Source organism: Lycium ferocissimum, chromosome 8 (genome assembly GCF_029784015.1).
Source record: "Lycium ferocissimum isolate CSIRO_LF1 chromosome 8, AGI_CSIRO_Lferr_CH_V1, whole genome shotgun sequence".
NCBI classification, from domain to species: Eukaryota; Viridiplantae; Streptophyta; class Magnoliopsida; order Solanales; family Solanaceae; genus Lycium; species Lycium ferocissimum.
The window spans coordinates 22723659-22795747 of NC_081349.1; the positions used below are offsets into that span (position 1 = coordinate 22723659).

At 32.5% G+C, this 72089-nt stretch overlaps 2 protein-coding genes and 1 long non-coding RNA gene across 3 annotated transcripts; 1 reads left to right on the top strand and 2 right to left on the bottom strand.

The window, feature by feature from the left end:
• Positions 1–1526: 1526 nt before the first annotated feature.
• LOC132067572 (WAT1-related protein At3g30340-like) lies at positions 1527–9201 on the top strand. The gene is made up of 7 exons (XM_059460844.1): positions 1527–1773; positions 2382–2444; positions 2562–2678; positions 3950–4140; positions 4315–4508; positions 5095–5246; positions 8911–9201. The coding sequence occupies exons 1-7, from the start codon at positions 1592–1594 to the stop codon at positions 9068–9070; spliced, it is 1059 nt and encodes a 352-aa protein (XP_059316827.1). The 5' UTR covers positions 1527–1591; the 3' UTR covers positions 9071–9201.
• A 725-nt stretch (positions 9202–9926) lies between these two features.
• LOC132067573 (uncharacterized) lies at positions 9927–24892 on the bottom strand. Its single transcript, XR_009417174.1, has 2 exons — positions 21291–24892; positions 9927–10185 (listed from the first exon to the last, which is right to left on the bottom strand). It is a non-coding gene; the product is annotated as an uncharacterized LOC132067573 (long non-coding RNA).
• A 9921-nt stretch (positions 24893–34813) lies between these two features.
• LOC132067574 (glycine-rich protein DOT1-like) lies at positions 34814–42556 on the bottom strand. The gene is made up of 2 exons (XM_059460845.1): positions 42410–42556; positions 34814–35213 (listed from the first exon to the last, which is right to left on the bottom strand). Exons 1-2 carry the CDS (start codon positions 42510–42512, stop codon positions 35041–35043), a joined length of 276 nt encoding a protein of 91 aa, XP_059316828.1. The 5' UTR covers positions 42513–42556; the 3' UTR covers positions 34814–35040.
• Positions 42557–72089: the final 29533 nt, after the last annotated feature.

Here is a 72089-nt window from a genome sequence, read left to right on the forward strand (position 1 = left end):
TTTATGTGGAGATGGATAAAGGTGTGGGCCCAATATCTACCGATTTCTGAACCATGCGTCACCTCCCTTGAGGATTTACCCGTTATGAAAGAAAAAATATGCTCACATTTTTGTCCACAGTGTTTGGTGTCTAGTGGTAAGAGCACAACGCCTAATATGTGGATTAGGCATACATGAGTTCGAACCTTATCGTAGACAAAAGTATAATATTTAAGTGGAGCAGGACACATAGTGAGACAAGCCCAAAATCCAGCAAGCTTCCAACCTTGTGCCACTGACCCTCAACAATTTATCGGTTATCAAAAGAATAAAAAAAGAAATCTCAGATTTTACTTTGTGAATATAGTGCCTTGTGGTGGAAATTTAAAACCACAGTTTTATTCTACTCTTCTATTGTCAAAAACTCATTAACTAACACTGAGAATTGAAAACAAAGAACTTGTGAACAATTTGAGTGGTGATACTTGGAGCCAGAAATTTCGCGAAGGGTGTTCAAACATTATGAGTAATTTTTTTTATGAATGGGTGCACAATTTTTTTTAATCAAACTACACAACAGTAATTGATTTTTTAATTAATGGATGCACGAATTTTTAAAAAATCAAACTGCATAATATTTATCTTTAATAAGTTCATATATAAATTAATATGAAGTGACGAGCAAAAAAATAAGAGAAAGAGAAAAGACAATTCAGCCTAGAACAAAACAACTTTTAGGCTTCAAACTTTTATCGGCATCTGACGACTACAACGAAGCATCAAGTCAAGAGCAGAATCAATTTCTTTTTTCCTTTTGACTATCTTTTTGGAGCCTTTTGCTTTCTATTTTGGCAGAGTTATAGAGAGTTTTTAGGATTTGCTTATTAACTTTCAATTAAACAAATGATTTTAAGTTTTATTTAAAAGATTTAATGAAAAAAAAAAGTCAAAAACAAATTGGTGGGGAATCCAATTGGCTACTGATACGTTTAATTTTTCTTGAGATTTTTACATTGTAGGTCTTTAATTAAGAATTATTTTAATAAGTAACAGTATTACTTTTAAATTATTTTAAATAACAGATTTATTAACTATTATAGAACAAAATTTCTTACGTTTACAAAGTAACTAACTATCCTTATATTAAGGGATAAATTCATCCCTTTTTCACTTTCATGATTATAATATTAGTATTCTTCTTAATGAGCAGTAAAATAGGAATGGTGAGGCTGGATTAATTAGTGTTGCTCTTTTAAAAATGTTAAAATAATAAAAATTAATTAGTGTTACTGAACACCCTCAACCGCTGGACTACTCCGTCTTGATCTCATAAAGCGCGTTCATTAAATGTGTTATTCGAATAATCTGCACCAAATGGGAATGTCTTAAATAAGTAATCCTAGTGGAAACCAGCCAAACGATACTATTACAGTAATAAAAATGGATATTATTTTATAAGAACAATGATGTGGTTTAAAAAGAATTGATTTTTTATTCTCTTTGTTTCCTGGATATATTTACTATATATATTTGAGCTTATTTATTCACTTAATTATGTGCTAACAAAACAAGAGAGAGTTTTACAAATATCAATAGATTTTTGCTTACAATTATGAGTTGCCTTAAGAAATGGAAGCCAATTTTTGCAATGATTATTGTTGAATTTGCATTTGCTGCTGTAAATGCACTTTTCAAGAAAGTCTTAAATGGAGGACTGGATCAATTGGTGGCATCCACATATAGGCTAGCAGTTTCTGCTATATTCTTGGCCCCCTTAGCTTGGTACTTCGAAAGGTATTTCTTTTCACACATTGAAAATTAGAATATGAGTTTAACTCTTATACAGTGGCATGATTATACGTAATTGTCTATAATAAGTTTTACTTACTATATATTGATGATATAATTAAGTATTACTCCATTAATACTATAAAGAATTTTTATACTATCTGCTCACCTAAAATATAATTATAGATAAATATCCGTATATAATGAATTTAACTTCTTTAGGCTGACATGGATCTAGTTACTTCAGAAATAAGAAAGACAACTATCTCCAGCAGGTTGAACTATGCCTAATTGAAATAACTTCTATACTAACGGCGCGTATAAGTTAAAATCCATACTTACTTAGTGGAGCTAGTAATTTGAAAAATAAAGCAGACAATTTGCTCTAACATATTAGTTATGCTGATTTGCAATATCAATTAATATAAATTAAATCTTTAGAATATTTCTTTCTCAAATCAGCTAGAAGAATAAAAATCTTCACTTGTCTTGCAGAAATTTGGCATCACATATTAGTTATGCTGATTTGCAATATCAATTAATATAAATTAAATCTTTAGAATATTTCTTTCTCAAATCAGCTAGAAGAATAAAAATCTTCACTTGTCTTGCAGAAATTTGGCATCAAAATTAACGGCTCGCATTATTTGTTCTCTGTTCTTCAGTGCCCTACTAGGGTGAGTTTTTCCTTAATTATTTTATGATAAAATTGTCTTATTCTTTATTCCAATTGATATTATGATTTTATCTTGTACAATCACAATTAACTCTGAGAAAGAGCTGTTTAATTTCAGGAGTACACTTACACAATATTTCTTCCTAGTTGGGCTTGAATACACATCAACAACATTTAGCTGTGCTTTCCTCAATATGGTGCCTGTTATAACATTCGTTATGGCAGTGCTAATCAGGTAAGCATTAGCATATAATACACCATTTTAAGGTTAATCATAGGTGTTTAATTAAGGTTCATTCAATTTTTCAACTAATTAAATCAAAGTTATGATACAAGTAATTTTGTGATGGAAAAATAACTCAATTTTGCCTATATATTAACAAAAAATATAAAACACGGAAAATGTTAAATCTGGCCCTAAAAATGCAAGTAGGCTACTGGCCACATGTATAAATTGTTATGTGAGTATAGCCATGCCAACATGCAACAACTCAGCTTACATAATATCCATATAACACTTTCCGACTCAACCTAATTAATACCCAGTATCTTTCTTTATGTGGTACATTACGAGCTGGATCTGCACTTTGTTAAGTGGGTTGAGAAATGGATATTTATTTGTTAAGTAGTGTCATGTGGATATTACGATGAGTTGATTTGTTGAAGTGACAATCTAATTATGTTTCCAAGATCAGATTTAGCATTTTTTCGGCGTGTCTCATTTTCGACGACGTAGACACTGTTGAGTTATCTCACAGTTATAAAAATTAGTTTTATGACTTTGATGTTATAAATAAGTTGGATGATCAGGGACTCCCTTTCATACTTAGCATCTTTTAGACGGCAAAAAGGAACCATACCAAAGTTGTGTTAGTGGCAAAATAGGACGCTCGTGTGATGACCCGCCACGTCATCATACCACCTAAGTGTTATTTGGAGCTATTTTTGCCATGTGGATGCTCACATTGAAAAAAAAGTCTAGCATGTGTTGGATGATTCTAACTATGGAGATTCTTGTGGAGATGCTTTCAGATATTTATGGACTTAGAAGATTTTTAGAAAAGCAGCCTAGAACATTCTGCGCAGTGGATAATTACAAGTAGGGACTTCTTTGTAAATAAATAGGGACTTATACGTTAATTATTATTTGCATCAATTCCTAGGTGAGTAGTATAAATAGAGAGCATCTATTTGTAAAAACCATCAAGAAAAATCCAACAAGCCTTCATATAATAAAAGCTTCTTCATTCTAAATTTCTCTTGTCTTTCTCAATTACTATTCCCTTAGTGATCTTGAGTGTAGTAATCTAGGCTGACTTGGCAAAGCAAGATCGTGAGCAAGTTGTGCAAGAACGTGAGCGAGTTGGCAAGTGCCGCACGTGCGCTTAGTTGAAGACTAAGGACATGACACTTGGCTCATCTTATTTTTGCAAGAAATTAAAATTGTGTCATAAATTACATAGTTATGCATCAATCACTAACCTATAAAATTAAATTTTTTTCCAGGCAAGAAACTGTAAACATCAAATGCAAGAGTGGAAGAGCAAAGCTATTAGGCACCCTCTTTTGTCTTGGGGGTGCATTAACGCTCACTTTATACAAAGGAATTACATTGATAAATCCATCAGCATCATCAACAATTGAAACAGATCACAACAAAAGGAGTTGGCTTCTTGGTTCAATTTTTTTATTTGCAGGTTGATTCTAATATATATATGTAAAACTTATTTTTCACACTTTTATTTTATTTCTCTGATGATCATATGATATGAACTTAATGATCATATGATATGAACTTAAATGGAGAAATTATAATTCATACTGTCGAACCCCACTTGTTTATTGAGACTGAGACATAAATATTATTGCAGGCTGCTTTGTGTGGTCTGCATGGTTCTTACTGCAGGCTAGAATTAGCAAAGACTATCCTTATCAGTATTCAAGCACTGCAATTATGTCATTTTTTGGATCAATTCAATCTGCCATATTGAGCTTTATTATTAACAGAGATTTATCAAAATGGATACTCAAAGGAGGTTTAGAGATCTTAAGTGTCATATTCGGTGTAAGTAATCTCCTTTTCCTTCCTTCAGATATATAACCATAAGATTACTAGAAAATCGCTAATTTTCGATGATAACTTTTGATGGAATCCTTCGAAATTTGGCTCGTCAATTACATTTCCGGATGGCTTGTCTGATTTGCCAAAAATCCCTTATCAACGAGCCAAATTTTGAGGGGTCATCTGTCGAAGATTAAGCATTTTTTATCTTATATACGTGTTTTTATAATTACAAAAGTGTTGAGAAGTTTGTTACCCTCGACTTAATCCTAATTTTTCAGCTTACAATTAAACGCAAGTTTGACTTTATGCTTTTATCCCTAATTTTTTTTTTTTTTTAAATCCCCGCCATACCTTCACAGAACAAGATTATAATTCCTTCCCTGTTCCATTTTCGCATTCGTCGTTTCCAAAGTAAAGATACATTTAAGTTTATATTTATTGTAAATAGCTTAAAGGACACTTAGATCATTTTATCAAAAAATTTATTTTCTTAAAAGCCATTGATTTCAACGATAATTCATCAATGAAGTGGAAGTTAGTTTTTGAATACAATATAATAGGAAGAATCTCTAAATGCATTATGCAGGGTATGGTGGGATCAGGTTTCTGCTATGTTGTAATGTCATGGTGTGTAAATCAAAAAGGAGCAGTTTTCACCTCAGCTTTCAGTCCTTTAATTCAGATTTTTGCTGCTGTCTTTGACGTAACTATACTTCATGCTCAAATTCACTTGGGAAGGTTAGTTCTCTTTTCTCTGTTATGCTGTAGTAATTTTTTGTTGAAATAAAACATACGTAATTTGGTAAAAAGTACGCCATCCGTTTCAATTTACGTGACTAATTTCAACCGGCACAAAATTTATGGGAGAACAACAATTTTGGTCCCTCAATTATTGGTAAGTTTTAATTGTGGTTTTGATTGGTTCTTGTAATATATAATTCAACACATTTAACCTTCAATTAGTTAAAATGTTTGCTTTGGTCTGTTTACATAGCAAATACACACTACCAAAAAAAAAAAAAAGGGGGGGGGGGTGTGGGGGTGGGGGCGATGGGATTTAGCTATGAAGTTTATCGTGAATTTGTCAAACAGCTTGTAGCTACAAAAAATTATGGTAATTCATCGCTAAATAGGATTAGCGACGAATTTTATTGTTTAGCTATAACTTTTTATGTTGCTAATTCCTCTTCTTCTTTTTTTCCTTTAAGTAGTGATGTTATATTTGGACTATTTTTAAAAGTATATAGTACCCTCAATTATGAAGTAACAATACAAGCTTAACATAACATATGAACAATTAAATAGCGGACCAGTTAATAATTCTGAAACGTCGTGAATATTTGTTGTACACCATTTTAACCGGAGCCAAAATGGTTTACAACATTTTGGTAATTCCGAGGATAATTAAAGTTAAAGAGTCGCCACCTAATTATTATGATGAATTAGGACACCTAAAATTTGCTAAAGTTATTGTCTAAAGTTAACTCCGTTTATGGTCTATTAAACTTAAAGATTCTAGGTAAGGATTCAATTAATCTAAAGGGAAGGTGTTAAGCATCCTTTAAAATCCGTTAAAAAACGGTTAACCCGCCGGACTTAGAGTCAATTAAAAAGGCTAAGTGGTGTATCAAATTAAGGCGTAAATATTAGTTCCGCAGTAGACTATAACCATTCAAACTAATTTTCGGGCATCTAAACTAAGTTAACGAGTGAAACCAAATAAATAAACTAACTAAAAAGTTTAAAAAGGGCATTAGTTGGACTACTTTTGAATAAAATGTTAAGAGTGAAGCAGTTGACCCTTTTAAAAGTAGAAGAGTGGCCAAAAGCCAAAACCATTTAGTCTTAACTCTTTCAAATCAGACCACGTTTCGTTTCCTTTTTTTTTTTTTTTTAATAGTAGAAAAGCATAAGACTTAGGAACAAATCAAATTCGTAGAAAAGCATAAGACTTAGGAACAAATCAAATTCTTGGCTTACTTTAAAAGACGAGTTCATCTGCTAAATGCCAACTAACTTCAATATTAAAGTAAGTGCATTAAGCTCTTCTAACAGTAACATATAGTTGAAAATAAACAATTAGTCACACCAACACAAGCAAATAAAACAAGCTGAAATAAACGGGATAATCAACAGCCATGTTTGGCTCCCAATAACAAAATTAGATTTTTCTGTGGTTCGCTTTTAAGGCGATGTAAGGCTGAAAATGAGCAATAGAGGATGCGTTTGTGCGGACTCCTTGTGATAGCGGCGTCGTTGAGTTTCAAAGTGAAACTCGTCAGCTCCGTTATGTCATGCAAAATAATAAAAGAGACGTGGTTAGAAAAAAAAATGTAAATTTTCCATGAAAAGAGGAATAGAGAGTAACTATCATCACTAACACGTTAGTTAGCAACAAGATTTTTATAAGTAGCAAACTAGTCCTTTATTGCTCACAGATATTCTTGAAAGCATGTGTGCTGTTAACTATTTGAATAAACTTTAATGTTACGGACATAAAGAGATAGACTAATTAACATCACTAACTAGGACTCAGGCCATAATGCATCAAGACAGTATGAATTACACGAGCAAGGAGGTCATGGATCATTTTTGGTGTTGATTAAAAGATTAACCATTACTACTAGTATAATAATGTCCATTCAAGTTCATAAGGAAAATATCATGACTTAATAACTAAAGCTTTGAACAGAGACCTAAGGTCATACTTCTACCATATGAAAACATAAATCGAGACAAGAATACATAGAAATATGAACCAAGACAAGAACATTTTCATTAAACCTTCATACATGTGATTAAACGGATGAATAAAAACAACCTATCAAAAATAAATATTCTAAGTCATGATAACATTTATGCTCATCCACGTGATAAATGAAAGGAACAAGGAATAGGATTTCAAAAGATTTAAGTATGGCTAAGGTGTAGAAAAAAAAAAAAAAATTAACTTAACCAAAGTAGAATCATACTATGTTTTTAAGCATTCATTATCAGAACACACAAAAATAAAATCATGAACATGGATTTTTCTAAATAAACAAAGACGCTAGACACGGAGGGAGTAAATGAACAAAATAGAGTCGGATTTACCTGTTTGTGGTGCAGTGAACGAGACGACGATCCAGATCACTCTCTCCTACTCACGAACAAATCCAAATTTCAGATGGAAAGTCACCAGAAAGTCTCTTCTTTAGAGCAATAGTGTTGACAATGAAACTATGGTAAGTCTTCGGTAAAAAAAAGGCCCCTTTGGCTGAGAGTTAGAGATGTATTTATAGGAAAAGGTTAGGGTTTCGAGATTCATGAGCGGGAACTTTTCAACTTTGAAATATAGTCGTTGTGAGAGGTCAAAATCGTGTCAGAAGAGAGAAGAGAAAGGGACTGATATGGATCAAGAAAGAAAATAAGCCCGTGACCTATCTCTAGTCTAAACGAATCTCTGTGATGAAATTTTGACTTTGAACAAAGAGATTTGTGGAAGAGAACAAAATAGCTTTGAGTAATGTCTGAAACTTTCACCAAAAATGGTGGAGCAGGGTCTTGTGATGGTGAAAGAAAGGTACAGAAATCGTCCAAAATGGAAGGGAAAAGGAGATGCAACTGATGGGGATAGAAATTAGGTTTGAAAAGGAGATGCAACTGATGGGGATAGAAATTAGGTTTAGGAAAAGGTAAAAGATATTATGGGCTGGGTCTTCAACATTTAGTAATTAATTAGCTAAATGGGTCATGCGAGTATACACGAATTGGGCTGTAAGAATGGGCTTCAAATAGCTGAAATTGCTAGTATTTTCTTCTTCTAATTAATTTCTTTTGGGCTTCTAACTTAATAAGTAGTACAATATATTATCACATGATGACAATTAGTAATTAATATGTAGAAAATAAAGTACTAATATTACGAACTTATCGTTAATGATTTAGCATATAAAGCATCGACTTATAGCTAATTTAATAAGTACGAAAATAAAGTAATGACGATCAATTATTAAAAAGAGGTGTAAAATAATAAAAATGTAATTAAGTTAGTAATTCTAAAAATGGTGACAATGATAATAAAAAGGGTAATTACTATAATAGTAGAGAATAGTAGTGAAAATAATGTAATTATTAATTTAGAAGCTTAGAAAGTGAATAGGAAGAAAGGAGGGTCAAAATTGGATGTCAACAGTATTCATAAGCAAATATATCAAAAAAACATTTTTAACTAATTGAAGGTTTAATATGCTTAGTCGGATAGCAAAATGACTACATTTGACTTTATCAATAATTGATGAATCAAATGTGCAATTAATTAATCAATTATTTTTGTTAAAATAAAATATTATGGATAGCAAGACAATAATTTGGCAAACTGTATAAGTTCTGTTTACTCTGACTAACATTTTTTTTTAAACAGCATTTTGGGATCAATTTTTGTTGTTATTGGCTTGTATATTCTTCTATGGGCCAAAAGCAAAGAAGCAGAAATTCGCAAGAATCCTGAAACAGCAGAGCAGAATGGACAGATTGTTCTACCAATTACTGCCAGTCCACCTCATATTGAAGGGCACAAATAAATTCCTATATGAAGCACTTAAAAATTGTAATTGATAAACAATCAATCAATGTTATTGTGCAAAAGTTAATTATGTTATGATGTTCATGAAATCTCTGGGAAATGAAATAATTGAATGTTTTTGAGTCAAAACTTATTTATAATATTAGCAAGATTCTACCAAGTGGCCCGATGGACGGATGAACCCTTTCGTGCTTAATTAATTTTCGGATTTCAAATTATGGAAATGAAAAACTTTATTGGTAGAGGCATTTATCGACTGATTTACCCAAATGGTCGATAAAATTCAAGGCACTAATACTCTTATTGTCCCAATTTATGGGACAATTTTAGAATTTCGAGGTTCAAATAAGTCTTTCTTTGACCTAATTTTGTCATGTATCCTTTAAATATTTTGAATGTCAATCATTCTGACTTATAATACTTTTTAAGTCGTTTATAAAGATATATAAATTTTATTTAGAAAATTTGAAGATTGCAAGCCCGAATTCACATTCAAAATTATTGTACGTCCAAAGTTACAGTCAAAATTAAAGTGTTTGACTCTCAATTCCAAACTGTGTCACAAAATTGAAAGAAGAGGAGTAATTAAGTTCTCCCCTTCCCATAATCAGATTTTATAGCGTCAAATGTCAAAGGAAAACCACAAATCCCGTGCCCCAATTTCATTACGATCGTAAATGGACGTAGAATATTAATAACCGTTATTAAGTATGGACTTCTATATAGTTGCAATAAATCACGGATTTCGTCACGATCCAAATTTGACACTCAGGCCGTGACAGGGCACCTGACAAGCTTCTACCCATAAGGCGAATCCTCTAAGCTATCATGCGAAAATTAACGAATAAAATGAATAATACTCAATATCTAATAATATAACAAAAAGTGCGGAAGTGAAATACAAATACTGAGTCTGCCCATAAACCCCATAGAATGTCTAAGCTATGAAACTACTAGTCTGAATACAGAAGCACGAGACGTAGCTCGGAATACTACTAAGTCAACTAAAGAAGAAGAGGCCGCCATGATCTAATGATGGCTCATCTCGACTGAACTAGACAAAAGAAAGCCGGAATGATCAAGTATCGGCTACCTGGTCGACGTTAACCACACCTACACACCTATAAATATCAACAAGCGTGAGTCTAAAAGACCCAGCAAGATCATCGACACACTCTCGCCCTTACCCGTGGGACAAGTCTTAGAATCCCTGATAATGCATAAAAGCAATTAAGCAGTACAAGCATATTAAATATATACAAACACTAAAGCACAAGCTGAAATCATGAAGCATAAACAAGCAACACATGAAATACACTGAATCTGAATCTTTGCTAACGGGACACAGTACGTATTTGTCCATGTCTTATCCCGTCTTCCAAACTGGGCATTATTTACCCACATCTTACCCGGGTCACTTATAATTCCGGTATCTACCTCCGACCAAACCCAATGGGGCTTGTCGGAGTATGCCCCTCTGAAAATATGATAAAGTGGAACAAACATCCAATCAATACTAATTCAAAACATTACATATATAGCAAGTATCTATTTAAGCGATATTACCCTAAAGGACTCATACGGTCATTCCTTTTAGACACTTGAAACTTATCCAATTTAGATTCATGCTTGCCCACTTACACGAAATAAATGGTTTAAATGCATACATACCACATAAACGAAATACTTTTTATGAAAAGCAAGTAAACTAAGAGCTTAAGTCTTACTTGCCTTATAACCGAACACAAACCTCTCTTGTACGTAAAATTCTCTTTAAACTATCTCCAATAGCCTCAATCTATTCAAAAACATAAATAAATAGCTTACGACTAAATCCCACCACCATAATATCTCAACTAATAAACTTAAAGGTAAAACATAATCTAACACCACATTTTAACTAGATAGTCACATGTTGATGCGAACAAAGTTGTATAATTCAACACTTTCGAGAAAAGAGAGACAAGTTGTGTTCTTCTATGCGAAAAATAGAAAAGAGCTTAATTAACAGAACTCTGGCTCCCCTTAATTTTCTTTTCAACTACTAGTTAGGTTCTAATTTTTTTTAAAGATATATGAATGCAATTTAGTTGATACTAATCACCTAACACTAGGTTTGTATTTATAAAGCTATAGCTTAAACAGAGGCGCGTAATTCAAAGTATTTATACTCATGGCCTAAAATCAATATGGTTTGGTGAATTGAAGTTGGCCTTAGGTCTAATAGGACTCCCAGTTACTGCGTGCGATCGTATACTGAGGTGCTCCCCGCCGGTTGTTGGAATGACGCGAGCCGGGCCGGGTCTCGATTCAAAAAGATGAAGGGCCCAAAAGTCTAAATAGGGGGTTACAAATTCCCCATCTCATTGTAGCAGAGTGAGTCTTAGCACAACTTTCCATCCTCAGACCGATGGCCAGTCTAAGAGGACCATCCAGACATTGAAGGCTATGCGGAGGTAATCCCTTGATTTTCGAGGTTGTTGGGACAGATATCTACCCTTCTCTTAGCATATGATGATCTCCAAATGAAAGTAATAGGATCTTATCCTATCTAAAAATGCTCTCCTTAAATTGCAATGTTCTAAGAGGGCAAATAAATTATTATATTTGTCTCTTCTTACCTACAGTAAATATTCCTCTATCTGTACAATTTACAAGGTCCCCCCCCCCCCCCCCCCCCTCTAAAGGCATTAAAAGACAAATTCGGTCTCATAATAATATAAAATAGTACCCGTATCCTAAAGAATAATAAAAATGGAACAAAAATAATCAATACCTTTAAACAACTATACAAAGCCGCTGCTAGTTTCCCAAAAAGCATCAATACCTCGTTCAACTTCTGCGTGAAAGCCACTGCTATTTTTCCCAAATCCCTCCTATGAGTTATATTTTTTTTTTTCCTTAAACAACTACAGTACCTTTTTATTCCCTTATTCCTAGGTATCCGCAATGGCTAGCAAAGTAATGGTGAGGCCTGACCCACTTCTCATATCTGTAACTTATACAAAACCTATTAGAAAGCCAACTTAAAAGTCTAAATTGCAAGTCTTCCTCTCTAACCATTTTATTGAACTACCATCTCATACATTAAGACATAAATATATTATTCCTAATAATAAATCTACATAGATTTTTAAGTTAGTCAAACAAATCATCTATACGGGGTAGTGGATACTTGTTCTTGATGGCGACTTTCTTCAACCGCCTGTAGTCAATGCACATTCACATAGAACCATCCTTCTTCTTCACAAACAACACTGGAGCACCCCAAGGTGACACACTAGGCCTGATGAAGCCTTTATCAAGCAAATCTTGAATCTGTTCCTTCAGCTCCCTCAACTCAGCTTTTGCCATATGATACGGGGGAATAAAAATGGGGTTGAGTCTCCAGTAAAGTATCTATACAAAACTCAATCTCTCGGGTGGGAGGCAATCCTGGAAAATCCTCATGAAATATATCTGGATAGTCCCGTACAATCAGAACGCTGTCTATAGTCACTATCTCAGCTCGACTATCCCCGACCGTGTCTATGAATCCCAAGCAGTTGTCGCTAATCAACTTGCGAGCCCTGAAATAAGAAATGATCCACCTCTCTGGAGCGGCTGTGGTACCTTTCCACTTTAATCTCGGCTCTCCAGGTATATCAAATCTAACGAGCTTGTTACGACAATCAAGTGTAGCATAACAGGCTGCCAACTAATCCATACCCATGATGACATCAAAATTGACCATCTGAAGCTCGTGAAGATTCACCAAGGCCTTTGTACTCTGAATAGATACTATACAATCATGATACACTCTATCTGCCACTATAGACTCCCTCACTGGGGTGGATTCTAGAAAAGGCTCATCTATGTAGTCGAGTACCGGCTCCAAACAAGTAGCATAGAATAGGGAAACATAAGAATAAGTGGATCTAGGATCCATCAAGGTAAATGCCGGATGAGAACAAACTGTGAGAATACCTGTGACTACTGCATCATTTGCATCAGCATCTTGTCTGTCCAAAGCAAAGAAACGGGGCTGTCCACCCACTGCCTATCCACAATGAGTATCCTATCTAGCTGCTCCATGACCTCCCTGGGATGCTGCTCAAGCTGGAACCGTAGCCATATGTGGAGCCACAATGGCACCCTCGTGCGCAGATCGTGACATCGGCCCGCATCTAGCCTCTAAGACATGCAAAAGAGAAGTAACCCTGGTCCCCAAAAATATAGCATCCCGTAAAAGCCCTCATGCTCCTTCCTGAATGGTTCTTCCCAATAGAATAACAATAAGGAGCCCTGGTCTGGGAAGAACTACGTCTCTCGTGCTTTATGCTAACCGCTCTCGCCGCTGGCCGATCGAGAACTAAAGTAGCACCGAGAGTGATTACGTGAAGTCGACCGAGGCGCTCAGATGACTTCGCCTCGAACACCCCTTCTACCAGATAGAGCCAAGTTGGGTACCACTGATGCATGTGACTTCTTGCTTTCTCGCTCGGTCTTGTCCTCCAAATTTTATCTCTCTCAACGTATAACACTATCTAGAACCTGCTCATAGGTAGCCCTCTACACCTCAATTGCCAAGGCAGTACGATGGCGCCTCATCAAACTATTCATAAATATCCTGACTCGGTCTTCCTCAGTAGGAATGATCTCAAGACGATAATAAGACAACCTGGTGAACTTTGCATCATACTGTGCCAAGGTCATGTCGTTCTGACGAAGCTTTTCAAACTGATTGTGCAAAGCACCATGCTAACTAGGAGGAAGGAGCCTGTCCATGAAAAGTGCCACAAACTGGGTCCAAGTAAGTGGAGGTAAATCTGCACGCCGACTACGAGTCAAAGTAGTCCACCATGATTATGCCAACCCAGAAGGCTGGAAAATTGTAAAGTCAACCCCGTGAGGGTACAAAATACCCTAAGTCATCAAAATCTTCGTACACCTGTCTATGAACCTCTAAAGACCCACCGACGCAGGGTAGCATCAAAGTTCGGTGGTCCAAAACTCCTGAAAGCTCTAAGCTCAACTATAACACATGCCCTCCTACCAGTAGTCAAAGCTACATCCCCTGGGTGAACTGCTTCGTGTTACCACCTCAGCTAGTTGTGGGGCTAAACTAGGTAGTGGTGTTTAAAAATTTAGTGCACCCTGCTGCTCTGGGGTAAGAGTGGCTGGAGTCTGACCACCCATTCTCTCCTAAGTATGAGAAGTAGCTGGAGGCATTATCTCACCTAGATAAGGAGCAGTAGCCTCTAAAACTGAAACTATCCTGACCAACAACTCTAGTGATATTGAAGCTGTAACTCCTCCAATTTGGTCGTCGTTATGTCCATAACATCCTCCTCCTCGTCGGGAAGCTCCCGGCGGTGCCTCGTCCGGCATGTTGGGGTCTAGCTCTAGGCCTAACGCCTCCGTCGTGGCCGGAGCCTCGTACTGCGTGACCACCTCCCCTCGTGCTACTAGTGTACCCTCTTACCCCGTAGATGCAAAAGATCGAGTCCGAACCATCTATTCCAGAACAAGAAATGGTTAACTCCTTATTCAACTTTATTACCACGATAAGAATTAGAAACAAGTGAAACTTTTCTAAAATACCCGTGCAGCCCCTCGAAGATAAGTACAGATGTCTCCGTACCGATCTATGAATCATTTCATGACTTCCAAGGAGATTCAAACCAGTGCTCTAATATCAAATTTGTCAGGCCCAAATCTGACACTCAAGCCATGACAGGGCGCCTGATGATCTTCTACCTATAAGGTGAACCCTCTAAGCTAATCATGGCGAATAAAATGAATAATAGTCAATATCTCATAATATAACGAAAAGTACGGAAGTGAAATACAACTACTAAGTTTGTCCATAAATCTCATAAAATGTATAAGTCATGGAACTACTAGTCTAAATACATAAGTACGAGACGTAGCTCAGAATATTACTAAGTCAACTAAAGAAGAAGAGGCCGCCATCATCTAATGGCAGCTTACCTCGACTGAATTGGATTGAAGAAAGCTGGAATGATCAAGTATCTGGTCGGCGTTAACCATACCCGCACACACACAAACATCAATAAGTGTGAGTCTAAAAGACCCAGCAAGATCATCGACACACTCTCAGCTTACCCCTGGGGCAAGTCTTAGAAATCCCTGATAATGTGTAAAAGCAATTAAACAATACAAGCATATTAAATATATACAAACACTGAAGCTGAAGCTGAAATCATGAAGCATAAACAAGCAACATATGAAATACACTGAATCTGAATCTATGCTCACGAGACACCGTACATATTTGTCCATGTTATACCCCATCTTCCGGAGTGGATATTGTTTACCCACATCTAACCCGGGTCACTTATAATTCAGGCATCTACCTCCAACCAAACCCAATGGGGCTTGTCGGAGTATGCCCGATAAGGTAAAGTAGAACAAACATCCAATTAATACCAATTCAAAACTTTACATATATAGCAACTATCTATTTAAGTGATATTACACTAAAGGACTCATACGGTCATTCCTTTAGACACTTGAAACTTATCCAATTTAGATTCATGCTTGCCAGCTCACACGAACTAAATGGTTTAAATGCATACATACCACACAAACCAAATACTTTTTATGAAAAGCAAGTAAACTAAGAGTTTAAGTCCATCTTGCCTCATAATCGAACGCAAACCTATCTTGTATGTCAAATTCTCTTCAAACTATCTCCACTACCCTCAATATATTCAATAACATAAATAAACAGCTTATGACTAAATCCCAACACTCTAATATATCAACTAATAAACTTAAAGGTAAAACTTAATCTAACTCGATAGTCACATGTTGATGGGAACAAAGTTGTTCAATTCAACACTTTCGAGAAAAGAGAGACAGGTTGTGTTCTTCTATGTGAAGAACAGAAAAGAGCTTAATTATGGTCGATCAATGGAACTCTAGCTCTCCTTAAATTTCTTTTCAACTACTAGTTAGGTTCTGATCTTATAATTGATACTCGTCACCTAACACTAAGTTTGTATTTATAAAGCTAGAGCTTTAACAGAGGTACGTAATTCAAAATATTTATACTCATGGCCTAAAATCAATATCTTCTCTTTGCATATGATAATCTCCAAATAAAAGTAATAGGATCTTAGCCTATCTAAAAATGTTCTCCTTAAATTGCAATGTTCTAAGAGGGCAAATAAATTATTATATTTGTCTCTTCTTACCTACAGTAAAAATTCCTTTATCCTTACAACTAGTTATGTGAGGCCCGTGCTAAGCCCGGGCCCAAACTCAAGATATAAAAACAGATATTTTAACTAAAGAAATATAATTTGTGTTAGTATAAGTGTACAACAACAACAACAACAATAGTATATATACCCATTGTAGTCCCACAAGTGGGTAGTTATATAAAAGCAAAATTTTCATTCCACTCCTTTAATATTTTAACTTCCATTTTGATGAAATTATTTAATTCAAATCAAATTTGCAACTTAATTTGACATTATAACTTATGTATCCTAATTTTAAAGTTATTTAGTTCTAAATAAATAATCTATACATAGTTAATGAACTTTTAAGACAAATACATAATTTAACTTTGTGCGCGGATGGAGCTGCCTCTCTTAATTAGGGATTAGGGGTTCGAACATGGATATGGAAAAAAATCTTTGGAGGAAGCGCTCCCCGAATAGGCGCGATGCAGTGCGAATTATCTGGATTAATTGGGCTCAAATGCGGATATCGAGCACCAATCAGAAAATCAAAGAACGTGAAAAATGAGGTAGGAGGTTCGATAGCTTTTGAAAAGTAGACTTTAAAAACAAAAACAAAAAAATTGACATAAATAAATAAGATTAGGACCTAAAAGTAATTAATTAAAAAGTTTTAAAAAAAATTAAAAATTATTGTAAGGACTACAAAAGTCCCCAGGCTCGATAGCTTTTGAAAAATAGACTTTAAAAACAAAAAACAAAAAAATTGACTTAAATAAATAAAATTAGGACATAAAAGTAATTAATGAAAAAGTTTTTAAAAATTGGGAAATTATTGTGAGGACTACAAAAGTCCTCACATTCCCTCTTATATATAATAGTTGACATAAATAAATAAGATTAAGACCTAAAAGTAATTAATTAAAAAGTTTTAAAAAAAAATTGAAAATTATTGTAAGGACTACAAAAGTCCCTGTGCCCGATAGCTTTTGAAAAATAGACTTTAAAAATAAAAAACAAAAAAATTGACTTAAATAAATAAAATTAGGACATAAAAGTAATTAATGAAAAAGTTTTTAAAAATTGGGAAATTATTGTGAGGACTACAAAAGTCCTCACATTCCCTCTTATATATAATAGTAATGTACAAGGTCTCTTTTTTCCCTTTTTCTTTTTTAAAGTCACTAAAAGATAAATTCAATCTCATAAAAATATAAAATAGCACCCATCTCCTGAAGAATAATAAAGATGGAAAAAAAATCATCAATACCTTTAAACAACTACACAAAGCCACTGCTATTTTCGCAAAAATAATTAATACCCCCTTCAACTTCTGTGTGAAAGCCGCTGCTATTTTTCCCAAATGCCCTCCTGTGCGTTATATTTTTTTCTTCCTTAAACAACTACAACACCTTTTGATTCACTTATTCCTAGGTACCCACATGGCCAGCAAAGTAATGGTGGGGCCTGACCCAGTTCTCATATATGTAACTTATACAAAATTACCTATTAAAAAGCCAACTTAAAAGACTAAATTGCAAGTTTGCCTCTCTAACCATTTTATTGAACTACCATCTCATACATTAAGACATAAATATATTATTCCTAATAATAAATCTACACAGATATCATATATGAATATATGATTATCCTATTCGATACGAAACCCGCTAAAATTAAATAACTATAAATAAAGAAGTAATTCTAAACACTTAAAAAAATATCAGGTTGTTACATTCTCCTTTCCTTAAAATAGTGTTCGTCATCGAACGTAAGAAAAGCTCTTCGCGTGTTCAAAGAAGAACACATTAACAACCTTAACCTTCTTAACAAGTCTCTTAGGCCTATCGAAATTTGGGCAGAGTTTTCCCTATAATTATGACTAATGTCATTTATGTACCTGTTTCAAAACAGCTAACAACAACGCCCAACAACCATAACCTATAAGCCAACATATACGAGGGAGTTCCTTGCGACTCCATAGCATCAATCACATGCAAAATTACAAAAAAAGAAATATAACACCAACGGTAACTCAAATGAGTCAACACATAAATGCGAATATGTAAACGCATTATCGATCAGTTAAATTCCTCATGAAAACACATAAAGTGGTATAACCAATGGAAAGATGCATAGAAGCTTCTTCTCTTTGATATGGTTCAAGAGAAAAGCTCGGGATATCTGTCTCGAATGCCCTGCTCTGCCTCCCATGTAGCCTCTTCACTCGAATGGTTCCTCTACAAAACTTTTACAAAAGGAATATTCGTGGATCTCAACTGGCGAACCTGCCTATCTAAAATAGCTATCGGGGTCTCCTCATAGGCCAATTTCTGATCAAGCTGAACCGTCTCGTGGTCAATGATCTGAACAATATGATTCAGGTCTTGACAGTATTTTTGGAGCATGGAAACAACTTTTACTGTGGAGGAACCATCCGAGAGTATTTCGGGAATACCATGAGTCCCAATAAGCAAACGACAAAGGCCAAAGGTCGGGTGTTTTCCCCCTCGGCAAAGGATTTAAACAGTTTTCCCCCTCGGCAAAAGGATTTAAACTCTCCAGGGTGTTTCATAAATTCTTGTTTGGTCCCACACCGTTTATGTAAATCTCTAGTGTTTCATAAATTCTTGTTTGGTCCCACACCGTTTATGTAAATCTCTAAAGGCTATGGTTGGAACGAATATCCAATTAGAGTGGGATAAGGATAACATTTTGAGGATTTGGTTAGGAGTAGGCTTATATGGTATAAGGAGATTTGGTCGGATTTCTTTCTTCTTCCTAGGCTAGTCCTGATGTTGTCTTCACATCCCGAAGCTCCTTTAAAGTCAGGGCCATCCCTACGTCATTCCTAAATCTGAACACCGTCTAATCTCAGTTCCTATAACTCGGATGATCTCATTCAAATCCCTACATCCAATTATAATTAATAACGAGGGAGGATTTCGTAAATACTTGATCACTTTCCTTTGTTCCTCAGTGTTCATCCGACCCCATCATATTTTCACTATATCTGATGCCTCGAGAACCATGTCAAATTTCAAGTTAGTATTCATCAACAAAATAAAGCACAGTTAATCCCCCAACGCCATGGACAATGGTTTAACACATAGGCACAAACATGCTTTCAATTAGCACATAATGGGCATGAGGTGCCTTTTGTCCATAGACCATTTTTACACAAGGTAATTTCTTTGATGGGTTTAGATAAGTCTAAAATATTCAAAACCATCTAGGTCAATCATGCGCTAGTCCGGTAGGATTTGGCTCGGCTCTGTCCTAGTCTAATACTAGAGTAGGCTTTTTTTGAATTATCAGGAACCCGAGCGGACTACTCGTGTTAAATTGATGTCGGCTATTGGACTACTATGTACCAACTTCGCGTTCAATGTGTTTCAAAGAAAGGGTGTTACGGGTTTTTTAGTGAAGGCTCGGCTGCGATCCCGTGTGTCCCTTTTGAAATCATGCTTTTTGCCAAGATGGCGGAGTTTATAATATGAATGCATGACAATTTATATTCACAAGAAAATAAACAAATAAGCAACTAATCAACAGTTAAAGCACATTAAATTGAAACTCTTATGGTTAGAACCTAGAAAATTCCCAGCAGAGTCGTCATCTATTACGGTTCACTTTTACGCTGGTGCATAAAAGCTACTAAGAGGTTGTGGACTCTATTCAGATTTTATATTTTTAGAGTCGCCACCTAATTTTATAAAGGAAATTAGGGAAAACGAGTTAAAAGATTTAGCCAAACAAGAGGTAAATCCTTTAAAACTAGAGTTCGAGATAAGGGTTCAGGTGATCCCTCAGGGAAGGTTTTAAGCACCCTAGTATTAAGGATCCGTAGAATACGGTTGACCTTCGACCTTCAATGTGTGATTAATTGTGATTATTTGCTAAAATATTTTCTTTCTTGCAAAAATTGTCATGGCAATGTCATAACTCCATTTTTTGTTTTTGCCAAAATATTCTTAAGGAAAAAGAGTTGGTTTCTTTTGGAAAATGTTTATAAGGATTTATATTCACTTCATTTTCAGACCACAGCCTAATTAAGATTCTCCTTAGGTAGAGTTCCTACTAGTTCGGTCAATGTCATGATTTAATCCTTATAAGTTTTTGTTATATATATATATATATATATATATATATCCATTTTTTGTTTTTGCCAAAATATTCTTAAGGAAAAAGAGTTGGTTTCTTTTGGAAAATGTTTATAAGGATTTATATTCACTTCATTTTCAGACCACAGCCTAATTAAGATTCTCCTTAGGTAGAGTTCCTACTAGTTCGGTCCAATGTCATGATTTAATTCTTATAAGTTTTTGTTATATATATATATATATATATATATATAGAAAATAAATGGAGTATATCTCCCTTGCAAAATAGAATTGGTTTTATATATATGTATACATAAAGAGACTTTTGCTTATTATATTTTTTCACTTTTTAGCTCATTTGGGTCAATCATATTCTAACCAAAGCCATCTTTTCCTAAAAATCAAGATCCAAATATACCCCTCTTGTTTTATGGCCTTAAGATTTGGCCTTAGCCCCCAGAAGTTTTGAAAATACCTTAAGTCAATGTAAGTTAGAAAGAGTCCATTTTTGTACTTTTAAAAATCGATTTTGTTCCAATTTTGTCCAAACTTAGCCAAGTTCCCAACTTTGTAAATAAAACCCAAGATGTTTAAGTCCCATGTTTATTATATCCAAATGGCCTGCTTCCATTTCTGATTTTTCGTGAAGGGTTGAAGGCCGAAATCTCTTTCCCGTCCAAATTCATTTATGCCATTTAACTTATCAGTTTGAAAATTTATGAAAAAACATATCTATATTCTTTGCAAAAAATCTAGAATTTTCAATTTCATGCAATTATCATTCGAGCCATGCTTGATTTTGAAAATAATGTTAGAAAAATATTAATCCAATCTACTCGAGCTTCCAAAGTTCTAATCACAATTTTGGGTTTCAATAATAATATTTATGTTGCTTACATATACAACCATAATGCATACAAACATAAGCCCACCAATTGACCATTTTCACCAGGGTCGGGCCTTCTTATTTTCATCTTTGGTTCTGACATGATCAAGAAAAGAGAAAGTTGGGACTCTAGCCTAACAACATTTGAATGGAGAGACTGGCCAAAGTAGCCCCCGAAATTGATCCCATGCAAACACAAAGGGGAAAAGGGAAAATTATAGTTAGAGAGCACCAAGACTTATAAACTCATTTGATATGAACTAAGAATGTATACATGATAATAAAATATAAACACAGGTATAGGACATTTTCAGTTCATACGTGTGTATCCAAATTACACAAAACATTGGAGAAACAGACCCAGTTGAAACACAAAAAGTTCTGGGAATAAGCCCAAAGCTCATAAGTACATGAATGTAATGGGAAGGCCAAACATGACGATCAAAGATAATTTACAGGAGTTAAAAGCCCAATATTTAGTAAATAGTATTCCTATTCAAGAAAACTCTCAAAGTGAGATATGCTACGAGTATCCTTAATATACAAGTATAAACACACTAAGGCTGTATACATGTAGTATATTAATATATATCCTTCTTTTATAGCAAACAAAATCCCAAAAGAAAACAAGAATTGGCAGAAAAATAAACGTGATCTTTGGAAAGACAAGGAAGAAAAATTTAGTATCTTTTTAATCCTAACAAGTCAAACATGCTCAGTTTTATACCAGGATTTAACAACATGTTCAGATTTCAATTAACACAAATGGTTCAAGGTCATTCACTATTGGTGTTGACAGGAAGGGAGAAATAGGCAAGATTCAATATGCTTGGATCAGGAACAAATCACAAGATAGCGCAGAGGAAAAACGAGTCAACTACCCAATTTGTTTCATACTATACAAATAAATTAGGATGCGCAGGTTCAAGAATTAGCCATACATAGCCATTTATATGAACCAACAATTTCTAGTCTAGGCAAAGGTCCATATTCAGATATACTAGTAAGCCATTTCAATAATCTTGTCTAGCACTTGGCAGTGCTATGAACATGACAAAGAAGGGCAAAAGGAAAGAGAATCATGTAGAGCTAACCAAATACTCCCAAACAAACCTTCAAGTTCACAAAGGCATATAGGCTGGTTACTCAAATAAAATGAGAGGGGAAAGAATTAAGCAAAAGACTTAAGCTTAGACATAAAGTACCCTATCCTAAACATGTAGCATGCTTCAAGTTACCATGATTTAAACCTTAGAGACAGGACTGAACCTCTACTCACACAGATATGCACCATTGGCACATTTTATGGCAATACTAACATGAAGACTCCAACCTTATTCTTTTTCAAGCGTATCAGCTATGTTTAAACAATTTTTTTAACATGCTATTCATACTCATACAACAAATGAGACAGCAGGCTATCAACCATACCAATATATAAAAAGGGTCAAAGAAATCTCAAAGGTATGGGAGCAAACAGGCTACATAGAAAAGAAGCTATCTTTCTAATATCAAATGACCTCATTGATCCCACTATTGTCTAGTTTCATGCTTAAACAGGATTAAGAACACATAGGGCAGTCATACTTCAATGCTAAGATAGACAGTACAGCCAAACCAGCTGAACATGCATATGAGGCATTAATAAAGGTTAAAAACTACTTGAAGGGAATCATTTCTAGATACAGCAAAATACGATGCACTAAATCATATACACAGAATTTTATAAGGCAAATAAGGTATAAATATGGTATCATTCTTTAGGCTTTCTTACATAAGTATATAAGCGGAAGATTCCATCTCCACACAAACTAAGCAACATGATTATTGGGGCAAAATTTATAGACTAACATTAGTGGAAACCTAAGTACAAAGGAATAACTGGCCACGGGTGGCATACAAGATGGTTTTTTCTCAAATGATCATCATGGGTCTCATAGGGGTATTAGATAGCACACAGTCTGTTACACCTCGGAAAATTTCCCGTTGATGCACACTGAATAGACTAACGAAGGGCACGAAGTGTGCGATGTTTCATTAAGTAAGAAATAGCATTTGATGATCCTAATTTAGATCTCAAAGACATTTGAGGTAAGAGAAGAAAGTTGCCAAGAAAAGCAAGGTATACATTATGTGTCGGATAAGATTTATGAGTACCGAATTAATGATGACTTAATGATGTTTTGGAGGAGAGTTATAATGTCCCTTAAATTGTTAATGAGGTGTTAAACAAGTGTTAAGAGGGTTCCATATGGATTGGAGATCAAACGAGTCGACGAGAAAGAGTTCGGAAAAGCTAGGCATTATACGGCCCAACATACTGGTCGTATAAAACATACTGGCCGTATGTTAGGCTATATGTTCTGCCCAGGATGGGACTTCCACTGGACCAGACATACAACCGCATATAAAAGATACGGACCGTATGTTGGTCCATAGAATTGAGTCGAGACTGCTTCTAAAATTAATATAAGGGACCAACCTTATTCAATTTATTTCATTTTCTCATTCCTCACTTCAAGAGCACTCTAGAAAACTCTCCACACTTCTTCCACAAGAACTCAAGAGAAATTTATGCTCAACTTCATCAAACCAAGAAAACCAAGTGTAAGAAACTCATTAGAGTTCATCCAAGTCAAGAAATTCCATTAGAAGTGAACTGGGGTTTTGGCTCAAGTGAAGTATTTACACTCAAGGATCATTCCCACACTATCTAAGGTAAGTTTTATGATCATTCCATATTGTTTAAGGTATTGAGAGGTTGAAAGACTTAGGTTATGAAAGGAGATAGAAAATGGGTCAGAAAGATGAGAATAATGAGATTTTGAGTAGTAGCTTGGGATGAGTCATGGTTCTTGATATGTTGTGATTATAATTATGTTATAAATGATATAAAGGACATCGGATAAGCATTTTATTGTGAGTAAATATAATAGTATATTACGACCATGATTATGGATGAATTGAAGTGAAAGTATGAAATGTGGATAATGTGGATGAATGAAGATTGTTATAATGTTGTGAATGTTATTGGAGTTGATATATGACATGAGGAAAGTAGTATAAACAAAGGAAATCTTTGCTCAATTTTCTCTAGCCTTAGTAAGCACGTTCATATAATCGATTAGTTAATGTTAATACGAACACTTTTGAAGGTAGAAACGCGAGCGTTGAAGGAGAACGATCAAGCGATAGAAGAGCTAAACGAAAAAGTATGTAAGGCTAGTCCTTTACTTCTAAGGCATGACTCCTATGACATGAATCTTCCTATTTTTCCATGATTTTCTTATATAATGGAAATTATGAGCCTATGTCTATAGAGAGTTATACATGTATAAGATAAGGAAAAGAGATACGACACGAGCATGATAATGATGATGATGTTGTTCCCTGTGTAAACTCACCTTAAATGTTAGTCCCTTCAAGGTGAGATATGATGAATATGATCACTCCATAATGCAATCGAGGGTTCACGACCTCATGTCACCCCGACATAACTATTGTTGCCTTTAAGTTCTAATGCGTGTTTTATGATAAAGGTACGGTGATGATAAGTTTATGACGAGTGCATGATGATATGATTCCCCCATGCCTAATTGGCCGGGCATGTCACCCCGAAGGCGGGCTGCATACGATTCCACCGTTCCTAATTGGTCGGCCGCCTCATATCACCTGGGGCGGGGCGCTTATGATTACAAGGCTGTAGGGCGAGCATGACACCACTAGTGGGCGGCATATGATGGTTACCCGGACGCGGGTTAACGATGATGGTATATGTGATATGATGGCATATGTGATACGATGAGATATGTAATATGATTAAAATACACACTCTTAAAAGTTAAGCTGGTTATATCTTTACCTCATGTTTTATGATTTCCTTATCATGTTCATTTCATCCATGCCTTACATACTCGGTACAATGTTCGTACTGACGTCCTTTTTCTTTGGATGTTGTGTTCATGCCCACAGGTAGACAGGGAGGTGATCCAGACTCGTAGAAGCTATTAGCAGACCTTGAGAGCACTCCATTGTTCCGGAGGTGCCATTGATTTATATTTTTGTGTATATATGTTTTGGGCACGATGGGGTCCTGTCCCGTCCATATGTCTAGTACTCTACTAGAGGCTCGTGGATATGTATGTGTGGGTAGTATGGTCTCATGGTCTCCTATTGTATATATGTATTATTTTGATAGCCGAAGGGCTTATGTATATAAAGGTAATCATGTTTCCATTGAAAATGGTTTTCGTATGATTATAAACATGAGAATAATGAATGAACGCAGGATGAGTAATAGAATGAGTGATGCTCGGTGGTTAGCTCCGGGTATCCGTTATGGCCCCTAGCCGGGTCGTGACACAGTCTCACATTAATAAGTTAATGACTATTTGAAAACTATAAAACAGTATTTATATCATATTCAAAATTCTAGACTAGACAAATAAAGCATGCTCATCAAGAGAATTGTACCAAAACAGGTTAAAGCAATGTAAAGTAGTTTGAACAGTCTTGATTTCAAGTTGAAGGCAAATAGGCCCAAATAATCATGTCAAAACTCTTCATTGTTGTTCTAAACTTGTTTACATATAAAGGCTTCATATGACTAGATTGAGTTCTTATTTAGACTTTTGTTTAGATCTATACCCCTTAATGATTCAAGACTTCATTAACAAGTTATGGTTAAGCAGAACATGAAAAGCTTTGACATGCTAGAATCAATTTAAACAAATAACCTCTGTTATGGGTTAAATCAGGACAAACAAACATCATATGGCTATGGTTAGACTAGACAATGATAAAGCTAAATTATAAACATACTAATCAATTAATCACAACATCAAAAAAAAAAAAAAAACACCATGATTTAATCACATTTTTAGAACCAATGCTAGACCAAATATCAAATAATACTGTTGATGTTAAAAAAGTAGACATACTGATAGTAATCAAACCGAAACTTGAGGAAAGACCATCGTTTTGAGTAGCTGTAAAACCCCTAAAAAATATAATCAATACTATTAGTAGCATTCAAGTAATAAACATATGCTACTACACATAATAATAATGATAATAATGAATATTTGCCACTGCCCATCAAATTGTCGACTTAAACTTTCTAGAGGCATTTGACTCCTCAAAATGCCTTTATAAGTGCTCATGTCAAGGTAATTGTGTTCATGGGTAGGTTCCACTTCAGTAACTTCAGCCTGAATTCTAGATGAGGATGCCCGACGAGGTCTATTTCGAGCTTCCCGAGGAGCTATAGCCATGACTTCAAGTCGATTAATGGGAACCTTCTGTACGTACATTTCAAGGACGTTTAAAGTTATGCATTCCCTATAATCGTAAGGCACCTTCAAATAATCCGTCAAAGATTATCGTCTTGAATGTACCACTGTCCATAACTAAATATACCTTGCATCGTAAATGATATTGGATATATTCCAATTATATCTAAATCAAAATCACCCATACTCACTTGTAGTTTATTATACAAGGCTTAGAGTAGTTTTGAGAATTTTAAGTTAAAGTGGAAACTTAACATGGTATTTTGGGGAAGAGTCATAACGCAAATTATTTTTCCCGAATATAATTTCTCCGTCCCAAAATAAAGAAACTCTAATTTTTGAAACATCTTCCATTTTTTTTGACTAATTTAGGAGTACAAAATGTAAAAGTTGGATGAAAATTAGAATTTGTGTAAAATACAGAAATTGGTTGAAACTTGAAACTGTTTTTCCTTTCATACAAAATCCGTATTTTTAAGGTTTGAATGCGTTTGAATATTCAATCAACGCATGCATGCAACTAGTGTGTCTTGCAGTATTATGTCAAGTCAAATTAAGTACGGAGCGTTGCATAATGCATGAATTTACTGCTTATATCAATATAGCCCAGTTTATTCTGACATAGCGCAGTAATTTACTGCGTTATGTCAGAATAACGCAGTAGTTTATTGCGTTCTTCTGACATAACACAGTAAATTATTGCGCCATATTTGTTAACGTGTTGTTAATAGGAGTTTCATACGGAAAAACATCATAATTCGAATACAAAATATGCGTTTCATGCTAGCAAGTGTTATATAACATAATTGACGAATTACTACCAACCACAAAAAATTAAGTTACTATGTCATTTTTTTAACCAATTTGAAGATATTAGTCGTATTACAACATTCTCTCCAGGAGACATATTCGACGCAATGGGTAGGACATGAGAATTAGGTAAAGATGTGGAATACTCGAATAACTCGAATGATAGATACAACCAACATTATAACAATATGATGACAAACGAGTGAAATTGGCTTGTTAGGGAGGCTGCAGCATTGGAAGAAAACTTGAGGTCACCAGGGCTTAAAACGCCTAAAAAGATGTGCTATGTCAATGCCTCGTGGGACCCCACAAGAGTTGAATTTTGCTCTTAACTGTTTTCACGAAGAGAACAATCGGATAAAAATACATTGTCTCAAGGTAGAATATGGTCAACATAGTTACGTCAGATTCAGATCCAAGTGGGATTCGGATTGCGAGATGTCCGATGACGATGACGATGATTCCCCATGATATTATTAATACTTGTACTGTATTAAATAAAGTTGGTGGGATCATAGTCATGATCCACAACCTATTGAGTATGATACTTATATAAAGAGCCTTTTGCTACTTAGTATCTACTTAAAATTCAACGTTGAATATAGAAATATAGATTTGTCGGTATTTCCACAGGATTCGTATAGCAGTGGTGATGACAGCTCAAATCAAAGCAACTATTTCGGTAATTCCTCAATCGATAACAGTGATTCGTGCTAGGCGATTTCAAGACCCACCTTTTAATAGAGCATAATGACGATTTTCGTGAGTTGAAATATTCAGATCCACATAAATATTATTATGGTTTATGTTGCGAATGGTCATATTGGTATGCCGAATCACAACGTCTTGTTCGTAACTTGGAAAATTTCAAAGCTCAAATCCCAATAAGGTACTTAATAACCATGCCTCGAATAGGTCCAAAAACTTGTGAGGCTGCTGTACAAAGGATTAGAAAAGAAAACAACAGAATGATAGCAAGATGCTATACATTTTACATGCTAAAGTTGGCCGAAGAACAAGTATCATCAACGGGTAGAGAATTAACATCTATAGAAAAAAGATATGTCTTAAGAAATTCAAAATATTGTTCTGAGGACGATATTAAGGACTTCTATTCTAATGATGATTAACAATATTGTGATTTTAGTTTTATGTTTAATTTATGATGATGTTGTTAATTTGAAGATTAGTATGTTTAGCTTTGCATCAACTCAAGGGCATGAATTGATGAATGTATTTTATGTTTTTTCTTTCTTTGATGATTGTATTTTTACTACTTTCCGTTTGTTATTAATGAACAAGTTTAAGTATTGTTATAACTTAAAGCTAATAACATCAAGTCTTTAAAGAAAAATGGAGTTCGAGCACTTTTCAACCGCTAAAATGATAATCCGAAGTTTTGCTTATCCTTGATGTATTGAGCCTATCTTATTAATCGCACAAAAATAAGTGGGATTCTATATAAAATATTAAAGTTTTGAAGTCGAAATGATTAATCATCATGGGTAAAGTACGTAAAAAGTGTAAAGAAAGGAGTTTAACCAAAAAAAAAAAAGGGGGGTTGGTTGGGGGAGGTCCCCTTTAACGTAAGAAATTCTTGCGTATTAAAGACTTAACTCCGCTGTTACGGTTAAGTTACTGCGTTAAAGGTATGATGGTAAGCTTTTTTTTTTTTTTTAATTTTTTTATTGGGATATTTTGGTTCAAATGGTATTTTTTGGGGTCATTTTGGTTATGGACTCGAATCTTAGCCTATCTAAAAATGTTCTCCTTAAATTTCAATGTTCTAAGAGGGCAAATAAATTATTATATTTGTCTCTTCTTACCTATAGTAAAGTAAATATTCCTCTATCCTTACAATGTACAAGGTTTTTTTTTTTATATAGGCACTAAAAGACAAATTTCATCTCATTTTACTATTATATAAGCAGCAATCGAAAAAATTTATCGTCCTCACATTATCATTTGGTCCTATGAAGCTGCTCCACATGCATGTTACTTTTGACCCTTGTATTCTCATTTTTTTCCTGTTTCATTTTCTTAAGATGGTCCACCCACACTTTGTAATAGGTGTTAACTTTTTGTCAATTCACTCTTGTGTCTTATTCCGTCTACTATTATATTACTATATTATATAAGAGCAAATGTGAGGACTTTTGTAGTCCTCACAATAATTTTTTAATTTTTTAAATTTTTTTTAATTAATTACTTTTATGTTTTAATCTTATTTATTTAAGTCAATTTTTTTATTTTTTATTTTTAAAGTCTACTTTTCAAAAGTTATCGAACAGAAATTTTTGTAGTCCTCACAATAATTTTCAAATTTTTTAAAACTTTTTAATTAATTACTTTTAGGTCCTAATCTTATTTATTTAAGTCAATTTTTTGTTTTTGTTTTTAAAGTCTACTTTTCAAAAGCTATCGAACCTCCTACCTCATTTTTCACGTTCTTTGATTTTTTCGATTGATCTTCGATATCCGCATTTGAGCCCAATTAATCCAGATAATTCGCACCGCATCGCGCCTATTCAGGGGAGCGCTTCCTCCAAAGATTTTTTTCCATATCCATGTTCGAACCACTAATCCACGATTAAGAGAGGAACGTTTTCGCATCCGTTGTACAAGTTAAATTATGTATTTGTCTTAAAAGTTCATTAACTATGTATAGATTATTTATTTAGAACTAAATAACTTTAAAATTAGGATACATAAGTTATAATGTCAAATTCTGGTTCCAAATTTGATTTGAATTAAATAATTTCATCAAAATGGAAGTTAAAATATTAAAGGAGTGAAATGAAAATTTTGCTTTCATATAACTACCCACTTGTGGGACTACAATGGGTATATGGTTGTTGTTGTTGTTGTTGTACACTTGTACTAACACAAATTATATTTCCTTAGTTAAAATATCTACTTTTATATCTTGAGTTTGGGCCCGGACTTAGCACCGGCCTCACATTATTATATAAGCAGCAATCGAAAAGATTTGTCGTCCTCACATAATCATTCGGTCCTATGAAGCTGCTCCACATGCATGTTACTTTTGACCCTTATCTCTTATTCCGTCAATTTCAATTTATATGACACCCTTTCATTTTTAATTTATCTTAAAAAGAATATCATATTTTTATAATTAAAAATAGCTTAATAAAACTTCCGTTACGCCTTTAATGAAATAATTTATAGTCACACAAATATTTAAATTTTGATTTAAACCAAATTTTTTTTAAAATTTCCTTTATTTCTTAACTTTGGTGTCAAATTAAATGGTGCTACATAAACTGGGAAAGGAGAAATATTAGAAAAAAATATATTTCAATTATCTTCCTGAAGAAGTTATAACTATCTTGAATTTTGGTGATTGTATGATGTCATATTTTATTCGTGTTGAATTAGTGCGATTCTTGTGTAATTGATTTTTTTTCCTAACTAATATTTTAAAACTGCATAAGAAGAATTTGCAACAATCTTATCCATCGCCTTTGAAAGATTTATGATGTATTACAAATACTAAAAGTAAAGTTATTAATTGGTGTCATGTATTGTTGAAAATGAAGGAAGTATTATCAGTCAACTTTTAAAAAAAAAAATAGTTTTGTTTAGTTAACTAAGAATGAATATTTTTAGCACAAAATACGTATATGAAGACTTAAATTGATTACTGAGGTTCATTTTAATGAATTTATTTTACCCCTAATTTCGTTTAATAAGCTTAAATCGCCGAATTTAACTAGCATATAAATTTGCCACACGAAATTATGAGTGAAACTAAAACTTAATAAATACCAAAAAAAAATATTTTCATATATAATTAAAGAAATTATCTAGACACAAATTCATAAAAATGCTAATGTTTTTCAATTTATGATCCTCACCGAGTCGTAATTATTTTCCATATTTCAAAATCATGTTGCTTCATAGAATATTAAATTTTACGTTCTTTTATATTTGATAATTCTCCTTCCAAACTTCCTTCCTCATAAATAATTTTTTCTTTAACAAGATATTCAATTTTGTGACTAAGAGGGTTTAATAATTTTAAAGACTTACCAACTAAAAATGCTAAATGTACCATTAGATTAAATTATATATGCCGTAAAAAAATGTGACACGGAATCATATTTTTTTTAATTAAAATTATTATATTTCTATATCATGAGTTTGGCCTGGGCCTCATATAACTAGTAATAATATAAAATAGCACCCATCTCCTAAAGAATAATAAAGATGGAAAAAAAAAATCATCAATACCTTTAAACAACTACACAAAGCCGCTGCTATTTTACGAGGACTTTTGTAGTCCTCACAATAATTTCTCAATTTTTTAAAAACTTTTTAATTAATTACTTTTATGTCCTAATCTTATTTATTTAAGTCAATTTTTTTGTTTTTTGTTTTTAAAGTCTATTTTTCAAAAGCTATGGAACCTAGGGACTTTTGTAGTCCTCACAATAACTTTCAATTTTTTTTAAAACTTTTTAATTAATTACTTTTAGGTCCTAATCTTATTTATTTAAATCAATTTTTTTATTTTTGTTTTTAAAGTCTACTTTTCAAAAGCATCGAACCTCCTACCTCATTTTTCATGTTCTTTGATTTTCTGATTGGTGCTCGATATCGCATTTGAGCCCAATTAATCCGGATAATTCGCACCGCATCGCGCCTATTCGGGGGAGCGCTTCCTCCAAAGATTTTTTTTTCCATATCCATGTTCGAACCCCTAATCTCGATTAAGAGAGATGAACTCCATCTCGCCGCACAAGTTAAATTATGTATTTGTCTTAAAAGTTCATTAACTATGTATAGATTATTTATTTAGAACTAAATGTGAGGACTTTTGTAGTCCTCACAATAATTTCCCAATTTTTTAAAACCTTTTTAATTAATTACTTTTATGTCCTAATCTTATTTATTTAAGTCAATTTTTTTGTTTTTTGTTTTTAAAGTCTACTTTTCAAAAGCTATGGAACCTAGGGACTTTTGTAGTCCTCACAATAATTTTCAAATTTTTTTAAAACTTTTTAATTAATTACTTTTAGGTCCTAATCTTATTAATTTAAGTCAATTTTTTTGTTTTTGTTTTTAAAGTCTACTTTTCAAAAGCTATCGAACCTCCTACCTCATTTTTCACGTTCTTTGATTTTCTGATTGATGCTCGATATCCGCATTTGAGCCCAATTAATCCGATAATTCGCACCGCATCGCGCCTATTCGGGGGAGCGCTTCCTCCAAAGATTTTTTTCCATATCCATGTTCGAACCCCTAATCCACGATTAAGAGGAGCATGACTCCATCTGTTGCACAAGTTAAATTATGTATTTGTCTTAAAAGTTCATTAACTATGTATAGATTATTTATTTAGAACTAAATAACTTAAAATTAGGATACATAAGTTATAATGTCAAATTTTGGTTCCAAATTTGATTTGAATTAAATAATTTCATCAAAATGGAAGTTAAAATATTAAAGGAGTGGAATGAAAATTTTGCTTTCATAGAACTACCCACTTGTTGAATGGGGCTGATGGGTATATGGTGGTTGTTGTTGTTACACTTGTACTAACACAAATTATAATTTTTAGTTAAAATATCTACTTTTTATATGCGAGTTTGGGTAAAGACGGACCTCACATAACTAATATATATATATATATATATATATATATATATATATATATATATATATATATATCCATGACCTTTTTATTTCCTTATTCCTAGGTATCCACAATGGCCAGCAAAATAATGTGAGACCTGGCCCACTTCTCATATCTGTAACTCATACAAAATCTATTAGAAGTCTAAATTACAAGCTTGGCCCTCTAACCATTTTATTGAACTACCATCTCATACATTAAGACATAAATATAATATTCCTAATAATAAATTTACTTAGATATTTTATATATTATATTAATATATAATTATCCGCTTTGATACGAAACCCACTATAATTAAATAATTATAAAAAAGGAAGTAATTCTAAACACTTAAAAAAAAAATATCGGGTTTTTACGATTTGGATCGATCCAAGCAGATTCTATCCAATAATGCTCAGTGTCGGATTATGTTGGGATCAAAATAACAGGACGTCATGTGAAAGCTAATAATTTACAAAACTTAAATGACGATAAATCGGACAACAATAAAAAATATACTAAAAGAAATATAATATTTAATATGGTTTGATCAAGTGGCCTACATATTAAAAAATTAATATAAAAAAACTCCCCCCTAAATAAAATTCTTAATTTAAAAGAAAGCATTAAAAATTATAGAGAGAATAATCTTCCCATAAATAAGACTCTCTAAAAAACTACATTGTGGATGTTATTGTGTTCTTGTTATGGGAAGGAGGAATAGATGTCTAAAACTTTTCCTCCAAACAAGGAATAGCTAATATGAAAGAGAATTATATTTTCCTTTCAGGAAAAGTAAAAGCAATTATGCTAACACTTTAAATTTTCTTCAAGAAAAAAAGACAACTCAAATTTCATAAGAAAATTAGGGCAAAAAAAACTAACATAATGTCGATCCACTTCATATTTCTATGGTTTAGGGCCATCTATTAATTTAACTGGCCATCTATTTAATTTAACTTAACAATCTCTTTAAGCATAGTTAACAGTCAAAATCCTTCTATATTTCCAATGGCAGAGAATGTCTGATTCACAAAAAGAAACAATGTCTAATTTTCCAAAGGACAAAGACCCATCCTCCCTATTCACAGCTCGCTGAACTGTCAACCCCACCCCACTGTCAATAGATGGAAGACAAAGGAGCAACATTTGACGAAGTTTGGGGAGGAAAAAAAAGGGACAGCCATCAAGCAAATCTTGGATATAAAGAAGCAAGTCAAGCTTCTGGTACTCTTTTAAGTTTAGAAGCTCACCATATTGAAGTAGTAGTGACAGTTTTTCCTATGTCGAACTTAAGAAACAATGGTCCACTTTTATTAGATTAGCAAGTACTATTGTACAAATAAAGAGGAAAATTTGGTTAAATTTTATATATCTAGGAGAGACTATAGCTTCTTGGAGATGCTGATGGAGGTGATCTTTGAAATCGGTTATTGGTAATTAGCAACATCCTATGAGTAGAGAGCAACAAACGAAATTGTTAATCTATGTGCTCCTTCAATCGCATCAACTGGTGACAGATTTGCTTTTCAGTTCATAGAAATATTGACTTTTAACTATGGTTAAAAAGATTGTTAAGTTACATAGATCTAAATCATAGAAATGTGAAGTGGACAGGTTGTCCCTCATCTAATCAACATTACTGGACAGAACTGTATCGGTCCGGATCGAAATCCATAAACCATGGTGTGCTTATGAGTGACAAAAAAAAAAAGGAAAGAACAATTGAAGAATCGGCCATTCGGCATGAACTCTATGAGCATTATCGAGCTAAACCGAACGAATTAAAATGAAAAAGAAAAAACCAACTTTCAAAATTAGAAGCATAATTAAGTTATTCCATATTCATTAACTTAACTTTTAATACAGAACTTTGAACATGCTCCCATATATTCGATGTAAAGCACAAAATATTTCCCCAAGACATAAGCAAATAGTAACCAGGCAACGAAATATATTCCAACCTACATATAAAACCAAAAGGAAATAAAAAGCCCACACACCGTCATAGACATAAAGTTTTAATTTATTTATTTTTAAGAAGTCATTTTCCCTTTTGTCCGAAGTGGAGACCAGAGAAATAAAGCTTGGGATTGCTCTCAAAACTAGGCCTTGAAATATAAGCCCCTCCACCACCTGGCGCCTTCATCATCCCACCACCACTTCCCTTGGTGGAGCCACCACCACTGCCACCTTTGGCACCAGCACTTCCACCACCTTTAGCACCAGCACTTCCACCACCTTTAGCACCTCCACCACCACCGCCTTTACCGCCGCCACCTCCTCCTTTACCACCTGGCTTTTCACTTGCTATATAGTAGTAGTTGATAAATAACTCTTATGAATTATAGTAAACTCTTGATCAGCTACGTCTTTATATAGGGAGTTAGTCATTAACTTTTTTTGGGATAAGGTTTAATTAAAGTGAAGCTTACATAATTAGCTATCTTTTATTGGCTTCTAATTAGATATAATAACAAAATGCAAAATTAACAAATGTAGCTACTTTTCTTTTAAAAATGCGTATATTTTTTTTTTTTTGAAATATAGAGAAATACAGTGAACAGTAAACACACTCCAGTAAAATCAGGAACTATTTATGGAACATATTTTTTGAACTATAATGAAATACACGGAAATACAAAATTGGTTGAGTAAAAATAGGCTATACTTTTGGAACAGATTCATTTTTTTTTAAATGTTAAGTTAAATTAAATCAATCATATTTCACGCATTCCATAACAGCTCACAAATCTCTCTCAACTTTTATCACAATCAAAACTTTTTGAATTAAAAAATAACTAAAGATCTGAAAACTTCCAAATATAGAAAAATATATGCTGGGATACAACAAGATATGGTTGATTGTTTAAGAAATAAAAAGTTATAATATGCGTATATACAATGGAATACAATGAAATATATCAGATTCTATTTCATAAATTAAAAATACAAAATGCAGAAATACTGCGAAATAATACACTGAAATATACTGAAAAATTAAATATACTGTTTGTTGATACGTAAATACACTGAAATATACTGAAGTATACTAAACCATTTTATTAAACACTTAGTGGGCATGAAGCTCCACAACTCTCATCAATGGTATTTCTACAACAGCCACCTACTTTCTTTCTCCTGGATGATGCTACAATATCATATTATTATAATCAATGCTATTCTTCACCACTCATAAGCTAAACAACACCACATGATTAGCAAACATAAGAAGGATTTTTCTCTTATCTCGGCATATCCATGGAGATTTAGCAAATGAATTATTATGGCTGAGCTTCGGCCATTGGCTAGAGATCCTCCACTGATTTTCTTGTTGCCACTGGTTTATTTTTGCTTGGAGTGTCAATATCCGCCATTAAAATAGAGAGTCAGAGCTTGTTGAAGATACTTTAACAATAACTGAAAATATTTTTTAAAAAATGAAGAAAAGTGAAGGTAAAGACGATGAAATTTATGAACAATTGAAGAGAAATAGAACAAATAACATAACGAAAATTAGTTACCTGTAGAGATCGGGTAACTGATAAGGAAAAAGAAGAAGAAGAAGAAATCGTGTTAATTATGGTGAAGAATAATGGGAATAAAATACGGTTGTAAATTGAAGATGTGAGAAAAAAATATTTAGAAAAAAAAAAGATTGTGCGTAAGTGGGAGAGAGGTACCTTATTTTTAGGGAAATACACTGCAGTTACAAAAACAAGTTATGGATAGTAATTTGATAAATAATTAAGCTACTAAAAATAATTTTAAAAAAAGGTAGTTATTACTAATAAATAAGTCTTAGAGGTAGTTATGAGCTATACATTTTCCTTAATTAAATTAACCATATAATAGTTATAGAGCCTATTTGGATGGGCTTAAAAAAGCAGATTATAAGCTAAAAAGAGCTCATAAGCTGCTTTTTTAAATTAAGCCAAATGGGTCAACTTATTTTTTTAAACTTATTTTAAACGCAAAATAACTTATAAGCTGACCAGTCAAATACTTAAAAAAGCTAAAAACAGCTTATAAGCTATTTCCAGTAACTTATAAGCTAAGAAAAATTGGCTCATAGTACTATTAGGCTAGGGGTTGTGTCTATCAAATGGTTTTAATTTTACCTTTTCCTATGTGGGGAACAAAGACGTGTAATCACCTTTATCATTTCTTTAATTAAAAGAGTGATGGATTTCCAGTTGGAATGTTGACAAATGATTACACAATTTAGGAGTAAATATTTCAAAAAGTCACTTAAATATGAAGAATTATATAGTAAAATCATTGAACTTTGTTTTGTATTAATGAACAAATTTAAGTATTGCTATAACTTAAAGCTAATAACATCAAGTCTTTAAAGAAAAATGGAGTTCTAGGACTTTTCAACCGCTAAAATGATAATCCGAAGTTTTGCTTATCCTTGATGTATTGAGCCTATCTTATTAATCGCACAAAAATAAGTGGGATTCTATATAAAATATTAAAGTTTCGAAGTCCCGAAGCATGATTAATCTATGGCTAAAGTACGTAAAAAAATGTAAAGAAAGAGGAGTTTAACCAAAAGAAAAAAAGGGGGGGTTGGTTGGGGGGAGGTCCCCTTTAACGTAGTAAATTTCTGCATTAAAGGACTTAACTCCGCCGTTACGGTAAAGTTACTGCATTAAAGGTATGATGGTAAGCTTTTTTTATTTTTTTTAATTTTTTATTGGAATATTTTGGTTCAAATGATATTTTTTGGGGTCATTTTAGTTATGGACTCGGATCTTAGCCTATCTAAAAATGTTCTCCTTAAATTTCAATGTTCTAAGAGGGCAAATAAATTATTATATTTGTCTCTTCTTACCTATAGTAAAGTAAATATTCCTCTATCCTTACAATGTACAAGGTTTTTTTTTTTTTTCTATAGGCACTAAAAGACAAATTTCATCTCATTTTACTATTATATAAGCAGCAATCGAAAAGATTTGTCGTCCTCACATTATCATTTGCTCCTATGAAGCTGCTCCACATGCATGTTACTTTTGACCCTTGTATTCTCATTTTTTTCCTGTTTCATTTTCTTAAGATGGTCCACCCACACTTTGTAATAGGTGTAACTTTTTGTCAATTCACTCTTATCTCTTATTCCGTCTGCTATTATATAAGCAGCAATCGAAAAGATCTGTCGTCCTCACATAATTATTTGGTCCTATGAAGCTGCTCCACATGCATGTTACTTTTGACCCTTGTATTCTCATTTTTTCCTGTTTCATTTTCTTAAGATGGTCCACCCACACTTTGTAATAGGTGTAACTTTTTGTCAATTCACTCTTATCTCTTATTCCGTCTACTATTATATAAGCAGCAATCGAAAAGATCTGTCGTCCTCACATAATTATTTGGTCCTATGAAACTGCTCCACATGCATGTTACTTTTGACCCTTGTATTCTCATTTTTTTCCTGTTTCATTTTCTTAAGATGGTCCACCCACACTTTGTAATAGGTGTAACTTTTTGTCAATTCACTCTTATCTCTTATTCCGTCTACTATTATATAAGCAGCAATCGAAAAGATCTGTCGTCCTCACATAATTATTTGGTCCTATGAAACTGCTCCACATGCATGTTACTTTTGACCCTTGTATTCTCATTTTTTTTCCTGTTTCATTTTCTTAAGATGGTCCACCCACACTTTGTAATAGGCGTAACTTTTGGTGAATTCACTCTTATCTCTTATTCCGTCTATTTCAATTTATATGACATCCTTTCCTTTTTAATTTATCTTAAAAAAAATATCATATTTTTATAATTAAAAATAGCTTAATAAAACTTCCGTTACGCCTTAATGAAATAATGTATAGTCACACAAATATCTAAATTTTAATTTAAACCAAAAATTTTAAAAAATTTCCTTTATTTCTTAATTTTGGTGTCAAATCAAATGGTGCTACATAAACTGGGAAAGGAGAAATATTAGAAAAAAATATATTTCAATTATCATCTTGAAGAAGTTATAACTATCTTGAATTTTGATGATTATATGATGTCATATTTTATTTGTGTTGAATTAGTGTGATTCTCGTCTAATTGATGTTTTTTCCTAACTAATTTTTTGAAACTGCATAAAAGATTTGCGGCAATTTTATCCATCGCCTTTGAAAGCTTTATGATGTATTACAAATACTAAAAGTAAAAGTTATTAATTGGTGTCATGTAGTATTGAAAATGAAGGTAGTATTATCAGTCAACTTTTAAAAAAAAAAATAGTTTTGTTTAGTTAACTAGGAATGAATATTTTTTAGCACAAAATACGTATATGAAGAATTAAATTGATTACTGAGGTTCCTTTTAATGAATTTATTTTACCCCTAATTTCGTTTAATAAGCTTAAATCGCAACATTCAACTAGCATATAACCTTGCCACATGAAATTATGAGTGAAACTAAAACATAATAAATACCAAAAAAATTATTTTCATTTATAACTAAAGAAATTATCTGCACGGAAATTCATAAAAATGCTAATGTTTTTCAATTTATGATCCTCACCGAGTCGTAATTATTTTCCATATTTCAAAATCATGTTGCTTCATAGAATATTAAATTTTACGTTCTTTTATATTTGATAATTCTCCTTCCAAACTTCCTTCCTCATAAATAATTTTTTCTTTAACAAGATATTCAATTTTGTGACTAAGAGGGTTTAATAATTTTAAAGACTTACCAACTAAAAATGCTAAATGTACCATTAGATTAAATTATATATGCCGTAAAAAAATGTGACACGGAATCATATTTTTTTAATTAAAATTATCATATTTCTATATCATGAGTTTGGCCTGGGCCTCATTTAACTAGTAATAATATAAAATAGCACCCATCTCCTAAAGAATAAGAGCACATTTGGATGGGCACATACTTTATAAGTACGCAAAAGTTTATAATGCCTAAAAAATAAGTTGGGATAGTCTAACTTATTTTTTTTTGGCTTTATAGTCGTTTTCAGCTTATGTTCGCTTTAGATAAAATTTTTAAGTCAAATGGCTAATTATTTTTTTGAAATTATTTTAAGACAAAATGACTTTAAGTTAGCCAACAAACAAAAAAAAAACGAACTTTTATAAGCCAAACTTATAAGCCAATTCAAACGGGCTCTAATAAAGATGGGGAAAAAAAAAATCATCAATACCTTTAAACAACTACACAAAGCCGCTGCTATTTTACCCAAATCCCTCCTATGCGTGATACATATATATCTTCCTTAAACAACTCCATCACCTTTTTATTTCCTTATTCCTAGGTATCCACAATGGCCAGCAAAATAATGTGGGACCTGGCCCACTTCTCATATCTGTAACTTATACAAAATCTATTAGAAGTCTAAATTACAAGCTTGGCCCTCTAACCATTTTATTGAACTACCATCTCATACATTAAGACATAAATATAATGTTCCTAATAATAAATTTACTTAGATATTTTATATATTATATTAATATATAATTATCCGCTTTGATACGAAACCCACTATAATTAAATAATTATAAAAAAGGAAAGTAATTCTAAACACTTAAAAAAAATATCGGGTTTTTACAGATTTGGATCTGATCCGGTACAGTTCTATCCAATAATGCTCAGTGTAGGATTATGTTGGGATCAAAATAACAGGGTGTCATGTGAAAGCTAATAATTTACAAAACTTAAATGACGATAAATCGGACAACAACAACAAATATACTAAAAGAAACATAATATTTAATATGGTTTGGTCAAGTGGCCTACATATTAAAAAATTAATATAAAAAAACTCCCCCCTAAACAAAATTCTTAATTTAAAAGAAAGCATTAAAAATTATAGAGAGAATAATCTCCCCATATATAAGACTCTCTAAAGAACTACATTGTGGATGTTATTGTGTGTTCTTGTTATGGGAAGAGAGGTATAGATGTCTAAAACTTTTCCTCCAAACAAGGAATAGCTAATATGAAAGAGAATTATATTTTCCTTTCAGGAAAAGTAAAAGTAATTATGCTAACACTTTAATTTTTCTTCAAGAAAAAAAGAAAACTCAAATTTCATGTTAAAAATCAGGGCAAAAAAACCTAACATATTAGATGAGGCCTGAGGGAGGGATACATGTCGATCCACTTCATATTTCTATGGTTTAGGGCCATCTATTAATTTAACTGGCCATCTATTTAATTTAACTTAACAATCTCTTTAAGCATAGTTAACAGTCAAAATCCTTCTATATTTCCAATGGCAGAGAATGTCTGATTCACAAAAAGAAACAATGTCTAATTTTCCAAAGGACAAAGACCCATCCTCCCTATTCACAGCTCGCTGAACTGTCAACCCCATCCCACCATCAATAGATGGAAGACAAGGGAGCAACATTTGACGAAGTTTGGGGAGGAAAAAAAAAAGGGACAGCCATCAAGCAAATCTTGGATATAAAGAAGCAAGTCAAGCTTCTGGTACTCTTTTAAGTTTAGAAGCTCACCATATTCAAGTAGTAGTGACAGTTTTTCCTATGTCGAACTTAAGAAACAATGGTCCACTTTTATTAGATTAGCAAGTACTATTGTACAAATAAAGAGGAAAATTTGGTTAAATTTTATATATCTAAGAGAGACTATAGCTTCTTGGAGATGCTGATGGAGGTGATCTTTGAAATCGGTTATTGGTAATTAGCAACATCCTATGAGTAGAGAGCAACAAACGAAAATGTTAATCTATGTGCTCCTTCAATCGTATTAACTGGTGACAGATTTGCTTTTCAGTTCATAGAAATGTTGACTTTTGACTTTTAACTATGGTTAAAAAGATTGTTAAGTTAAATAGATCTAAATCATAGAAATGTGAAGTGGATAGGTTGTGCCTCATCTAATCAACATTACTGGACAGAACTGTATCGGTCCGGATCGAAATCCATAAACCATGGTGTGCTTATGAGTGAAAAAAAAAGGAAAGAACAATTGAAGAATCGGCCATTCAGCATGAACTCTATGAGCATTATCGAGCTAAACCGAACGAATTAAAATGAAAAAGAAAAAACCAACTATCAAAATTAGAAGCATAATTAAGTTATTCCATATTCATTAACTTAGCTTTTAATACAGAACTTTGTACATGCTCCATTATATTCGATGTAAAGCACTAAATATTTCCCCAAGACATAAGCAAATAGTAACCAGGCAACGACATTTATTCCAACCTACATATAAAACCAGAAGGAAATAAAAAGCCCACACACTATCATAGACATAAAGTTTTAATTTATTTATTTTTAAGAGTCATTTTCCCTTTTGTCCGAAGTGGAGACCAGAGAAATAAAGCTTGGGATTGCTCTCAAAACTAGGCCTTGAAATATAAGCCCCTCCACCACCTGGCGCCTTCATCATCCCGCCACCACTTCCCTTGGTGGAGCCACCACCGCTGCCACCTTTGGCACCAGCACTTCCTCCACCACCACCACCTTTAGCACCTCCACCACCGCCGCCTTTACCGCCGCCACCTCCTCCTTTACCACCTGGCATTTCACTTGCTATATAGTAGTAGTTGATAAATAACTCTTATGAATTATAGTAAACTCTTGATCAGCTATGCCTTTATATAGGGAGTTAGTAATTAACTTTTTTTGGGATAAGGTTTAATTAAAGTGAAACTTACATAAATAGCTATCTTTTATTGGCTTCTAACTAGATATAACTATAAAATGCAAAATTACCAAATGTAGCTACTTTTCTTTAAAAACTCGTATATTTTTTTTTTTTTGAAATATAGAGAAATACAGTGAACAGTAAATACGCTCCAGTAAAATCAGGAGCTATTTATGGAACAAATTTTTTGAACTATAGTGAAATACACGGTAATACAAAATTGGGTTGAGTAAAAATAGGCTATATGTTTGGAAATGATTTTTTTTTAATGGTAAGTTAAATTAACAGCTCACAAATCTCTCTCAACTTTTATCACAATCAAAATTTTTTGAATTCAAAAATAACTAAAGATCTGAGAAATTCCAAATATAGAAAAATATATGTTGGAATACAATGAAATATGAACGATTGTTTAAGAAATATAAAGTTATAGTATCCGTATATACAATAGAATACAATGAAATATATCAGATTATATTTCATTAATTAAAAATACAAAATGTAGAAATACAGCGAAATAATACATTAAAATATATTGAAAAATTAGATATACTGTTTGTTGATACACTGAAATATCTTTGAAGTATACTAAACCATTTTATCAAACACTTAGTGGGCATGAAGCTTCACAACTCTCATCAATGGTGTTTCTACAACAATCACCTATTTTTTCTCCTGGATGATGCTACAATATCATATTGCTATAATCAATACTATTCTTCACCACTCATAAGCTAAACAACACCACATGATTAGCAAACATAAGAAGGATTTTCCTCTTATTTCGGCATATCCATGGAGATTTAGCAAATGAATTGTTATGGCTGAGCTTCAGCCATTGGCTGGAGATCCTCCACTGCTTTTCTTGTTGCCACTGGTGTATTCTTGCTTGGAGTGTCAATATCCGCCATTAAAATAGAGAGTCAGAGCTTGTTGAAGATACTTTAACAATAACTGAAAATATTTAAAAAAAAATGAAGAAAAGTGAAGGTAAAGACGATGAAATTTCTGAATAATTGAAGAGAAATAGAACAAATAACATAACGAAAATTAGTCACCTATAGAGATTGGGTAATTGATAAGGAGGAGGAGGAGGAAGAAGAAGAAGAAGAAGAAATCGTGTTAATTATGGTGAAGAATAATGGGAGTAAAATACAGTTGTAAATTGAAGATGTGAGAAAAAAATATTTAGAAAAAAGAATTGTGGGTAAGTGGAAGAGCGGTACCTTATTTTTAGGGAAATACAGTGCAGTTACAAAAATAAGTTATAGATAATAATTTGATAAATAATTAAGCTACCAAAAATAATTTTAAAAAAAGATAGTTATTATTAATAAATAAGTTTTAGAGGTAGTTATGGGCTATAAATTTTCCTTAATTAAATTACCCATATAATAGTTATAGAGCTTGTTTGGATGGGCTTAAAAAAGCAGCTTATAAGCTGAAAAGTGCTTATAAGCTGCTTTTTTAAACTAAGCCAAACAGGCCAATTTACTTTTTTGAATTTATTTTAAGCACAAAATGACTTATAAGCTGCCAGTTAAATACTCAAAAAAGCTAAAAATGACTTATAAGCTGTTTTCAGTAACTTATAAGCTAAGCAAAATTGGCTCACAGTACTATCAGGCTAGAGGTTGTGTCTATCCAAATGGTTTTACTTTTACCTTTTCCTAAATGGGGGACAAAGACCTAGTGCAATCACCTTTATCATTCCTTTAATTAAAAGAGTGATGGATTTCCAGTTGGAATGCTGACAAATGATAGCACAATTCAGGAGTAAATATCTCAAAAACTATCTAATTATGAAGAATTATGTAGTAAAATCATTGAATTTTATTTTGTATTATTAAAGTCACTCAACTTAGAATTTTTCTCTCATAAAATCACTCAACCAAATTTGTCATTAAAAAACTTCACTTTTCCCTCTTAACATTTTGGGTTTGAGAAATAATATACCCTTCATTTTTTGAATGAGATAAACTTCCTTGATCTCAAATCAATGACTAGAAATGAGTTGAATTGTTGCATATATTTCTAAACTGTCTTAATTGCTGTTAATATAAAAAGTTATGATCTAACTGGTTAGACTTTTATATTGTTTTTTATTTAATTAATTATGAATATCTGAGCAATAACAAAAAAAAATGGGTTTAGACTAGCAAAGAATAATCTATATATAATATAAAGCTAGGCATTGACAAGGTGATGTGTCACCTTTCTATGGCCTCCATTGGTATTTATCTTTTTTCTCCTTTTTTCTTTAATTTCTCTTCATAATTTACTAACTAAATGGATTAATAAACCTTTTAAAGTAAATATTCATTTTTAATAATTCCATTAACCGTTTGTATGAGTCCATGTAAAGCAATAAAGCCAAAGTAACTGTTTATCTAAGCCAACCCACGTTGCAGTAATTATAAATTTTTATTTCCAACTTTTCATATTCATATACTTATAAATTTCTGCTTAATTTCTTTAAATTGATGGTACTTACGAATGATAAATAGCCTCGGTACAGCTTAAACGATTAGAACCTTTTAATAATATTGTAATTTAATAATATTGTAATTGTTACAACCTTTTAAACGATTGTCATAAAGAAGTTGCAAACGTGATGTTGTTTTCTTTTGAGAAATGCCATTTAATTTAAGAAAATTCAAATTGACGGTTTTTCTACCCAAACGTCACATTAGTTTGCTCATCTATATTAGGAGCATCTTTACCGGAGGAACTCTTCCTCTTCAAAGTTTCTATGGAGTGTAAATTCTCTCCAAATTTATAGTTTTTATTGTACAATTTTCGTTCTTTCATTGTATATATTTTTTTTATTTTGAGATTATACATGAGATATAGAAGTTTTTCACAAAATTGAGTATTTTTCTCTTTGTATATTTTGAGATTATTTAGAGTGTGCGAGTTAATTTTGGGTACCCATATTGGAACAGAGTATCTTAATTTCTATTTTCTTTGGTAAAAGATGGGGTTTTTACCGTAAACCCTCCACAAGATGTATGATTTTTTGTTACATAAATAGGATCTTGGATATAAATTCATTAGTCTACTACTATTAGTTTTCTTCCTTCCAAAAGAAATGAAATGGTTCCACATAATCTTGACTTATATACAGCTTGGTGCATGTCATCCTCGTGGTGTTTTGTCGGTAACCCCTTATGTTTCCTTTTTGAGATTTTGAAGCATACAGTTCATTTTTACAGTTCTTCTAATGCACCTTTTATTGTCCAAGCTCCTCTCCTCTTCTTTCTCGCATGTCTCTTTTCTTTTTTCGAATAATTATCTTACTTCTTTATTAATCATGATATGTTAATCTATTTTGTTTTATGAATGGAAGAAAATGAAATAAGACCGAGGAAGATAGCAAAGAGAAGAAAGAATAATTTCAAACCAGGGAGTAAAAATGGACCTTGTATGATTCCCCCCCCCCCCCCCCCCCCACACTTTATATATGGACTTACATGCAAAAATATTGCTTTTCCTTTGCTCCTTTTATCGCCCTTTATTTTCCAAGGAGAATGGAGCTTTGGATCATTCTTATGTATGGTTAGTGTTGTATTGTATTATTTTGATGAATACAACGTTTGGATGGATTGTATTTTTTCATCGTTATATAATGTTAGACATCAACAATTTGAAGGACAAACGTACAAGAAAAATAGGTTACAGTGTAGAGCTATTATTAAAAAGTATGGTAAATGAAAACACCAAATCAGTCATTACATAAAATGAGACTTTTAGTCGTTAGGTAACGTTTAACAATATAATATAGTAAAATTCAGTAGCGATCAAAACGAACATTATATTTAAAGTAACAACACAATACAATACAATGGGTAACAACCATCCAAACAATCTGTTAGAGTTTTGTTCTAAGCTTTTATAGATGAAATTTTGAAAATGAATGAACATATTTTTAAGGATTTTGTGCAATTTAGTATAGTTCGATGCTTTTGAGAAAAAATGATAAAGAAAGAAATGAAATACGTGAAAAAAAAACACTAAAAATAATTAAGCAGAGAAGTATGAGAGCTGGAAATAATAAGAATATAAAAAAATAAAGGTACTCCAAAATAGAGAGAGAAGTACGGCAAAATGAATAGTTATTTGAGACGAATCTTTTACACTTCAATTCGGTTTAGACTTTAAACAAAGAGAAATGATATAAAAGTACCAAATTTAACACTACGATGAAGGGAAAAGTTACATACATTTATATAAAAATTTAAACATCAGTTCTTCTTCAATTTCATTTCATCGTTTACATAGTTTTTAACGAAGATAAGTCTTTATCTGTACCTCTATTTTATTAATACAAAAATCAAATTAGAGTTGCAACTAATAGCAACTAATCTAATCCATTTGAATAGGAAAAATAATAAAGCGTTTCAAATTTGTGAAATTTAAAATAAATCGTAATATTCCATAATTACAAAAAATAATTAGCTTATAAATTTAGTGAGGTCCTTTACTACCGCGCGAAGCGCGGACCTATTCCCTAGTTCATTATAATTGAATGTCACCTGTAGGCTGGATGAGTCCCAAATGCTTTTAAGTTTGTGTTGCCATCTTTATTAAGCTTAATCAATCTGCGATACTACAAAGAAAAGAATGAGACAGTGTGAGACCGATCATTTGGCTGTATCTAGTTAGCCGTGTCTAGAACTAGTCAGACAATTCAGATAAATTAAATTTACAAATTTTAGGATATCTGGTCAATCCATATGGATACATTAGCATGTAAATAGTAAAATTTTACCCAATGTCAGTGGTAATTGGGTCGGGTCAGTAGATCGGATTTCCTTGTATCGGTTATAATGGGATTTTTAATGTTTTATGATTTTGACAACGATAAAATATCGTCATATCAGTTAAGCGCCAGCGAAGTGCGGTGAGTGACTTTGTGTGTAAAATGACATAAATGTAGAGACTTTTCTATCACAAAATAAAGAAAAGTAGTTTTCTTGCACAATTTCTATTAGTTGAGTGACCTTTTGAATAATCAATGCTACTATTGACACTAGAAGTATTTATGTGATTCACTGGAAGAGAAACTTCTAACCAAAAAATTAAAGTCATTTGCTGCATATATGGCTAGACGATTATAGCCTAGGCAGTAGAAATATGTACTAACTTATAACCTGTTTGGGCCAAGCTTATTTTTTCCCAAAAATATTTATTTTTTTCCATTAATGTTTTTTTTTTTTTAAAAAAAAGAGGTGTTTGGCCAAATTTTTGGGAGAAAATAAGTACTTTTGGGGATTAGCCGAAACATTTTTCAGAAGCTAAAAAAATAGCTTTTGCCTAAAAACGCTTTTTTAAAAAGCACTTTTGAGAAAAATGCACTTAGAAACACTTTTCAGTAGCTTGGCCAAACACTAATTGTTGTTCAAAAGTGCGTTTAAAATTAAGTAGCTAAACACAAACCGCTTTTCGCCAAAAGTACTTTCTTGAAAAGTACTTTTGGAAAAAAAAAAAAACACCTTTCAGAATAAGCTGATTTTAGAAGTTTGACCAAATAGGCTATTAGGCTGGATTAAATTTCCGCTCACTTCTTGTTAAATCTTGTCATAATGGTTTCTAACTCTGTCCTAGCTGGTGTAAAAATTTACTTTCCTTCCACTTTATGATTTAATTAATGGTAGAAATACTTACTTCCTTTTTGGCTAGGAATATTCTAACATTTAGTTTCATTTAAAGTCTAATTACTACATTAGTTATAAAATATTTAGTTTTTTTTTAGTTTAGTATCTATAAGGAAAATAATATATTTTCTTTTATTTTATTGTCTTTATTTCCCTATAAATAGAGATGTAGTATTTTATTTTTCAATTCAAGAAATAATTCAAAAATCAATATAAAGAGTTATAGTTTATTCTCTCTCCAATTTTCTCTCTCGTTTTTTCCATTCCATAACAGCTAGAAATCCTAAATTACTACATTACTTTTTTATGATTTGTACTCGAGCATGAGAGGGATTCTAGTGGCTATCTGTATTTTAAATTAAATTTAAAAAATGTTTATATTGATTAGGAGGCTCCTGGTGCCTCGTTATGTCTAATTAAATTTATGAAATGTTTAAATTGGTCATCAGTCACATGACTCTGTTTGGTTGTGTCGCAAAAAGAATGAGCATGATAATACGGAGAAGTTTTGCTTCAAGAATCAAATAAACCCATTTTTTTTGTAATTGCCTAGACTGTCATAATTAATTAAAGAAAAATACCATAAAAGACTAATTAGTTAAATCATTTTTTTTTATATTAATAGCAATCAAGACATTTTAAAAATATATACAACAATTCAACTTATTTCTAGCCATTGATTTAAGATCAAGGGAGTTTATTATCCCATTCAAAAAGCGAAGGATGTATTATTTCCCAAACCCAAAATGTTAAGGGAGCAAAGTAGAATTTTAATGACAAATTTTGGTTGAGTGATTTTATAAGAGAAAAGCTTTAAGTTGAATGACTTTATTGATACAAAACAAAGTTCAATGACTTTGCTATATAATTACTGATAGTTGCGTGACCTTTTGAGATATTTGCTCCACAATCTAGTCCACTTTACATTATACAACAAGAAAATCAAATTGTTTCACTTAATTAATAGTAATATAGATATAGGATCCAAACCTTAATAATGTTCAATTCAATGGGATAGTTCTTATTTTACAGGGTGTAGTGCACTCACTTTTTATCACACAATTTAGTCCGACTCCAGTTTACACTGCTAAACAAGAAAATCAAATAAAAGATGCTTTACATCTGTTTTTTCCAGACTACTACTTGTGTTGGGGTGAGAAAAAAATTACTATCCAAGACAATTGATTATTTTAATCAATTAGAACACAATCATTGTACTTATAGTGTCATTTTTTCATAAATATAACTAAACCAAATAAAACCCTTCTATCATTTTTTCATAAATATAACTAAACCAAATAAAACCCTTCTAATATATGTGCTTGTCATTATCACTTAATCAATTATTGGCGACAATTACATCTAACTTTCTTGCAATACTGTTCTTCCTTATTTATCATAGGTCATTAATGATTTTATAGCTAACAGAATTAACACTAAATAACTAAAACAATAACTCAGGAGGAAAGCTTGTTGTAGATTATACTTGGAATTTCCTCAAATGCCTATTAAAAGCTTATTTGTAGAAAACCCTACTTGTGAGGGATAAAAAGGGAATGCCATCAAAAAATGAGGGGAAGAAAATGGTGGACAGTGCACTGGAACTTAGATTCTAATTGTAAAAAACAGATCTCAAAAGTTTACAATCCTTTTAAAAAAAAAAAAAAAAAAAAAAGATTAGCAGGTTAAAAGGGGAAAATCGAATAACAGAAGAAACAACAGAAACATATTAAGAAGGCAAAAGTCATAGATAGCCCCCTAAACTTTGTCACATTTTCTTCTGGGGTACCTAAACCGAGAGTTGTACCTGTTGGGTACCTAAACCAATTCAAATTCGATTCCATTGGGTACCTTTTTCACAATAATCAGCAAAATTAAGAAGGTGTATTAGACTCTCCATGACGTGATAACTTTGTCAAATGAAAACGTGACACGTAGCGGTGGGGTCCATCATAATAATTAAAAAAAAAAATTATACACCCCCCCTAAAATTTTCATCTCCTTCGCCCCCCACCCCCCCCACCCCCCCCGCCACCCAACTGCAAAAGAAATCGGCCGCCGCTCCCCCACCACTGGCCACCGCACCACCACCCCCAACCACCGTCCCCCCACCCCACCAATAAATTATTCCCCTTTTCTTCTCTTATATAGGTCTATCAATGTCTTTACAAGACCCACCAACCTTTAATGAAAGGTGAGATTAAAAAAAAAAAAAGTCATAGTAATGGTGAATCCCCATTTTTTCCAGTGAACAAGATGGTAATGCTACTTTTCAGATCTAAAAAGGACAATAAAAATAGTGGTAAGAAATAACATCCAATTCACAAATTAATTTTATATAAATAATCAAAAGAAATGAAGTGTTATAATGAAGAAGAAGAGGATAAAAAAAAAAAAAAAAAAAAAGGAAGAAGAAGAAGAGGAGAAGAGAACGTACAGTGGAGTGGAGAATATTTTGGGCGAAAGGGGAGGGGGGGGGTGGGGTCAGGGGACAGATGGGCGGCGGGGGGGGGGGGGGAGTGCAGGTGGGTTAGTTTTTTATTTATTTATCTATTAAATTTTATTTAAAAGAGATAAAATTTCAACAAAAAAAATTTAAGGAAAAAAGGATTGTCCACATGCCCAACAAAAAGTGGACTCAATTCTTTGTGCCATGTAGGCGCCACGTAGGCAAAAGGTACCCAATGGGATCATTTGGACTGGTTTAGGTACCCAATAGGTACAACCCTCGATTTAAGTACCCCATAGGAAAATGTCTCAAAGTTTAGGAGGCTATATATGACTTTTGCCTATTAAGAATTGGCTAAGGTAAAAACATATCCACATCGGATATTAACACAAAATCAATGGATGCGTTACATGTGTTTAAATATATACAATCATCACTTGACCATGGTTAATTACAGTAATATAGAGTTAATATCTCAGATGGTCACTTAACTATGTCTAGTTCACTCAAAAAGTCATTCAACGTTATTTTCTAACTAGAAAGTCACTCAACTATAGTTACTTCACTTAGAAAGTCACTCAACTTTATTTTTTAACTACAAAGTTACTCAAATATTAGTGTATCACATAAAAAATACTCAACCAATTTAAGTGATTTTTTAATTAAATTTTATTAATATAATTTTTTTATTTAAAGTCAAAATTGCAAAAAGTCAATTTGGCGCATTTTTACTCTGTTCATATTTGCAGGTGCGCATATTTCTTCTCCGTCTCTTCAACACTGTTATTTTTTCATGTGCTTCTATTATTTTTACTGTGCTTGGAAAGCTGAACAATAGTAGTATACTGTATCATCTTTTGGGTTATTGATTTGGTGGTCTGAGCATATTTCTCTAATCATAAAAAAGTCTTGGGAATACATTTTTAGTGAGGCGGATCAATAAAATAGTTAAAATGGGCATTCTCACTTTTTTTAGGTCTTACAGTTTTGGTTTTCTACGGATAATATAATCTAATTGACTTTATATCATGTAATTGGCTATTTCAAGTATAACCTCAATTACCACATAACAAATAATTTCAATTATAACCACAATTGAGCACACCAATCACAAAGGCAAACAATCCGATTATGCAATTTGTGAATTTTGAGAGGCAAATTAATTATTTTATTTGATTAACCAATTTCCTTGAATTAACAGAGTAAAATATCTGTCAATTTGACACTTGATAATTTGAACAATTAATTGAATAATTGTTTTGAATTACTTTCTGATTTATCTTGACAAATAATTTAATATTAATAGTAAAATATGTAAGTTATTTTTAAATGATTTATAATATTTGAAGTTATTTTGGCCAAATCAAATGGCAAAATATTATCTAAATAATTTTATAAAATCATTTTGATTTATAAAAATACGTATTTCACTCCGTTTGAGATCCAAGAACTTTGAGCAATTAAATAGAATTATTGGAGGTCAAAAATTTTGTGTCACCACTAGTCACCTGATACTAAATTTGTATTTGTAAAGCTATAGCTTCAACAAAGGCGAGTAATTCAAAGTATCAATACTCATGGCCTAAAATCAATATCTTCCCTCAGCATCTGATGATCTCTAAATAAAAGTAATAGGATCTTGTCCTATATAAAATGTTCTTATCTTATCCTATCTAAAAATGTTCTCCTTAAATTTCAATGTTCTAAGAGGGCAAATAAATTATTATATTTGTTTCTTCTTACCTACATTAAGTATCCCTCGATCCGTACAATGTACAAGGTCTCTTTGGTTTTTTTTTTCTTCTATAGGCACTAAAAGACAAATTCAATCTTATAATAATATATAATAGCACCCATCTCCAAAAGAATAGTAATAAAGATGGAACAAAAATCTACCTTTAAACAATTACACAAAGCCGCTGCTATTTTTCCAAAAATCATGAATACCTCATGCAACTTCCGTGTGAAAGCTGCTGCTATTATACTCCCTCTATTTCAATTTATGTGAACCTATTTTCTTTTTATTTTATATCAAAATAAGTGATCTTTTTTCTAATTTAGAAATAAATTCACTTTATGAGATAATTTATAACCACATAAATATTTAACATTTATTTTGAATCACAAATTTCAAAAGTCTTCACTCTTTTTTAAATATCATGCCTATTTAAATGGGTTCACATAAATTGAAACGAAGTGAGCATTTTTTTTTCTTCCTTAAGCAACTACAGCACCTTTTTATTCCCTTATTCCTAGGTATCCGCAGTGGCCAACAAAGTAATGGTGGGGCCTGGCCCACTTCTCATATCTGTAACTTAAAAAAAAGGGAAAAGGGCCTGATTTGCCCCTTTACTTTGGGAAATAGTTCATATTTACCCTTCGTTATACTATCAGTCCACTTATACCCCTGCCGTTAGAATAGTTGTAATATTTACCCCTATATTTAACCCTTGTTCACTGTGGCCAATATCGTGAGCAAGGCCTGTCCACTGTGTCTCATTATATTGCCACGTAAGAGGCCATGTCAGCAATCCCAATTAAATGAGTCTTAAAATTAAGAGACCAAATGATGCCCTCTTCTTCACCATTAAAATGCCTTCTGCTTATTAAAATGCCATTAAAATGCCTGCTTGATTCCTGCAGAAACATATATGCGTTTCTTCAAAAAATTTAAAGACCAATGCATTTGAAGGGCAATCCGCAAAAAAAAAAAAAAATGAAGAGCAAAAATTAAAGACCAGCCATTTGAAGGACAATTCGTGCAATTTCTTCAAGCAGTGCAGCAGATTATAGCACCGGATAAAAGCAAATCATCATCACAGCCCATTTTTCAGATCAATCAAGATCAATAAAACACTTTTTCCTCACTTTTTCAGCCAAGTCTAAATTGCAAGTTTGGTCCTCTAACCACTTTATTGAACTACCATCCCATGCAGTAAGACATAAATATAATATTCCTAATAATAAATCTACATAGATATTATATGAATATATGATTATCCGCTTCGATGCGAAACCCATTGTAATTAAATAACTATAAATAAAGAAGTATTTTAAACACTTAAAAAATATCGAGTTGTCATAGATTTGGGTCTGGTCCAGTACAGTTCTGTTCAGTAATGTTCGGTGTAGGATTAGATGAGGCCTGAGGACACATGTCGATCCACTTCACATTTCTATGGTTTAGGGCCATCTATTTAATTAAGGAATTTTTACTTGGTGTAGCCTCTTCTAAGAGGTAATTATTTATAATAACTGCCTTTTAATTTATTTATATTTAGCATTTACAGTGATTTTGTAAATTACCATTCGTAACTATACCTAAATACATAAAGTTGGGAGTGGCTGAAGTGGTTATTGGGTGATGCTCTCACCCTGCCGGCCCAGGTTCGAATATGGCCAACAACATTTTTTTCTTAGATATTTTCCTTGTATTTGAGTGTATTTCACCATATGTATTTGGCTCATATTTGTAGACAAGAAGCTCAAATACATATGGCATACATGACATATGAGCCAAATACATATGACATACATTCAAATAAAGTTCAGATACATGTGATATCAAATACATATGAGATACAATATGAGCCAAATACATATATGACAAAAATACACTTAAAATACAAGGAGAAAAAGTTAAAAAAAATATGTAAGAAAAGTAATATTGTTGGCTTGGTTCGAACCTGTGCGGGCAAGGGGAGAGTCTCGTTCAAATACACGCGAATACACAAAATACACGTAAAATACACAACTTTTCCTTAAAAGTAATCTATGAATTGTAATTTAGAAAATGATAGCTATTAATGGCAAGATCCTCATAGAAGGTAGTTGTATCCAATAGCAAAGAATGTCTGATTCACAAAAAGATACAAGTCTAATTTTCCAAAGGACTCAAACCTATCCTGCCAATTCACAACTCGCTGAACAATCAACCCCACCCCACCATCAATAGATGGAAGACATAGGAACAACATTTGACTAAGTTTGGGAGGAAAGAAAGGGATAGACATTACGCAAATCTATTACTCATAGTTGAGTTACCTTTTGAGATATTTACTTCACAATCCAGTCCACTTTACATTATAAAACAAAAAAATAAATTGTTTCACTAAATTAATAGTAATAATATAGATATGAGATCCAAACCTTAATAATGTTCAATTCAATGGGATAGTTCTTTTCTATTTTATGGCAGTTTAATTGAGAGACAGGATAGTGCACTCACTTTTTATCACACAATTTAGTCCGACTCCAGTTTACACTGCTAACAAGAAAATCAAATCAAAGACGCACTACATCCGTTTTTTCCAGACAACTACTTTTGTTGGGGTGAGAAAAAAGTTACTATCCAAGACAATTGATTATTTTAATCAATTAGAACACAATCATTGTATTTATAGTGTCATTTTTTCATAAATATAACTAAACCAAATAAAACCCTTCTAATGTATGTGCTTGTCATTATCACTTAATCTATTATTGGCGACAATTACATCTAACTTTCTTACAATACTGTTCTTCCTTATTTATTATAGGTCATTAATGATTTTATAGCTAACAGAATTAACACTGAATAACTAAAACAATAACTCAGGAGGAAAGCTTGCTGTAGATCATACTTGGAAGTTCCTCAAATGCCTATAAAAAGCTTATTTGTAGAAAACCCTACTTGTGAGGGGGGAAAAAAATGGGAATGCCAGCCAAAAATGAGGGGAAGAAAATGGTGGACAGTGCACTGGAACTTAGATTCTAATTGTAAATAACAGATCTCAAAAGTTTACAATCCTTTTTTTTTTTTTCAAGAAAAAAAAAAGATTAGCTGGTTAAAACGGGACAATCGAAGAACATAAGAAACAACATGAACATATTAAGAATTGGCTAAGGTAAAAACATATCCATATCAGATATTTACACAAAATCAATGGATGCATTACATGTGTTTAAATATATACAACCATCACTTGACCATGGTTAATTACAGTAATATAGAGATAATATCTCAGATGGTCACTCAACTATGTCTAGTTCATTCAAAAAGTCATTCAACTTTGTTTTCTAACCAGAAAGTCACTGAACTATGGTTACTTTGATAACTGAAAATATTTCAAACACATAATTATATGGAAGCTAAAACAGTACTAGTAACTGACACTACATTAGTGCTCCATAATCAAATACACTACTACTTATAGTTTTGCATTGTAGAATCTGGGGGACATCATGCTACATTTATTTGGAGGATTATTTGCCGGTGAGAGGTCAGCCTCTCATGCAATGGCAGATCCAGAATTTTCACTCAAAGGGTTCGAAAAAATAACAAAAGCTAAATATAAAATATCATGTTGTTCATAGGAATCAAACCTAGGGCGTTAGAGACAATTTTGAACACCCTGGAGTATGAACTAACCTTTCACATTTACTCAATGTGTTTAAAAGTTAATATATGTACACAAACATAGAAAACTAACCCTATATATACACTACAAGTTTTTGCCAAGGGTGTTCGGGTGAACACCCTCGGCATCATGTAAATCCGTCCCTGCTCTCATGCCTTCCTATTCATTGAAATCAAGGAAAGAAAAAGTTGCAAATGAAGGAGGAAGTGAGTGGTGTTTGAATGTTAAAGGGTGGAAGAGTGGTGGTTAAACATCAAAGACCTTTACAAGGTTGCGAGAATAAGATGCAACATGTATATGAAATTTTTACTCCCTCCATCCCAAACTATATGGCACCTTTTGGATTTCGAAACTTAATACAATTTTTTTTTTTATATGTCGAGTATATATTTATTAAGAAGATAGAATTGTGCGGATTTTTTTCTTTCTCATGCCATATTTTGTGTGCCATGTTATCTCCATCGCCATAGTTGTCATTGATTTGCACCGTATAAACTCCATTTAGGTTCTTGTATATTTCAAGGAAGTTTCTATGCACCATCTATGCATATTTCTTTTATTATTTCAAAATGTTCTTTGTAGCGTCACACAAATTATTTTTTATTATGATGCTTATCTTAGTTCTCGACTAAAATAAACAACAGATTGTTCATCGGTAGCAGTTATACGTAGTACCGGTGTGTACACAAATAAATATTGAATGACTTGGTTGGAAAAATATATGTAGAATTGGGATATATGTAAACAATTTGATATTTCTGGTGAAACACGACAGAACCTGCAAATTTAATAGGTGACAACAACTTATCTTTATTCTCGTACTTGATTTTGTATATTGTGTTTTAACAGTATAGGAACGTTTTTCTAATCAAAAGTTATTCATTGATTTAGTCACTTTAGTTATACTTTGCATATCATAAATGTCTTGAGCGTTTTTATAATCTTAAGAAGAATTTACGTGTTCAATGTTATATGATTTTTAATTTTAATTTCCAATTCAAGTGTATTTCTTCAAAGTTCTTGAGAATTGATCGACCAAAGAGAATAACTCCACTTCGTATTGCTTTTAGGAGTAAATTTAGACTTATTTTATCAATACGGAGTATATTATTATCTTGGTCAGAATTTTACATTTAAAGTATATAGTTGTAGAATAAACGTAATGTCTATTGATGTCAAATGTGTAACTCAAGAGTCCGGAGCCAAAAGGGCATAAAAATACACGGTATAAACTAAAAGGGGGCGGCCAAAAATTTATATACCAAAAGGGATCTAACGTGGATCAGCCCACGTTATACCCCAACTTTTTTTTTCATTTGTCAGATCCACCAAACCGGGAAAAAAAAAATTTACGTATAACGTGGACGGATCCACGTTTTACAAATATATTTTGTAAAATGTGGTACTGACCACGTTATACCTTTCATTAGAGTACCTTGCAATCCAGATCTTCAGATTTTTGGAGACCATCTTATTTGAAAAGTGTCTTAAGTATTTCGTATGCTTTCTGGAAAGCATGTCACTCTACAAGTCCGCCAAACTGTTACAGTGTTGCTTTCCTTATTGCACCAGTTTAATCATGGATACATCAGTTTCTTCTTCTATTTCTAGTGTGGACTCCTACTACTATGTTTTATTTGGATTGTCAACTTGATAGTGACACCTGATGATTCCTATACCTTATGACAGGCAAAAGTTTTTCATTATGGTTCCATAAGCCTGATTACGGAGCCATGCAAATCAGCCCATATTGCAGCTGCAAGAGCTGCGAAAGATGCTGGTGTGATCTTGTCATATGATCCCAATTTGAGGCTTCCATTGTGGCCATCTGCAGAAAGTGCTAGAGAAGGAATCCTTAGCATATGCGAAACTGCTGATATAATTAAGGTACTATTTTCCAAGTGTGCTATGTGAAATCTTATTTGTTAATGGCGATATAATTAATCTTGCAAGAGAGTCGGACTGAAAAGTCTGAGCTTTCATATGAAATGTTACCTCTGTTGTTTCAGCTACTTGTTATCACCAGATAAGTGAAGAAGAGATTTCATTTTTGACACAAGGAGAAGATCCTTATGATGATAATGTTGTTCGGAAGTTATACCATCCAAACCTCAAGTTACTCCTCGTCACAGAAGGCTCGGAAGGTTGCCGATATTACACTAAGGTGAGCTTCTAAGATGTGGAAAATTTCTTGTTATGTAAATTTTTTAACTATGCTGCCTGCCTGTTTGTTCTTTTAGGGCAAATTGCATGATTGCAACTGCATCTCACTCTACACAAATTAATGTGTGTAAGCCAATGATAATGTAACCCTTTATCACGAAGTTAAGAATATGTCTGTATTTGTTCCTTTATCGCGAAGTTAAGAAAGGTATAACGTGGTCAGTACCACGTTTTACAAAATATATTTGTAAAATGTGGATCCGTCCACGTTATATGTAATTTTTTTTTTTTTCGGTTTGGTGAATCTGACAAATGAAAAAAAAAAGTTGGGGTATAACGTGGGCTGATCCACGTTATACCCCTTTTGGTATATAAATTTTTGGCCGCCCCCTTTTAATTTATACCGTGTATTTTTATACCCTTTTTGGCTCGGACTCAGTAACTCAAGGTGAAAAATGAGTAATTCAAATTAGTAAAATATATGAAAAAGATGCAGGAAGTTGTGATCAAAATTCATTGTGATTTTTTGTCAGTCAGACTTACAAACAACTAAAAAGATGAAGAAAGTTGGACTCTTTGTTGTTGTGATGCTAGAACTACATCTCTTTTATTTTTCCGTCTGTGACTAAATAAACATGCAGGTGATGTTTTTTCTCTCTCTCTCTCTCTCTCTTTTTTTTTTTTTTTTTTTTTAAGGTTTTGAAAATTCATTAATGATATATCTTGCGCGAAGCGCGGGCTACTTCACTAGTATATACATAAGTGAAGAAAGAGCAGCATAAGCCATTTCTCTGAGTTCACTCATATTGCAGTGTGCTAGAATAACTAAAAGATAGAGCCCTGCAGATTTAATCTCCCTGCTTCAGAAACTTAGTTATCAGAGGCGGATCCAGAATTTGAAGGTTCAGGGTGCCACATTTCTTTGAATCCAAATAAAGAAAATTCCTGATCGGTTTGATCGACGTTCAGCTTCAAATTAGATTATTCGGCTTTTCAATTTATATTAGACAAATTAGGATTGAACGAAAAAATATATAACTATAACAACTCGGTATAATAGAGATTTTGTTCCAATGGGAGAGAGAAGATTTTTGGTCTAGAAAATTTAGGATAATTTAACTTTATATATTTTTGCAAATATATATATATAATCAACATTAACTAAACAAAGATAATAATACTAATAACTAAAAGAAAGTTAAGAGGAGGAACTAAGGAAAAGAAAAGAAAAGAAAGGAAAGTGTTATAAAATAATAAAGCAAACAAGAAGAATATTGTGGTGAAAGAGAGAAGAGAGGAGATATCTTTATTTCTCTTGTTAGGTATTAATTTACAACGAAGGGGAACCTCTATATTTATAGGGAAAAAGTGACTTGATCCCAAAGTCACTAACCCTAATATTTTTCCTAAAGATAGACATCCACAATAATAATTAATATTTATAACACTCCCCCTTGAATGTCTATTTAATAGATAATGTGCCTCGTTAAAACCCTACTAGAAAAAACCCAATGGGAAAAAATCTAGTGAAGGAAAAAGAGTACACATTTCTAATAATACGCTATTTGGTTGCCTCATTTAAAACCTCACAAGGAAAAACCCAGTGGGACAAAAACCTTGAAAGGGAAAAAGAGTACAACGCGTATCAACTCCCCCTGATGAGAACTTCAATCCAAAAACTTGAATCTTCACATCTTCACTCGAGAGTTGCAGTTGGTATAGACTTGGTGAATACATCAGTCATATTATCACTCGAACAATTTGTTGCACCTTGGTATCACCATTCTTTTGGAGCTCGTTTGTGAAGAACAACTTTGGTGAAATGAGCTTTGTCCTTTTATGAATCCACTCTTTAGTTGGACTATGTATGTTGTTGCATCTTCAGTCTTTGGATAGAGTTGCATCAGCATATAATATTGTTGAAATCACTCCAAGTGCATTCCTGACTTGCTTTATAAACAGATATTATCTTTATATGATTTGACTGTCATGTAAAACAACATCGTATGACCATAATCCTTCATAGTCATAGCAAAATATATAAATTTCAACTTCTTTCAACAGATAATAAAATGCTTTTGAGAACTCTTCAAGAGTTTTAATAATATTCAAGTAATCAACTTGCACCAACAATATAACAGATTTTGATTTTCACAAAGTCATAAGGATAAATAGAGTCATTTGTACCCTTAGTCAGTAAATATTCATTAAGGTGATAAAATCGCGTTCACCTTGCTTCACTTAATTCATATGAGAATTATGAACAAATGTCTACAGCTTGTATATGCTTCAGGCATTCAAAATTCTTCAGGAATTTTCGTATAATTTTTTCAAGTTATTCATATAGGCTGTGACAAAATCTATTTCTATTTAAATATGTGACATCTTCTGGTGTCTGGACAGCAGGTCCAATAAGCTTTATGCTTACCAAGATGTGTCATTTCACTTGATAATAATTTTTGTGTTAGCATGCTTTAATAGACGTAGAATTTAGATCCTCACAATCCTTTACAATATTGCGCTATATTGTACCAAAGATTCGTCGACGATATGTCATTTGTATCGGTTCTCAATGTGACATAACTTATTGAGATCTCATCACTTTCATTATTTTTAGGTACCTAAATCTCTCATGAGATTTCATAAAGTGTTATGTCGTAGGCTCTTCAAGAGCACATTGACTCCTTAAAATGATTATTAATCATTTGCTCCTCTTCCTTTTCAATGATTATTGCGCTTGGAACCGATTAATCTACCACGCTTCATGCATCTTTGTAGACTCTGTCCTTCAGGGACATGAATTTAATAGGAGCACTTTGCTGAAATTAGAAATTAATTTTGGGTCAGCAAATGCTTCTAGCATTTGAGTTGAATTATCCTTTAAATGAGGATCATACTAATGATAATTCATAACATATTCCTCAGCTACTTATTCTCTCCCCCTTATGTTAGAAAAACTAACATATATCCCATCTTATTTGGGGGAATCCATCTTTGTGCATCATGGTAGATTAATTAATCATATACCACACATAAAAAACTGTTGGATGGAAATATTTGGTTCCTAACCCTAAACCAATTGTGAGGTGAAAATTAATCATAATTCAGCACATGAAGCATTGTTCTCATAAGCAATGGTTTAGCTTTTAAACGGAGGCATTCAACGCCAAACCAACTTGGATATAAATTAGCATTCACAAGATGAATTATCTTGATTACATAATTTGAAAATTGCGCTCTCAACTTAATCATTTTTGAGCAAGTAACTTTGCATATGTCAAACTGCAGGTTGACAATAAACGCACATGTGACTGTCTTATTGATGCATCTATTTAAGACATCACATAACGAGGTGAACGGCCCATATTCACCTTTTCTATATTTTTAATTTGGGAAATTTAATCCCAACATTAGCGAAGATAATCCACTTATCATGAGAACAAGCAACAAAAATAAATTCTTTAAGAATCTTACGGTTCTTCAATTTATGTCGAATATTCAATCTGCACATCATATTTGAATCGGGTGGCCAAATTGCTCATGCCAACTGATAAAATTATTTATAATAGTAAACTTCAGGTTTACCATGCCATGTGCTATTTTTTAGTAAACTTCTGATTTACTATGACATGAATTGGCTTTTGTATCAGTAAACTTCAGGTTTACCGTGACATGTGATTTCATCATGCTTATATTTGTATAATACAATTTGGAGAGTAAAGAGGGGTAACCTTTCACAGATATATTTCTTACCCATTATGATGTTGAAGATATTTAATCCTCCAATCATTTATAGCTTCACTATGATAGCCATTTACTTTAGTAAACTTCGGGTTTACTACAACTTGTGTTTCAATCATAACAATTTCTTATATTATGATATAGGATGAATGCATAATAATAAATAAACTCTTCGGGAGCTTTTGATTTATTTTTCATAATCAGATGTTGTTTGTACACTACTGGTATCATGATTCATGTAAACAAATAATTAGGCTCTTCTGGAGACCTTGATCATTAATTTTGTAATATCGAATATTACTTAGACATGTACTGCTGGTAGCATGAAAGAAATTTTATTCAGACTCTGTTGGTAGTATCATGAATCATCCAAAAAATAGTTACCTCCAAAAATCATCTCCTTTAACACGTCAGGTGTTTTTCTCCTCCATAAGTACCACCAAATGTGTTGCATGTAACACAAAGAAGATCTTTTTAGATACATTATGCACAAAACAAGCACTGTGCTATCAAGAATATGCTGCCATCTAAATTTGTAGCAACACTACTCTTACAAGCAAAATATTATTCTAGAAAGAAGGGGCACAGAGAAAGGCAATGAGTTCCCTGGGGAAGGTTCCATATTCATACACATCACATACTGTCAAGCGGTTATGTATGCCAACAAGGGCTTGATTGTTATCTCTCAAATAGTTTTAGAGTCTTACTACTTCGGGAGTAACTTTCGTATTTACTATTTCAAAAGTAATTTCCAGGGTCTTACTACTTTGGAAATTATTTTAAAATTTTACTACTGCCAGAGTAAATTTTAAAGTTTTACTACTTCGAGAGTAAATTTCAAAGTTTAACTACTTCAGGAGTAAACCATAGAATACTTCTTCTCAATTATTCTAGCTCTCCATAATCAAATGCACGTCTGTATTTATTAGCTTTACTAAATATTGTCATATTCACTTCAGGGAATGGATCTATATATGTTGTATTTATTTATAGTTCTATTCTTCAGGAATAGAACATAATCATCTGAACGTGCATTAACCACATCAAATTATAATAGCTTAGAACATCTTTTAAGATATTGCTACTTCAGGAGCAAATCGAAGCATGTATATAGAGATAAATATTACCACTTCGATGGTTATAGACATAAATAAATTTATTCATAACGTGACTTAAGAAATATTGTCACTTCGATAATCACATGCATAAATATAAAATTATCAAGTAAAAACATGATTTAAATATTGTAAATATTGAATGTCCGAGTCATTGCACTTTCACCTTCCACGGGAGTAATTAAATCTTCATGATTAACATGAATGAATACAAATATTAGATGTATCTAACAGAACCCTTAAGCAACTCATTATAAGGGGAAATATTGTATCTAACAGAACCTTTAAGCAACTCATCATAAGGGGAAATATTGAAGTCCTGGACATGTAGTAACATAATATTAAGGGCGTACCTGGCTGCCAAAGTGTAAAACAAACTTGAAAACTGATTAAAAACAAACCGTGATGGCCGCAAATATGCGGCTGCCATATCCCTTGTACTGGGTCATCCTTCTTATAATTAGCTATATTTATTTATTTGCATCTTTACCTAAAGATGTACTATTTCACCCTTTTTAAAAAAAATATACTTTACAATTCAAAGCTTTGTAATTGCTAGGTAGCGGACAGAAAAACACTCGGCAGTTTTACCGCCTCTGATGGTTATAAACCTAAATGAATTTAACTATTACGAGATTTATGAAATAAAACGGAGTGTAAATCCATACCTGAATTTGATGAACTATGCAAGCAAGAAGCTTTGGATCACCAATTTAGCAAACATATGCTATTTACGTATAAACAAAATTGACATAGAATCCTAAATTTTATGTCAAGTGGTACGGTATATATAGTAGTAAAGCAACGTATGTTTGTGGCTTCTAAACATATGTTTGTTGCTTCTCCTTTTCGTATGATATATAATATATATGGTTGTATACATCATTAAAAAAAAAAAAAAAAAAAAAACAGAGAAACGAAAAATTCCTCTCAACCTTCCGTATTACTAAGATAACAAGCATAGCCTTTTATACAACAAATACAATTCTAGCCAGTTCTTTTTTTTTTTTTCCTTCAAATTAGAAGTTTTACTTCAAGTCTTTGGAACGCATGTGTAATGGGTTAATCGACAGCTCATAAACAGATCTTTCTATAATACTTACCTAAAATGGCAGATAAGTTCACAAGTTCTACTCAATATGATGGAGGGTTAAACTATATCTCACTAGTATGCCTAGTTCAACCAATTATTGCATATTACTTCTAGTTTTAAAATAAAACAGTATATATAGATTATGCATTGTCCACCATATTTTGATACCCATTGAGTAGTTGTCTACGGTAACTAACCAAATTCTAGATTAATTAAATATTATTTGACCATTAGTGTTCATCGTGGTATTTCATGTCGTGGTAATAAGAGTTATCCAGAGAAAGTCATATATCATATTAAATGTGAGAAACTTGAGCAGATTCATAAAATAGTATAAACAAATGGACATGTACCTGGATCGGAGAAGAAATTATCCAACTCTTGCAAGAAGAAGGTAACACTCAGTTGAAGCAGATATCTAAATTGGTTAGAGGCTCGTGCCGATAACGTATTATAAAATAATAAAGCAAACAAGAAGAACATTGTGATGAAAGAGAGAAGAGAGGAGATATCTTTATTTCTCTTGTTAGGTATTAATTTACAATGAAGGGAAACCTCTATATTTATAGGGAAAAAGTGACTTGATCCCAAAGTCACTAACCCTAATATTTCTCCTAAAGATAGACATCCACAGTAATAATTAATCTTTATAACAGAAAGAGATTAAAAGCATTTTTATCAAGCGTGTGTATTTGGTTTAGGTGCAACAAGCTAAAAAGTAACAAAAGTGCCTTGAATAAGGCTCAAACTCTCATCTCCTGGGAGGCAACTCCCGCTCCTTGCTACTGGCACTTTCTTATCACTTGTTATTTAGGGTGCCAATAAATAATTATTGAAATACTTTCATATGGAAGCTTGCGGGTGATGTGGCACTCTCCCGACCCTTAGTAGATCCGCCCCTGCCCATATTCAATTCATGCTTATCCAAATTTCTTGAGAAACCAAAAAGTGAGACTAATTTTTGCGTGCATGTGTATGAATGCTCGGGAAATTACTATTATATATAAGGGACAATCAAGGGGTATTTGTAGTCCTCACAAAAGTTTTCAATTTAATGTTAAACTTTTCAATTAATTACTTCTAGGTCACAAATTTAATTTTTAAGGTCAAATTTATTTTTTAATTTTATTGTCTACTTTTCATTACTTTACTTTTACTACTATATACAAGGGAGAATACCCATTTTTTGTAGTCTTCAAGTGAATTTGTTTTTGACTCTTTTTACCTCTAATTAAAATTTTGACGGCTTTATGAATCTTCACACATTTTGATAAATTTTGAAAACTTTGAGGACTCTTTTCATGCCCATAAAAATGATGATTACGAAAAAGGTTATAGAGGTCCCTCAAAGCATACTCATACATTTTTGAATCTTTTATGTAGAAATATTATTAAACGGAAAATCAAGGGGTATTTATAGTCCTCACAAAAGTTTTCAATTTAATGTTAAACTTTTCAATTAATTACTTTAGGTCCCAAATTTATTTTTTGATTTTATTTTCTACTTTTCATTACTTTACTTTTACTACTACATATAAGGGAAAATACCCATTTTTTGTAGTCTTCACGTGAATTTGTTTTTGGCTCTTTTTACCCCTAACTAAAATTTTAATGGCTTTGTGAATCTTCACACATTTTGGCAAATTTGGAAAACTTTAAGGACTCTTTTCATGCCTCTAAAAATGATTATTATAAAAAAGGTTATAGAGGCCCCTCAAAGCATACTCATACACTTTTGAATCTTTTATGTAGAAATATTATTAAACTTGTTTCAAATTAGTCTTTCCTTAAGAATTTATTATAGACACATAAAGAGTTATCATGTCATTCAATCCTACCTTAATATAGGCTTAATTATTGAACTAAAATATTATTCTTATAATACTATTTATTATTTATTAATGTTATTTACCATTTATCATTTGCTATTTTAATTTTTTATTCGTCCATTTAATAATTTCTTTTTAATTTTCTCCTACAATCTTATGTCGTACATCTTTGGCGAACATAAGTAATTTATAAAGATTTCACTTAAGTTTGGATTAAGTTAAAATTAAGAAAATAAATATAAATATCATTGTTAAATACTTCAAAAATGTAAATTATAGTCCCTCCGTCTCAATCGAAAAAATGAATTGCGAAGTACGATAGTTAATTAATAAATTTTATGTGCCCACACTATTAAAATAAAATTTATTTACTATATTAAAAGAGTAACTATAAAATATTAGTTTTATATATTCTGAAAATGTTTGAAAAAATAGTGTAGCTAAAGAAAATACAATTTGATTTTCAAACATAATAATACTAGACAATTGCTAAAATTATATTTTCTAGACAATGACAAATTATAATTTTTTTACTTTTTTCTTAAATATTAAAATAGTTTACAAAATATCGGATAATCAATATTTTATATAGTTTTGGATAAAATAGTTACGTTTAACATGAAAAAGTTATTACAATGTAGATTTCATAAAATGGTTTATTAAAATAAGAAAAGGTAAAAAATGTTACAGTATTTTTTAACATGCATCTTTTGGAAGGTAATAGAAAGCTTAAAGTCAGCATAATTAATTCTCTTGACTTTTCAGTATTTTTCTCTAATTTAATTTGAAAGAATCCACGAAAAATTCTGGTAATATCAAGGCTTTTAATTATTTATATTTATTTGTAAGTTAACTTTATTGATTTCATCATGCAACAATATTTGCGTATCAAATATATTTGACATACATACGAATATTGCAATATCGTTGGTGAAAAATAAGTTAGCCAATATGGATTCAATTCAAAGAAACAAATGAAATTAATTTAACATATGAAAACTCAATTTGTCCTATCAGAGACTTTAACCTCAAAAAATTTAAGTAAAATAGAAATTAGAAGAACTTTCAAATGTTTGATTTTTTTTTTAAAATTAATATATAAACTAAGAAAAATACTTTCCTTTAATTTTCAGGTACGTTTTTTGTACTTTAATATTTTAGAAGTCTTTCGAAGTATCAGATTGATGTTAGAAAAACAAAGCAGCAATAGCAGAAAAATTTAAAAGATATCTATAAATTAAAATTTTAACGTTAGTTTGGACTGGGGCTTAGCACAGACCAAATAACACTAGTCACGTGGATAGATGTGGACATAAATTCATGTTGACCAAAACTTCTTGAAATCCAAAAACAACACTGAACTCATTTTGAATGCCCATAAGCCAACGCTTTGATTTCCAAAGTACTAACAGTTAGCAGCTTGTTAAGAGGTGGATTTCATATTTGAAATTTAGGGATAAGATACTATTACCCTCCAAACTATACTCGAAGTTGCAACAACATATCTTACCATTTCTTGGATTTTATTACCCCCTAAACTTATTTAAAATGTAATAATTATTCTCCTAAACGCTCACGTCCACTCTCATATGGGAGAGTGACATACATTCTCCTTGCCACATGTGTATTAATTTTTTTTTTCAGCTTATGTGTCAATTTTAAAAAAAACTGTATTTTCTTTAAAAAAATAATTTTTAAAACCTGCTTTTTTAAAAAAAAAAATTGACAATTTTGATTTTTTTAAAACCCATTTTAAAAATTAAAAAAAAACTGAAAACATGGATTAAACAAAAACTAAAAAACTGAATTTTCTTTAAAAAAATGATTTTTAAAACCATTCTTTAAAAAAAAAAAATTGAAGATTTGATTTTTTTAAAACCTATTAAAAAAAAAACAAACTGAAAACATGAATTTTTTAAAATATGGAAAAATGGATTTGTTAAAAATACGGAAAACTTGATTAAATTTTTAAAATGTCTTAAAAAATCTTGATTTTCATGATTTCATTTTCTTAGGACACTTTTATTTTTCAAATAAAATCCCAAAAAAGTGTTTTTCTTTTCAAAATGTCAAAAAACTTAATTTTTATAAAATTTTGGAAAAATTAGTTATTTTTTAAAAATTTGGAAAACCCATTTTTTAAAACTAGATTTATTTTCATATATAGAAAAAAATAATCAATTTTTTAGATTTAAAAAATGTCCAATTTTTTAATAAGAAGACTCAGTTTTCCAGGTTTATTTTCTAAACAAATGGATTTTTCATATTTAAAAAAATAATAATTTAGGTTTTACTATTTTAAGAAAATAGAGATTTTTAAGAAAAAAAATTAAGTTTTTCCTTTTTTTACGTTTCTCACTCTCTCAAAGAAAGTGAAACACACTCTCCTTACCACGTCAGCACTTAAGGGGGTAATTATTCTATTTTAAATAAGTTTAGCTGGGTAATAGGACCCAGGAAAAGGTAAGGTATGTTGTAGTAATTTCGGGTATAGTTCAGGGGGTAATAGTGCCTTATCCCTTGAAATTTATGCAGCATGAGTTCGTGAGGTTCAAGTTTGTTGACCATTGATTTATTGAGTTTGGAATTTACTCTAAGGTCTATTTATACTTGTCCTGTATTGACTTGTTATTGTCACGACCCAACCCCGTGGGCCGTGACTGGTGTCCTAACTGGACACCCATACGTACCTACCTAACAGATCCGACACACCCAATTTGCTAATCCGTTTAACGTACATAAATCCATACAGATATAAGGTGCGTCGCACAACATACATATATGTGTATACACATACTGGAACCCGTACAAAAGCCGTTAGGGCTATTATAACAGACAGAGTCGCCAACTCAAACATATATACCTGACCAGTGACAACCCGTACATATCTACAGGCCTCTAACATACAGAACAGAATCAGAAGACGGGACAGGGCCCCGCCGTACCCAAATAGTCATATATACAGAACATAAGAACAACAGAAGATATATACCAAAAGTATCAGCTCCGGATCAAGGGAGCTCCTCAAACAGCAGACTGGTGACCTAAACTGGCGGCGTATCGTGCGGCGCGTCTGTACCTGTGGGCATGCAACACAGCCCGGAAGGAAGGGGGTCAGTACGGAAAATGTACTGAATATGTAAAGCAGAGACGATAATAAACAAAATCAAAATCGGAACAGAATGTGCGGAGAATGAACAAAATGCGTATATAATCAAAATACGTGTCAGAATCGTAAATAGTGTATGCAGAAACATAGCAGATGGCCATATCAGAACATAATCATAACAAAGCGTACATGGCACAACATACACCGTAACCCATGCACGTATATACCTGCCCCCTCACACCGGAGCACGGCGAACAATGCAGAGAAATACGCTTGAGAACATATCGGCCCGGGCTCGGTGTGGGAAACATTGAGGCATCCACGAATGGAGTAGTGAGAAACTAAATGCAATAAAATACCATACAAATTTCCAGAGACTCAATGAAGCATAGCGAATGACAGATCAAAGTAATGAAGTCGGACGGAATCATATTAAGCGAATTTCGGATGTCATAATGAATTACGGAGATATAACCTTTCTACGATCTTTTTCATATTCCAAAATAGTTTAAAGGACTTGAGGAAATATTTAAAACAATTTTTATTTAGTAGCTAAAATAGTAGTTAGAACGTTTCCTTAAAAACCGCTCGAGGACAAATCATAAATAAAACAAAGGGGTAAAATCGGAATTTGTGGGTCCACCTTGGGTCAACCGAAGCGATAGGCTCGAATCATGTTTATTAGGCTTATGGAATCATATATCTAGACCTTAGGGACGTTCCATAACTTTCTAGGTAACTTATGAACATTTCATAAATCTTTCAATCAAAACACACTTAAAGGATTCAATTCTACTAAACGAAGAAGGGGCATTTTCAAACGCGGATTCCGAGGAGCAGAATACTTTCCAAGGCGCAACTCCGACCCTAGTACACTTAGATCATGCCAAGAGAGAAATAGGAAGGCTTTACATACCTTGGTTGTGCCTTACGCTCCTTAAATTTCGATTCCCGTTTCGTCCAAAAACTGCAAATGGTCATCTTTACCAGTTACTATTCATGCAAGTTAACATTTTAATCTTTGGCTATACTTGGCCTACCGAAATTTCGGCAGCACTTCCCCTATAAATATAACACCCCCGAGACTTGGCTCGGCTTAATATATCAACAACAACAACCCAACAATCCAACAACAACAACAAGTATTACAAAATGCACAATATGGCACAACTAGCCATTTTTCCGACATAACACAAAAATTTCCGTTTCCAACTTCATATTTCCAATTCAATCTCAACATATTAATCAAGATCATTACAATTCTATTCGGAAACATATCATAACATTTCTACCACGTATATACAAGATATACATAAAATATACAAAGCATGCAAACTTTCCACCAAAACCACAATTTATCCAATTCCCCAATCTTTAACATACAAGTTCATAACACATTTCCATCATCCAAATTCATCAACCTTAATCATATTTTACACCTTAAACACTTCATTCCCATCATTTCATAAATTCATACTAAATTAACATAAACTTCCACATTCCATTTTCATACAAACTTACATCATTTTTCCTATACTTACGATACAAGGATCATAACTACACAACTAACACATTAAACAACACAATTCATCACCATTCCCCTTTCACCATGGCTCACGGCCAACCTCCAACTTTTCCAACTCAATCAAATTCATTCTCTTTCATTTCCAATATAGATTACACCATAAACACACTAGATTACAACATAAAATTCAACACATCTCATTTGTACAAACACACACACATACGGCCCTATACATGCATGAACACCTATCATGCAAACTTCCATATTTTCATAGTTTCTTCTCATTTCTACATATTACAACATTAACCAACCATCATAACATAATGAAAAAGGGACTAATTCTTACCTTTCCAATTTCTTCCACTTGCCAAAAGAAGCTCTTCTTGCCTTGAAAATTATACCAACTTGGAGAGCATCTTGAACTTAGTACTAACTCAAGGAGAACCAAATTTTTGAGCTAGAATTGAAGGCTTGAAAATTTTTCTTTTCTTTTTCTCCTTCCTTTTTTTCTCACGGCCGAAGGCCTCTTTTTTTTTTCTTGCCTTTGTTTTGTTTTGATTTCTCTTGAAATTTCTAGACAAGTCATGCATATATATAAATGTCCCCCTTAATTTATCACATGTTTGGCACATGAAAAATTTTTAATACCATGGGTTGGGCCTAGCTTCATGGCCGGCCACCCCTCCATATTTGGGCCTCAATTTTTCTTATTTTTTTTTGAGCCCAATGCATTATAACTCTTGTTTTGAAATTTTCGAAACAAATTTTCAAAATTCCAGTTTTGCCCTTAGGCCTCCTCCATTGTTTCCACATTCAAACTTCCATAACCGACATACATCTACTAAGAAAATTTCAAACATAGCCTTCTTTCTCATAATTCACAATTATTTCGAATTTTCCGATTATGCAAAAAGGCGGGATATAACAGTTATACCCCTTAAGGGGCCATAAAGAGAATAAAAATTTTACTCCCTCCGATCCAAAATTATTGCGGTTTACGCTTGGGCACATGGATTAAGGAATTCGCTCGGTTTTACGCCTGGGCACATGGATTAAGGAATTCACTAACTCCTAAAATTTAAAAGGAGTTTCGATCAAAATACCCTTAATTATAATTTTCTTTTCTTTGTTAGGTTGGCATAATTATTTTGGGGATATGGGAATGTGTAAGGGCAAACTTGAGTAAGAGAATAAATACTTTCTTGATTTTGTGAAACATCAATTGCTTTGGACCAGCTTTTAGAGGCTAAAACCTCAATTATTTTGGACCAGAGAGAGTAATACATCACATCAAATTATTACTAAGTCATCTAGTGATTGAAATTAATCAAACACATTATTAAAGTTGTGCAGCTACTAACAATTTCTTGAAGT

Excerpts from the sequence above, each read along its gene's own strand:
- LOC132067574 (XM_059460845.1), bottom strand. The coding sequence starts at position 42,512 with ATGCCAGGTGGTAAAGGAGGAGGTGGCGGCGGTAAAGGCGGCGGTGGT. Across the intron at positions 35,214-42,409 it reads TGGTGCCAAAGGTGGCAGCG|GTGGTGGAAGTGCTGGTGCC; the intron begins GTGGTGGCTCCA and ends CTGGTGCTAAAG.
- LOC132067572 (XM_059460844.1), top strand. The coding sequence starts at position 1,592 with ATGAGTTGCCTTAAGAAATGGAAGCCAATTTTTGCAATGATTATTGTT. Across the intron at positions 2,445-2,561 it reads TTCTTCAGTGCCCTACTAGG|GAGTACACTTACACAATATT; the intron begins GTGAGTTTTTCC and ends GTTTAATTTCAG. Across the intron at positions 4,141-4,314 it reads TTCAATTTTTTTATTTGCAG|GCTGCTTTGTGTGGTCTGCA; the intron begins GTTGATTCTAAT and ends ATATTATTGCAG.